This window comes from Lethenteron reissneri, unplaced genomic scaffold, assembly GCF_015708825.2.
Source record: "Lethenteron reissneri isolate LAM-NWPU_2019-01 unplaced genomic scaffold, ASM1570882v1 scaffold_216, whole genome shotgun sequence".
Taxonomy (NCBI): Eukaryota; Metazoa; Chordata; class Hyperoartia; order Petromyzontiformes; family Petromyzontidae; genus Lethenteron; species Lethenteron reissneri.
Window position 1 is genome coordinate 519987 of NW_026891738.1, and position 72089 is coordinate 592075.

Here is a 72089-nt window from a genome sequence, read left to right on the forward strand (position 1 = left end):
TCTGGGCCACCGCTAAGTCGAGGCCCCCTTTAGCTCTGTTAGACGGCCCCAACAGAACTCCCTGTGCCCCCGCATCTACCCCGAGGGGTTTTCTCTACCGAAGGGGTACCAACATTTGCGATCCCGGGGGCACCCGTACAGTCTGAGTTGCCAGCGCCTGCACCGTCGCACAAACCGTGCGTATCTTAGTAGGACTCGTCAAAAACGCAACCCGCCGTCCCGATGGAAGCTCAATGCAGGCCTGATCTATGAGAATTTTGATGGGCATTTTAGACAGAAAGTCCGTACCTAGTAAACAAGGAACGGCCAGTGATGATGATACAAAAATAGGACCCGCCAATTTTATATCGCCAATACAAATAGTCGCCCGAATCTGGCGGATGATTCCCAAGGATCCCCCGTTCGCCGCGTAAAATGGTACGTCCACCGGCAGAAGGGGTCGACATTGGACGGGAAGAATGTTATAAATAAGGTCCGAAATGATAGTGGCCGACGCACCCGTGTCCACAAGCACCCGGACCTCAACCCTGTCAATAAACCCCGTTACCACGGACGACCCGGCCGACGCAGCCACTATCCTGTGGGCCAATTCGGACCATTCGACTGCTTTCGGGCCGTGTACGGACCCCTCTCGCTGAACCGAACCCCCGGTGCCCATACGCGGTCCTCCCACCGCCAAGCGGCGACCCGAACGTGCCGTGTATGTGGACCGAATGTATGAGGTGCAGCGACTTGCCGGGTTTAGCTGGGATGACTTGTGGCCCTGGTCGTCGTCCGGACGTGGTCCCGTGGCGCTCTGACGCGGGGCCCGGCACCCGGACGCGACGTGGCCCCGAAGGCCGCAGTTGTAGCAGACGACGAGGGACGTCGTAGGTTTCGGTTGCTCCAGCTTGCGGGATGAACGTGTGGGCGAACGACCTCCCGTTCTCCACTCCCCCGGTCTCGATACGGTGAAGGCCTCCTCCCGAGCCGCAGCAGGCTGGGGCCCGGCGACCGTGGCGGCCGGTGCCCCGTTCCCCGCCGATGCGCAGATGACCGTCGGCTTTCGCTTGAGGACTTCGTAAGCGTGAATACTCGTGGCAATCCCCAGGGAGCAGATGTCCATTTCGTCCGCCGTATTGATGGGGACTCCCAAGTCGTGAGCCAACGCCAGCAGCTGCTCCGTCACCATGGCGTCCTTCCCCTCTTTGTCCATGCGGGGAAAAGCTGCGTCCGCCAATGCGAGCAGCGCCGTGCGATAGGCGAGCGTTGTTTCTCCAACCACCTTTCGCCGATCGTAGAATTGGTGGCGACAGGTCGAGGGCGGCCCGAACACCTTAGCCATTAGGTGTAGCGCGGCCTGGAGCGTTGAGCGGGACGACCTTGGGGCGGACGTGAAGGCTGCAAGCGCGTCGTCGTCGAGCATCGCTGGCAGCGCGCGCAGGGCAGTGGTGTCGGACCACCCCGACATTTCTTGATGTGCGAGGAACCTTCGTTGGAAGGCTCCCCAGTCGCCCCCGTCTGCCTTGAATGCCGATAGCGCGGGCAATCGTTGCTGGAGGACTCGGTCGTCGTCGTCGGAACGATTTTCCCGCGCGCCGCTGTGGTTGTAGAAAATGTCGGCTCCGTCTGCAGGCGCATAATGGAGAGCTCCGGCGCGCGCCGATGACGCGGGCTGCGCTGTGTGGAGATCTCCGGCCACGTGGTGTCCGCGCTTCCCGCCAATTGGTGGCGGACCCTCAAAAACGGCGCCAACTTCAAAACTTTTGGCGCGAAGCGCCTTCTGGCGGGATCCCTCCAGCCGCGCTCCCTCCTCCAACCCCGCAGCCGTCCCTCCGCCCGCTGGAACGGAGATTTCCGCCAAAATTGCAGCGGCGGCGAGCAGCAACTCCGCCAGGCGGGAGTGTGCGTCCTGTAGGCTGGTGTCGGAGGCAAGCGGAGCATCGGCCATCGCCGCGAAGTGCTGCATCGGCGGCAACTCCTCGTCCTCTCCTCCCGAGGTTGGTGTCTCCGGTACGCCGTCGTCTTCCCGATCTCGCTCGTGGGTACGGGTAGTCTTCCTTGTGTCCATTCTTCTTGAAGACAGGTTTACTTCTGACGCCAGTTGTAAAGTAGTAACTCGGCGGGAGACGACTTCACGGGTAGCACACTCTTTTATTTCACCAACTTATAGTTACACGGGTGACTAACACCCACTTAGTTACACGGGTGGCTAACACCAGCCTAACCCACAGGGTTCTCCTGGCTACACCGACACGGGCTCTTACGCCCCGTAGCCTCTCGGAACACACCCGGCCAGGGTGTCCGTCTCGACTCTGGGTCCCACAGTCCCGACCCACACGGGCGTCGGACCACGGGTCCCACAGTCTCGGCTCCGAGCCACACAGGGCCCTGGTCCTGACAAGGACGGCGGGACTAGGGGTCTCGGGCCACTACCTCCTCCACTCCGTCTTCAATCTTCAACTGGTTAACAACAACCCCGAGTGCTCTCGCGCATCCCCCTTTAAGCACCTCCTGCGGACGTCGCTGAGAGCACCCATCCCATTTGACCAATCACTGGGCGCTGGCTACGATCCTCTTTTCGCACCTCGTGTCAGCGCGCCTCACCACCGGCGCGCGCGTCCAAACCACGCCCACATCGCGTGCCCAACCCCGCGCCCCGTGCCGCCCCATGATCCATCACTGTCGGCGCACGTCAACACCACCACTACACTTGCGAGCTGAGACTAGACTGAAAAGGTCTGGAGACCTGATGTTCTTTTTTCTGGCCGACACTGCTTTTATGGTGACAAGTGAACGCACAACCCTTGTGTAGAGACATATCTTGATGAGAGCCTTCTCGCATTGTGCGGGTCCTTTGACTCCACTTCAACAAGCTGGTCAAAGTGGGTTGGTTAATGTTTAAAATATAATGCAATTGACAGTTTTGTTATGAAGCACTATTCGTCGTTTTACTCAAACTTAGAATGTGTTTGCGTGCCCTTGCTTGTTTTTGTAAAAAAAAAGTTACATAAACAATTCTAGATTTGAAGCTTTCGTGACTGCAAGGATTCACATTCTTAGGTTTTTTCGGTAAAGTCACGTAGGTAAAAAATAAAAATAAAAATTAATAAAAGTAAAATAAAAAATCACGACGTTTCGGAGGAAACACAAGCTTCCGTCTTCAGGTGGAACCGTCACAGCACGATTGCTGTATCAAGTAAATGACAGATTACAAGAGATACTAGGGGGGGGGGGGGATGGGCCAGGAACGGCCCACTTTTTTATTATTATGGTAAGGTGCTGCTTGAGACTACGGCTCGACTACAAAACAACGGACTGAGCCTTTATTATGGCGAGGTGCGGCTTGAGACTACGTCTAGCCTACATAACAAACTGCTGCAAATGAGACCGAGCCTCTGCCATGTAGATGGTAAAAGCACAAAAACAGGTCAGTAAGAAACAGCCTCCTGCTATGTTGTTTGGTGGGTAAAACTTATAGCAGGCAACCAGTGTGTGAAAAAAGAAGCTAAACCTGGTAAAACTAAACTGGCTGTCTATCCGTAACCTGTACAGTAACTCAAGAATAGTTGTCTGTCAAATAAGATGGTCCAAATATGTGTAGTTAAATCTTTTTTGCATGGTTAATCACATTTTTCCAATGATTACTCAGTTTGTAACCATCATCACGATTGAAATTATGTTTGTGTTTGTATATTTGTATGGCTTCGTGTACAAACCTTTGATGGTAGCCAGGAGGTTTGCAGAGTACCTTGGTCTCGGAAAGACAATTTAATGAGAGCCCACAGAGTTGTAGCAATGATCGGCAACGGCCGAAGAATCAGTTCTGCCGTGTTTCAGATCTGACTTGTGCTCGCGGACACGATCAGAGACATGACGTTTCGTTTCTCCAATGTAGCAATCACCACAACTGCAACTCAGTTTGTAGACTCCAGGATACTGTAAGTCAGGAACGACATCCTTCACAGATGGAATCAGATCACGGATTTTATGCACTGTACTGAATCGGACTTGGATCTTATGTTTGTTTAGAATGTTGGAGATCTTTTTGGTCACGCCTGCTATGTATGGTAACGTGATAGTTTTGGTCGGAGTTTCATGTGGCTGTTTCTGTATGGTGGGAGAAACAGCTTGGCGGATGGTGCGGTCAGAGTATCCGTTCATCCTGAGGGCCCGATGTACATGTCTTAATTCACTGGCCAGGTGGTGTTGGTCAGAAATGCCATGAGCTCTGTGGTATAGCGTTTTGATGAGAGAATTCTTTTGAGATGGGTGGAGGTGGGAATCCGGTTTCAAGTAGGAATCTGTTTGGGTGGCTTTCCTGTAGACAGAATGTCCCAAGGATCCGTCAGGTCTCCTCTCAAACAGAATATCTAAGAATGGTAGTTTACCATCTTTCTCCACTTCCATGGTGAATCTGATGGATGGGTGTCTGGAATTGATGTGGTCCAAGAAGTGGTTCAATGCTGGGAGGCCATGTGGCCAAATGACGAACGTGTCATCCACATACCTCTTCCACAGGGAATGATGCAGGGTGGATGTCTGGATGGCGTCTGATTCAAACTTTTCCATGAACATGTTGGCTATCACTGGTGACAAGGGGGAGCCCATAGGGGTACCCTCATTCTGTTTGTAGAAGGTGCCATTCCAGCTAAAATAAGTGTTGGTGAGGCAATGCCGAACCAGCGCAGGTACATCAGAATTCAATCCATGTTGGACCAAGTCCTCAATTATTGTTAGGGTGTCCGGTACTGGGACTTTGGTAAACAGAGATACTACATCAAAACTGACGAGGATGTCATCAGGAGATAGTACCATGTCCTTGACCATAGAGACTAATTGGGTTGAGTTGAGTACTGCCGAAGAGGTCTTGCCTGTGAAGGGAAGCAGAGTATCTGATAGAAACCGGGCTAGTTTGTAGGTAGGAGAGTTGATCGTCGACACGATGGGTCGTAGCGGGGTGCCTTCTTTATGGATCTTGGGAAGACCATAGAGTCTGGGAGGTCTTGCCGCCGATGGTTTTAGAGAGGGACGTTTGGTTGGTTCGATTAGGGAAGTCGAACTCGTGATGATTTTGTTGGTTTTTGTCGTTAGGCTATTAGTAGGATCGTTTTTAATTTTGGAGTAACTCCCATCATTAAGTAGGTCCAGGATTTTGTTGTTGTATGAATCTTTATCCATGATGACCGTGTTATTGCCCTTGTCTGCCGAGAGGATGACTATATCATTTCTCTTTTTTAGGTTCGCGAGTTCAGAGCGTTCGTTTTTGCTAATGTTACTAGTGGGTTTCTTAGCATTCTTTAGAATAGTGGCTATTTCAGCTCTTGCTACATCCGCATGGATGTGTCCTATGCCTCTGAGGGCTACATCAATCTGAGAAATCACATCCTCTACTGGTATATATTTAGGGGTGACAGCGAAATTTTGTCCTTTGGCCAGTACCGTTTTTAGATTGTCAGAAATTGGGATGTTACTGTGATTAATAACGGTCTTGTTAACATCCAGCTTTGTGATGTGTGGCTCTGGTTTCTTCTTAGATAGGAGGTTGAATTTAGAAATCAGGTTAGCTTTGCATTTGGCTGACATTGAGTCAGCAGAAGTAGAAGTCATGTTATCAACGTGGTTCCAATCGGAAGGTGACATTGTTTGTGTTAACATTAAATGTGTTTGTAAGAGAGTCTTGTCTAAATTATCGAGTTCAGATCGGAGTAACCTTATTCTCTCCGAGATTAGTGATAGGCTCGCTTTAAATATAATCTGTTTAGAGTTCGGTGAGGACACAGCAGCGGATGTGAGTGTGAAAGCGATGGGTATTACTTTGTTATCTCGGCATCTCTTGAGGAAGGCCAGCGTCTCGAGAAGCTGTGACTTCTTGTCTCGTTGTCTGTTAAAAACTCTAGCAGATAGGTGGAATTCCTCCCCGTAGAGGGCATTAATTCTAGATTTGAAGCTTTCGTGACTGCAAGGATTCATATTCTTAGGTTTTTTCGGTAAAGTCACGTAGTGAATTAAGACATGTACATCGGGCCCTCAGGATGAACGGATACTCTGACCGCACCATCCGCCAAGCTGTTTCTCCCACCATACAGAAACAGCCACATGAAACTCCGACCAAAACTATCACGTTACCATACATAGCAGGCGTGACCAAAAAGATCTCCAAAATTCTAAACAAACATAAGATCCAAGTCCGATTCAGTACAGTGCATAAAATCCGCCGCACCTCACCATAATAAAGGCTCAGTCCTTTGTTATGTAGTCTAGCCGTAGTCTCAAGCCGCACCTTACCATAATAATAAAAAAGTGGGCTGTTCCTTGCCCATCCCCCCCCCCTCAACCATTATATATACGAAGTGGTATCTCTTGTAATCTCTCATTTACTTGATACAGCTGTCGGGCTGTGATGGTTCAACCTGAAGACGGAAGCTTGTGTTGCCTCCGAAACGTCGTGATTTTTATTTTATTTTTTATTTTACTTTCATTAATTTTTATTTTTATTTTTTACCTACGTGACTTTACCGAAAAAACCTAAGATTACATAAACAATTGGGTTTTTGCAGGTAAAATTATGATTCATATTTGATATATGCCTTAGCTTAGGTCATATAATGATCAGGCCAGATTTTCTCAAGACGTTAATCTATACAACTGCATTAAAAGGACAAATAACTAATTAGTGACGTTTTGGGAAATGGCTCATTTTATAGGCATATGAATAGAGACTCCGTAGAGATGGAGTGAATAATGTTTCAAGACTGCACTATACTCCAGGGAACTTCACCAGAATCACAATCTTAACTTGATCTAGATTAATAGTTTATATTGGCATATGAATAGTACCTTTTAATACATATTGAGTTACACAAAAACTCTTCAAAAAATACATCACGACATACATTATTTTATGAAAATAAATATCATAAAATATTGCTGACATTTAATCAAGGATAACCCTGTTATATTTTATTACTTACTGGAGACAAACTAATTATCAGCATTACCTACTTATTGACTCATTACTCGCAATTATAAGCGACTTTCAGACGATTACAATTGCTAAACGTTGAAAGTGGAGTCACGGGATGGAGACGTGACAATGTAACAACTCGTTACGTGAGTGTCTAATCAGCCCTTGCAGTTCATGTGCTTGCAAACTAAGACTGACCTGATGAGTGTGATTTGTTTAACATACCTAATCATACAGAGTGAATTGAATTATACTTGGCTGTAATGGATATCAACCCCTCCGAGATCCCTCCTAGGAATGCATTTAAGAAGGTGATACATGACCATTTATGTGCGAATGTTTTGGTGTTTTCCTCTTGAACATATCTTTTATGTAAAGCATTGTCAGATTTTTCCTCACCTAATGCCACACACACATTAATAATGGTCCTGACTAAACCTAATTTTGTAGAAATGCTCTCCTGAAAACGAGCATGGAGACCAAAAAAAAATGTCTCATGTAAATTATTGACATTTGTTGAATGAAACAGCTTTAATAAAAGTGGTATGTTGCATGTGGCGTGGATATCAGTTTCTTTATAACCCGGCTAACCATGGTCGCTTGTCATTTGGAGCGGGTGGACACCTCCATTGCCAAACAACTACGAGTTACATATCAAAGGGAACGCCTGCACACGTTAAAGTTTATAAACTGCATATTTGCTAAGGTTTATCTGCAATGGCAACTAAATTTTTCGTACCTCTTCCCCTCCTTCTCTCAGCGTTTTCCCTGTCCCTCAACCCCACTCTTGTTGATTTTCTGTCTGAGAGAAGACTGTCTAAAACATTTTGCCATTCGTTTTAGAGACCACGCTAAATACCGGTGAACAACTTACCACGTCACATCGTGCTTAGTTAATTGCTAGGTGCTTGCGAGCTGAGACTGGACTGAAAAGGTTTGGATACCTGATGCTCTTTTTTCTGGCCGAAACTTCTTTTATGGTGACAACTGATCGCACAGCCCTTGTGTAGAGACATAGCTTGATGAGGGCTTTCTTGAACTGTGGGGATCCTTTGACTCCACTTCTACAAGCTGTTCAAAGTGGGTTGGTTAATGTTTAAAGTATAATGCGATAGACAGTTGGGTTATGATGCACAATCCGTCGTTGTACTTAAACATAGGATGAGTGTTTGTGTGCACTTGGTTGTTTTTGTCAAAATAATTACATACACAACTGGGTTTTTGATGGTAAAATTATGATTCATAATTTATATATGCCTTAGGTCATATAATGTTCGGGCCAGATTTTCTCAAGACGTTTATCTATACAACTGCATTAAAAGGACAAATAAATAATTAGTGACGTTTTGGGAAATGGCTCATTTTATAGGCATATGAATAGAGACTCCGTCGAGATGGAGTGAAGAATGTTTCAAGACTGCACTATACTCCAGGGAACTTCACCAGAATTACAATCTTAACTTGATCCAGATTAATAGTTTATATTGGCATATGAATAGTACCTTTTAATACATATTGAGTTACACAAAAACTCTTCAATAAAAAAATACATCAGGACATACATTATTTTATTCAAATAAATATAATAAAATATTGCTGACATTTCATCAAGGATAACCCTGTTCTAGTGTTATATTTATTATTTACTGGAGGCAAACTAATTCTCAACATTATCTACTTATTGGCTCATTGCTCACGATTATAAGCGACTTTCAGACGATTACAATTGCTAAACGTTGAAAGTGGGGTCTATGGATGGAGCGGTAACAATGTAACAACTCGTTACGTGAGTGTCTTTTCAGCCCTTGCAATTCATGTGCTTGCAAACTAAGACTGAACTGATGAGTGTGATTTGTTTAACATACCTAATCATACAGAGTGAATTGAATTACACTTGGCTGTAATGGATATCAGCACCTCCGAGATCCCTCCGAGAAATGCAATAAAGAAAGCGATACATGAGCATTTCTGTGCGAATGTATTGGTGTTTTCCTCTTGAACATATCTTTAATGTAGAGCATTGACAGATATTTGCTCACCAAAAACCACACACTCATTCATAATGGTCCTGACTAAACCTTATTTTGAAGTAATGCTCTCCTGAAAACGAGCATGGAGACCAAATAAAAATGTCTCATGTAAATTATTGACATTTGTTGAATGAAACAGCTTTTATAAAAGTTGTATGTTGCATGTGGCGTGGATATCACTTTCTTTATAACCCGGCTAAACGTGGTCCCTTGTCATTCGGAGCTGGTGGACACCTCCATTGCCAAACAACTACGAGTTACATATCAAAGGGAACGCCTGCACAAGTTAAAGTTTATAAACTGCATATTTGTTAAGGTTTATCTGCAATGGAAACTACATTTTTCGTACCTCTTCCCCTCCTTCTCTCAGCGTTTCCCCTGTCCCTCAACCCCGCTCTTGTTGATTTTCTGTGTGAGAGAAAACTTTTTAAAACATTTCGCCATTCGTTTTAGAGACCACGCTAAATACCGGCAAACAATTGACCACGGCACATCGTTCTTAGTTCATTGCCCGGTACTTGCGAGCTGAGACTGGACTGAAAAGTCTGGAGACCTGATGTTCTTATTTCCGGCCGAATCTTGCTTTTCTGGTGACAAGTGCACGCACAACCTTTTTGTAGAGCCATAGCTTGATGAGGGCTTTCTTGAACTGTGCGGGTCCTTTGACTCCACTTCTACAAGCTGGTCAAAGTGAGTTGGTTAATGTTTAAAGTATAATGCAATAGACAGTTGGGTTATGATGCACTATCCGTCGTTGTACTTAAACATAGGATGAGTGTTAGTGTGCACTTGGTTGTTTTTGTCAAAAAAATGACAAACAACTTGGTTTTTGCAGGTAAAATTATGATTCATAATTGATATATGCCTTAGGTCATATAATGATCGGGCCAGATTTTCTCTAAAAGGTCATATATTTGTAGACCCATAGCTTGATGAGGGCCTCCTGGCAGTATGCTTAATTGCCCATACTTCAGCAACCTGATCAATGCAGCTTGGTTGAATTTAGGGAGCATTAACCCTGGATTTTAGTAGGGTATAAGAATGTTTTTTGCTGCATTGAAGTCTTTGGTACATGTCGATTGGATGAGTATATGTTTGCTGCCATTTTTTCGTAACACCTTGCAAGGTGAGTGCTGTCATCTGAGTTTAATTTCCCAGCTGTGTTGATGCGCTGTATGATGGGTGATAACATTTAGCGCCTGTAAAATAAAACATTATTGGCTTGAAATTGTCATATTGTCTTTCGAAATATTTAATGTTGTCATCAAGGCCCTTGGTCCACCTCTGCTGCATTTTATTGGCTTGAAATTGTCATTTTGTCTTTCGAAATATTTAATGTTGTCATCAAGGCCCTTGGTCCACCTCTGCTGCATTTCTAACTGAGCAAAATCTGGTAACAAATAGGAGTTTAATTAAGAATCAGTTCAAACCTACTTTGGGTAGCTGTCGTCACTGCAATGAGGCTCCGTTGTGTGACGCATTCGCCTGGAAAGAACCATGCTCTGAGTCACCTTTTCTCGCTGTTTGTCATCTTGGTTTCTCCCAGCCACCACAGTTCCTATCATCTCTCCATTTATGGTGTTGCCTCTTAAGAGGAAATCCGTTCTGATCTGACCTTTATATATCCATAACACTTTTGAAATTATTCAAACAGATAACTTCTTCTTAAACATCTTGGGAAGTGGATATTGATTTTTTTTATAATACCCACTATAATTATATTCAGGATCAATGTGGTGAGCCCATGTATAATACTGTCGCGTCATTCTACTATATAAATTGTCTGGGACTTTTACAATCACAACAACATGGCCCCCATCTTGCTGACACCTTTGTCATTGCTTAGTTTTCAGTGCAGATTGAGATCTCTGACATGTTGCTGATTCCTACTATATCTGATGGGTGTCTCAACGGTGATTCTTTGTTATAAATACATCAAATACTTTATACATTTGTAATCAGTCCACCAGACGAAAGTTGAGATGACACACTTCTCTTTATTTTCTACACAAGCTAACGCTGGGTGCGACCACTCCATTCCAAATCCCACCAGGAAGTGCCCCAATCGCCCCGCCTCATCTTGTGACGTCACCACTCTCCTCCTTGGCGTTCCCTATCTCTCACGCCCCGTCTTCTCGTTCTTTTCGTTCGTGACGTCATCTTTAATAGTAACCTGGCACCCCTTGGGTATTTCTACTCCCGAATCGCATAAGTATTAACACTACACATTCATCAATTACACTGACTGAAAACGACAGAGGGGTTAGGTTCCTGGAAATGCTGTTTTGGGCAAAGCTGTATTACACCTATGATAAACCTTACAGGAAAATAGGGTTGCATTCCCTGTCTAAAATTATCACCCCCTTCCTCTTTAACCAATTCTACATGATATCCTCCCTTGTCAGTGTCCTAATGGATGTTGAGTCACTCTCCATTGCGTTTGTGTGTATACACTCTTTATTTTTCAATTTTACCTCCACACAAAACCCATTATTCTTCCTGCACTGTGGTACTCACGCCAAATGCTCACTCCTGACACTGAATTTCCAGCCTTATGTTCGACCCTAACACTATAACTTGAACATTCATTATTTGCCCTCTAGGCATCTGTTTGATGAAACATCTTCAACGAGTGGATTGCGAGATGTATGCAGCAATGCGAACATTGAATTTTGTCTGTGAGAGTGTTTGATGATTTGTCATCCAGGCGTCCATTTGACTGACGTCATTAACGTTTGGATGCTAATATGGTCCCAGCAATATGTAAACATGCCGTTGTGCCTGTTGTGTCTGTTATATTATCAAACAAGCACTAAAAGGGATTATTATACCGTTGTATATATGGGGATGTGTTCCCAACAGCGTTATTTATTTTACGTGAACAATATGCAAGGGCTTCATTGGGGCATCGGGAATAACGCTACTAATAATACAGATGGTAAACATTTCATAACTAATAATTAAAATATTTAATAACATTAGAAAGTATTATGTACAATACTATCTACTCCTATTACACAACAGTGGGGGACGAAGTTGGAGCTACCTCACTCCCAATCCGGGTCATCTTCTCTTTCTTTTATATATAAAAGTCTCCGCGCTAGCGCTTGCGGGGGATTTCGCTCTCGGACGGTGGGGTTTAAGACAGAAATAATTTGCCAGCCGGCACGCCCTAAGCCCCGTGGTGGGAATAGGCTATTCCGTTTTGACGTCCGTAAATATTAAAGTCGTTTAATTAACGAATTAGTGGCATTCTTATTTTAATTATTTACTTATTGTGCGACATCGACCGTACCAACTCACGACAATTGCCTGGGCGGGGGGCGGACCCTGCCAAGTGATGCGCGTTCGCTCCAGCTCACGGGGGACATTTTGTTTTACGCGTTTAACATGGAATGCATATACACATCACGCTGCCGATTTCTCTTCACAGTGTCATGTCCCCCCCCCCCCACCCCAATGCGTGCAGTTACTGTTATAAAGTCCTTAGATATTTATTTAATATTATTAAAGCGCTTACATAGTATTGCTTTGCCTCGGGCGGGGGGATGGTGAGTGGGGGGGCAGTGGTAGCGGCCCAGCCCGCAGCCTGGCAATGTCTCACCTCCTCCGTCTTGTCAATCTAGTCGAGGCCGCGGGCTCTGCACGGGACGACGCGTCACCACGCCAATGTAAAGTACAATTTTCTTGCATCTTTCGCTAAGAACTGAGGTTTATTGTTTGCTATTATTAAACAAATAAGTTTACAAATATTACAATGATAATGTTTGTGTGCAGAAACTACATGTGTGTCCCTAAAGTTGATGTCTGTGTGTGTGAATCCATATGTGTTTGTGTGCGTGTAAGTCGATGGGTTTCTATGTGTGTGGGTCCATGTCTGTGTGTAAGTCTATGTGTGTGTCTGTCTTTTTCAAACGGACAACGCCCCATGTGTGTGTGTGTGTACGTACAAGTGTTTGTGTGTGGGTGTCAGTCCATTTGTGTGCGTATCAGTCGCTGTGTGTGTGTTAGTCCACATGTGTGTGTAAGTCCATACGTGTGTGTTTCACTCGGTGTGTGTGTCAAAGTGAATGCGTGTGTGTGTGAGTCGATGTGTGTGTATGGCTCCATCTGAGTGTGTAAGTCAATGTGCGTTTGTGTGTCTATGTGTGTCAGTCAATGTGTGTGTGTTAATCTACATGTGTGTATCTAAAGTAGATGTCTGTGTGTCACAGTACATATGTCTATGTGTGTGTAGGGCAATGTGTGTGTCAGTCTATGTATGTGTGTATACGTCCATGTGTGTGTGTCTTAGTCGATATGTGTATGTGTAAGTACATGTGTGTTTACGTCAATGTGCGAGTCCACATTTGTCTGTGTGTGAGTCGATGTGTGTGTGTGAGTCGCTGTATGTGTGTACGTCGATATATGTGTGTGAAACTCCATGTGTGTGTATCTAAAGTGCATGTCTGTGTGTGTCAGTCCATGGGCGTCTGTGTTAGTCACTTTGTGGGCATGGCTCCATGTCAGTCAGTGTAAGTCCATATCTTTGCGTGTCTGTAGGTCCATGTGTGCGTGTGAGTGAGTGTATGTGCTTTATTGACCTGTTCAAGGCCTATGATACCATCAGTAGGCCTGGCCTCTGGGTTGTTTTTCATGCTTTCGGAGTCCCTCAAACTTTGATCACGGTCCTTAAGGACCTTCATGATGGTGAGCGGCCCCACGTCAAACTACGTGGCCGTCAGTCAAAGCCATTCCCTCTACACCTTAGGGTGTGACAGGATGTCCTCTGGCTCCCACATTATTTAACATATCTTTTGACCACGTAGTTCGTGAAGTCTTCAATGACTGTACCCGAGGAATTACCATATGGTGCAGATACAATGGGAGGCTGATCGATGCCCGGGTGCGGTCAATGGATGCCTCCCTATTGCTCAACCATGTTATGTATGCCGATGCTCTGGTGATTGCTGCTCACTGCTGCTGAACCTGGAGCTTGCCACTAAGAGGTGGGGCCTTACCATCAGCCCCACCAAAACTAAGCACCTGCCTGGGAATTTTGTACCATCGAACAATCCACCCCCACAACTCACAATTGGTGATGCGGCAGTTGTGGAGAGATTGCCGAGATTCCCATACCTGGCCAGTGTGCTCATGACCGGCTCCGGTTTAACAGCAGAGGTCTCACTCTAAGTCAGTCGAGAGCCATTATCTTTTCATCGGCTGCGTTACGCTGTGTGGAAGCTACCTGGTCTCTCGCTCCGCATGAAGCTCCAGGTCTTCTCGGCCACGGTAATTCTCTCCCTTCTCTACGCTTGCTAAACGTACATCCCCCTAATAGAACATCTTCGCCGGTTAGAAACATTTAGGCTGGCTTGCCTACGATTTATCCTGGGTTTAACCATATATGTGTGTGTGTGTGCGTCTAAGTCGATGTTTTTCTATGTGTGTGGGTCAATGTCTGTGTGTAAGTCCATGTGTGTGTCTGCCTTTTACGCCTGAGCAACGCCGGGTACTTACCGCTAGTTCTCAAATAAAAGTTCCAGGACTTCAGTAATCTTAGTGATGTCCTCAGCGAAAAGTACAGATATTAAGCATGATTTCATAATAAAAAATAATAATGGATTATATCAGTAAGTATTATGTACTGTATTCACAAGTGCATTCTACTGTACTCTTATAAAGCAGCAATGGGAAACGAGGTTGGAGCTGCTGTGCTCCTAATCCAGATCTTAAGTGATGCCCTCAGTCAAAATGTTTGATGTGATGAGGTTACTTTTAGATGGAGTCTGATACTCTGTCCTGGTCTCGCGAGTTATCAGCCGGCGAGACGCACTGTAATAACCTTGAAGAAAATATTTATATTTTTAAGAAATGTAATCGTGACCACGATTTGTGAAAGTCAAATCGCGGGGGGTAGGGTCTAGTGGACTCGGCATATTTTACTCTCATTGGCTGAGTGAATGATGGGTACATCTACTCAACTGGTGCTGCCGCGTATTCTCTCTAATTAGCGCTGTTGAGATATTTTGATTTCATTTCATTCGTAAAAAAATTATCTATCAAAATAAGCGCTATAAGAAATTAGAATTTTCGGGGTCGTGCTAAGCAAGGACTGCCTTTATGTGTTAATTTTAGCAGTTACAGGCCAAACCTTGCATTCACTTATTAATAGTGGTCGTTATTGGAGCTGCTATACCCCATGCATGCACGGAGGTTTTTCAGCCAAGCCACTCTGAGTTGGAGGCCTGGCTATGGATTTTTGTGATAAGCAAAGTCCAATGTGGATCAAGTATTGGCGGCCCTTAGCAGAAGGAAAACTATCATTGAGCCTTGGCTCACAAGCCAATTGCTCATGCTGGGAGAATCTTTAAAGCCCCCTGTAGTGCAACGAGCCAACAGCTGAAAAATGAGGGGATGGGTAGAATGGAGGTGGTGGGAACCCAGTGGCATCATCAGTGGTGGCGATCCATAGAGACCGCTGAGTAGTGAAGCAGAAAGCTGGGGCCCGCAGTGGCTGGAATCAAGGAAGGGGAGAGCAGTGATGACTGAGAGGGATTCTGGGAATGATGGATTGGAGAGAGAGAAAATGTGTAGCTCAAAAGACGTTGTATTCCTGTCCCAGGTTAAAAACGTAGTTGAGAGGGTGGTCGCGTATGGCAGTCACATCCTGTCCACCGCGGAACAGCGGTATTGTGTCATCCACAGATACATTTTGGCCATGGTGTACTTCATACAACAGTACAGGCCTTATCTTTATGGCATGGATTTTGTTGTTTGCACGCATCATGCAGCCCTTCAGTACTCCCTGCGAGTGGACCAACCTTCTAGCCAGCTCTCACACTGGCTGGAAATACTTCAGGTGCGAGATTGTAAAGCGGATGTGTTGTCCCGCTTGCCCCTGGTGGAGCATTGTCCATGTTCGTCGGGCGCGGGCCGCTGTAAACCACCTGTGACGGGGTCACCGCATGTCGTGGCGGCGCTCGGTGAGGGGGAGTCCGCCAAGGTGGTCGTGCTGGGGAACAGCACTTTTAACCTCACGAGCACCGAGTGGGGGTGGCTGCAGATGGAGGAGGGATCCCTCATGGCCTTGCGGCATCGCGCTGAGTTGCAAGGCAAAGGGTCTGCTCCCACGGGAGGTCCTCAAGTTTTTCTTCATGAAGTACGTTTTATGACGTGGGACGAGGGGCTGCACCGTCACTGTAGTGTTGTTCCCACCGCCCTGCAAGGCAGGTTGATGCGGGTAGTGCAAGAGGACAAGATTTTGCACCTCGGGGTGCAAAAGACGTTGTTGAATTTGTAGCGTGGGAATTATTGGCCGGGAATGTCGAGCGACGTGTACCATCTGGTAAAAGGTTGCACAGATTACGCGTGCAGGAAACTGCCGCTGAGAAGTTCCAGCCTCCATTTCAGTCTATTTTGGTGTCTCGGATTAACGAGTTGGTCGCACTCGACATACTGGGACCCTTCCCGGCTACGTAGAGGGGGAATACATTTCTCCTAGTAGGGGTTGAATATTTCTCTCGGTGGCCGATGGCCTGGCCATTGCCCAACTAATTGGCGGCATCTATAGCCAATAAATTTTTTCACGGCTACGTAATGGATAAGGGAGCCCCCAAGCAGCTTCTCACGGATCACGGAAATTCTCATAGAAACTGCTGCGCGAGGTGTGCGACGTGCTAGGCACTAAGAAAGTTAGAACGTCACCATACCATCCCCAAACGGACGGTATGGTCGAACGCCTGCACATAACTTTGACATCTATGCTCTGTCAGGCAGTCAGCATCGCACCAACTGATTGGGATTTGCATGTTCTGGGGGTCTTGGCGGTGTACAGGATGGTCCCACACGCTTCCTCAGGATTTTCGCTATTTTTCCTTATGTACGGGAGGAAGAATGAACTCTCCATGGAGGTCCAATTGGACATGTCGGGGGGCAAGCAACAAACGGCCTTGCCCATGCACCTGCAAATTACGCTGAGTGGCAAGTTGGCAGCACGCGACGCGGCTAAGATGGTTGCTCTGCTAAACAAATAGCTCTGCAGTTCAGTTTGCAATTTCGAGTTTGCTTTTTAAGTCAATGTAGGTTTTTAATATGTCATGAAAGCTGGCGGCCAATGAAAAGAACGCGGGGAGGCATGAGAGTGTGCTTCCATGGGTCATAAAGGACAGGGTTGCACTGCCTGCAGGTGCCCTTGGGAACATCCCCTAAACTGCATCGGCCATGGCAGGGTCCCGTCGAAGTGGAGGAGATTAAACGGCCACAGTGTGTGCGTATACAGGTGGGCCGTCGCCATTGGTTTGTCATCCGTCATGGTTGAAACCATATGTCCCTCCCCAAACTGACAACTCATCTCCAAGCACTGTACGGCCGGTGTCTGATGTGTCCAACGAGCTGGGGGAATCGGCCATGGAGAGCGTGCATCAGAAGGATTGTGTTGTGCTGCCCATAGTTTTAGAGCCCCTGAAGGCAGTGGGGTCACGGAATCCCGCTGTGTGCGATGGAACACTGGCTACAGCCCGGTCAACGTGTGATAAGGAATCAGGGGGGGGGGGGAGTAGACCCCTTTAAGGCTTTTATGCAAGTCCCCATCGCCCGGAGAGAAGACAAAGTTCGCCCCAAGGATGGATCGAAATGTGTTATGTTCCATTAATAGGAATCTCCCTGTGTGTGTGTGGATACGCAGAGAAACCCCGTCAGCCTGAGGTAATTTTCAACCCAACATTGAGTAACTGTGACCGACTCACAGCAGCAGCAGCGAAAGACAAACTGTGGACTGCTTCTGACCTAATTCACAACAGAGGTCTCAACGCACAAGCAAAGTAACTTATACTATTCTTTCAGATCCCCACCGTCTACTGAGCAGTGATGCTGGGTCTGACCAAAATCCTTCATTGCTACCTGTGGTCTACCAACCTGTCTACCAATGTTTTTGCCAATCATTCATTGCCAATGCCCTCTGTTCTATATCTTGCTGTACTTTCTCAATCGAACACATTCTCTGTGCTTCTGCTTCTCAATCATTGTACTATATTTTAATTGTCCTCGTCATTTGCGTATATTTTAATTATGAATTTCTCCAAACTCCACATTATTCCCTTATGCCGTCCTTTTATGCAGTTTTTTTCAATAATCTGTTTTGCTCAAACTCTAGCAGTGTGATGAACATAACAGTACGGTATTAGCACAATCTGTTCCGTAATTATAGTTTTCGTTTTCAGTTGATTGTCTTTGAATTTTCAGTTTTTATCAACTTTTTCCAACCAATTTGTTATTCAACTCCTTTTTATATTCCAACTCCTTCATCAAAATGTCAAGTGTGTAACTACTGTGATCGTAAAAAATAATCTTTTATATATGTTGTTATTATGCCCGTTTACCCAGGAAAACATCATTGAGTCTAAAGATGATTTTTCATGAGGTTTCGGCTAAGTATTGACAATAGTCAGGAGCAATGTTGTTGTGATGGTGTAACGCCAATTGAGTTATGTGCAGCTAAGTTTTGAACATTGCCATGTTTTGTCCAACACCATTTACATTTTGTGGGGATTTCCGCTGTGGTCAAAAACTGTAGAATCTGGAGGAAACCCATGCCGAGCAGGGAGGGAGACTAGAAGCTCCACACAGTCACGCTCACTCACACGCACACTCACCCTCATACAGAACAAGGTGAAAACATGCCAACTTCACGCAAAAAGGCACCCGAGTCTGGAATTGATCCAGGACCCGTGGGGTGTGCATTCGCCAGTCTGGTGTTAATCCGGATTAACGAGGGTGAGTAAAGCATTCTTCAGTGGGGAAGGGCAGACAGTAAATTTATGATGGTCGGTACGTCACAAGAGGGGGTGGGTGGCCAACACCATGCCCTGCTCACTCTGCTCTCCCGGTCTCGCCGTTGGCTGACGGCGTGCCGGGGAGGAGGATCCGCCACGTGGTCCGTGGCGAGGAGGAGATGAGCAGCGACGCAGTCCAGAACCCAGGCTTCCCACAGAGACCTCGAGTCCTCCCCGACCTCTACCTATATCCTACCCGGCGGAGCTAAGCCCCGCCTCTCACCACGCCCCCTCGTGGAACCTTCCCGATGGTTTCCGAACCTTTCTCCGACTCTGCCCATCCTCTGGCCCAGGTATTATCCCCCTTAGGATTGTTTGCATTCTGACCACAAGTATTGTGATTAATGTACACATGGTTTCTTGTTAAAGATTTCAGTTTGGTGTTTTAACATCTTAACACCTGTTTTGTTGCCAGAAAAAAGGGGAAAACCTATCCTCATATTTTGGTACTGGCAAACGAGGTCCTATGAAATCCACTGTATTTAAATGCCCATATGGTCAGCTTTCGATTTAAAGCTTTCGTGACTGCAGGGATTCATCTTCTTGGTTCTTTCGGTAAAGTCACGTAGAAGGAAAATAATAAAATAATAAAACATAAAATAATTTTCACGACGTTTCGGCCACAACGCAAGCAGCCGTCCTCAGATGAGGAACAGGTCTGTCATTCAGATGCTGTCTTTCTGACAGACCTGTTCCTCACCTGAGGACGGCTACTTGCGCTGTGGCCGAAACGTCGTGAGAATTATTTTATTATGTTTTATTATTTTACTAGCGTTTAGTACCCGGCGTTGCCCGGGCGAAAAAGGCAGAAACACATGTAGTTACACACGCAAATCCATTGATACACACACATAGAGTTACACGCACAAATGGACTTACACATACATATATACATAGACTCAACAACCATCATTCGCCACTAAGTGGCGGTGATGTCACAACAACGCTTGTGCCAGGCTATGTGCACCTTGAGGCCACGTGAAGTGTTGAACGCCCGCTGGCAAGAGGTCACGGGGCAAACCCAGATGGCACAGGTCGACTGACTGAGACGACTGGCTGATGCACCACCTGTGGCCCCTACTGTGGCAACTTTCTGTGCTTTAGCCACCCGGCGCTCCGCTCTTGTTGTGAGCGTTGCTCCTCCGCCCTCCGTTGTTTTTGGAGGGTGACTTGCCTCCAACTGGCCAGTAGCGTCCTTCAGGAGCCTCCTCCACATTGGCCAATCTTGACACGGCTGGTACCAGTCATCCGCAAGTGGACTCAGCTCCAAGTCCTCCTGTAGCACATCACTCCATGTCTTCTCCAACCCGTGCCGCGCCCATTTAGCCCCCTCGATCCGGCGGAACAAAAGCTGTTTAGGTATGCGGTGGCTGGCCATGCGGGCTACATGACTCAGGCAATGCAGCCTTGCCTGCCGGAGGTCACCGATGGGACTTTGTCCACATCTTTTAAGGATTTGTGAGCTCACACAATGCAGCCTGGTTAAACCCAGAATGGATCATAGGCAGGCCAGCCTAAATGTTTCTAACCGGCGAAGATGTTCCATTAGGGGGGTCCAAGTTTCGCAAGCGTAGAGAAGGGAGGGAATGACCGTGGCCGAGAAGACCTGAAGCTTCGTACGGAATGATAGACCAGGTAGCTTCCACACAGCGTTACGCAGCCAATGAAAAGATACTGCAGCTCGACTGATTCGGAGTGAGACCTCTGCTGTTAAACCGGAGCCGGTCATTAGCACACTGCGCAGGGAAACTCTCGACTGTCTCCACAACTGGCCCATCAGCAATTGGGAGTTGTGGAGGTGGAGTGTCCGATGGTACAAAATAGCCAGGCAGGTGCTTAGCTTTGGTTGGGCTGATGGTAAGGCCCCACCTGTTGGTGGAAAGCTCCAGGTTCAGCAGCAGCACCTGGAACTCCTCCTCTGAGTGAGCAGCCATTAGCAGATCATCGGCATACATAACATGGTTGAGCAATAGGGAGCCATCCCTTGACCGCACCCGGGCATCGATCAGCCTCCCATTGTATCTGTAGCAGATGGGAATTCTTCCGGTACAGGCATTGAAGGCTCGACGAACTACGTGGCCCAATGTGGGAGCCAGAGGAACATCCCTGTTGCACCCCAAGGTGTAAAGGGAATGGCTCTGACTCACGGCCACGTAGTTAAGACGCGGGGCCGCTCACCATCATGAAGGTCCTTAAGGATGGTGATGAGTGGGTTCGGGACTCGGAAAGCACGAAGAGCAACCCAGAGGCCAGGCCTACTGATGGTATCATAGGCCTTGAGCAGGTCAATAAAGCACACGCATGGACTAAGATGCACACATGGACCTACAGACACGCAAAAAAATGGAGTTACACTGACTAACATGGAGGCATGCAATCACAGCGACTAACACACACGCACATGGACTGAGACACACACACACACATATGGACTGACACACACAAACACATCGACTTACAGACACACACATATGGACTGACACACACATAGACATGTACTTGAGATACGCACACATGGAGTTACACACACATATCGATGTACACACATACAGCGACACACACACATACATAGAGTGACACACATATTGCCGTACACACACATACACATGTGGACTGTCACACAGACATCCACTTGAGATATACACACATGGAGTTGCACGCACATATATGGACGTACACACATACAGCGACTCACAAACACACACACACCGACTCGCACACAGCAATACGTGGAATAAAACACACATTGACATAAACACACATATGTAAATTTCGATTTAAAGCTTTCGTGACTGCAGGGATTCATCTTCTTGGTTCTTTCGGTAAAGTCACGAAGAAGGAAAATAATAAAATAATAAAAATAAAACATCAAATTATTCTCACGACGTTTCGGCCACAACGCAAGAAGCCGTCTTCAGGTGGAGAACAGGTCTGTCGAGAAGGCAGAGTCTGAATCTCTGCCTTCTCGACAGACCTGTTCTCCACCTGAAGATGGCTGAGATTCAGACTCTGCCTTCTCGACAGACCTGTTCTCCACCTGAAGACGGCTGTTTGCGTTGTGGCCGAAACGTCATGAGAATTATTTTATTATGTTTTATTTTTATTATTTTACTATTTTCCTTCTACGTGACTTTACCGAAAGAACCAAGAACACACATATGTACTTACACACACACACATATGGACTAAGACACACACACATGAACTTACACATACATAGACTGACATACACATATACACATATGGACTGTGACACACAGATATCTACTTTAGATACACAGACATGGATTAACACACACATATGGACTCACACACAGACGCATTGACTTACACACACACATCGAGTGACACACACATGTATAGACTTACACACACATGTGGACTAACACACACATATGGACTGACATACACATCGACGTACACGCACACAGATCGACTGACACACACATATGGACTAACACACACACATAAACACTTTGACGTCCGTTCGAAAAAGACACCCACATGGAGTTAAAGACACGCATGGCTCTACACGCACACACATATGGACTCAAAGACACACACATGGACTCACACACATACATCGACGGGCACAGCAATCCCCGATGATGGCATAGCTATCAGTATCGCAGTACTACGTATGAGTAAATAGCGTGACGTGAGCGATGGAAACAATAAAAATGCATTTAAAAAATAAGCAGAAATCACAGACTGGCAGTAGATAGTGGCAGCGTTATAAAGCGCAGCAAAAAAAGGGGAAATTGAGCAACCCAAAAATCCAAAAAGAGTTTTGTGTACCTATACATAATTATTGTAACATGTCAACTCGTTTCATAATGGTAAACAATGAACCTGAGTTGTTATCTTCACGCAAACATAATTATTGTAACATCTGTTAACTTGTTTCATAATGGTAAACAATGAAGCTGAGTTTTTATCTGCACACAAACATTATTATTGTAATGTTTGTCAACTAATGTGTTTAACAATAATAAACAATTGACTTGAGTTGTTAGCGTAAGAAGCAAGGAAAATTGTACTTAGCATAGGCGTGTTGAGGCCTTGTGCGATGCGTAGCCCCCGTCCTGGCCTACATTGGCGAGGCGCGGAGTTGGCACGTTGCCAGGCTAGAGGCTGGGCCGCTACCCCCTCTCCAACATCCGGCGCCCATGCAAGAATAACGGTATGTAAGCAGTAAAATATTATCTACGGAGTCTGTAGTATAAACTGAACGCATCGTGTTGGGGGGGGGGGGGGTGAAGAGGATATGACACTGTGAATAAATATCCGCAGCGTTATGTGTGTACGTGTTGACTGTAAAACGCGTAAAAGTAAATGTCTCCCGTGAGCTGGAGCGAACGCGCATCACTTGGCAGAGTCTGCCCCCCCCCCCCACGCAATTGGCGTCACTTGGTACGGTCGATGTCGCGCAATAAGTAAACAATGAATAATAGAAACGGCACAAATGTGTTAATTAAACTACTATAAAGTTTACGGACGGGAAAACGGAATAGCCTATTCCCACCACGGGGCTTAGGGCGTGCCGCCTGGCAAATGATTTCTGTCTTAAACCCCACCGTCCGAGAGCCAAATCCTCCGCAAGCGCGAGTGCTCGGAGACTTTTATATATAAGAAGAAGAAGAAAGATGATTTGCCTTCTACGTGACTTTACCGAAAGAACCAAGAAGACATATGGTCAGTGTTAAGACATGTGCTAAGGTTCAACATAAAGAGAAGCAGTCAAACTCACAATTAGGAGTATTGTACTTTTTCATGTAACAATATAAAATACTGTATAATGAATGAAATAAAACGTAAAATAAAGTAACATGAATATAAAATAACACTGTTTTACTTTCATGAACCTTGGGTCCTGATGCTAGTCAGAAAGGGGGCAATGAGTTACCACAATTGCAGACACCCACACACAGACAGACAGAGACACACACACAACAACAACAACCGCCATTCGCCACTAAGTGGCGGTGACGTCACCACGACGCTTGTGCCAGGCTAAGTGCACCTTGAGGCCACGTGAAGTGTCGAACGCCCGCTGGCAGGAGGTCACGGGGCAGACCCAGGTGCCACGGGTCGACTGACCGAGATGACCGAGCTGACTGGCTGATGCACCACCTGTGCCCCCTACTGAACCAACTTGCTGTGCTTTAGCCACCCGGCGCTCCGCTCGTTGTTGTGAGCGTCGCTCCTCCGCCCTCCGTTGTTGTTGGAGGGCGACTGCCTCCAACTGCCCAGTAGCGTCCTTCACGAGCCTCCTCCACAGTGGCCGATCTTGACACCGCTGGTACCAGTCATCGGCAAGTCCACTCAGCTCCACGTCCTATTGTACCACATCACTCCATCTCTTCTCTAGCCCGTGCCGCGCCCGTTTAGCCCCCTCGATCCGGCCGAACAAAAGCTGTTTAGGCATGCGGTCGCTGGGCATGCGGGCTACATGACCCAGCCAACGCAACCTTGCCTGCCGGAGGAGCTCACCGATGGGACTTTGCCCAGATCTTTCAAGGATTTGTGAGCTCCTCACACAATCCAGCCTGGTTAAACCCAGGATGGATCGTAGGCAGGCCAGCCTAAATGTTTCCAACCGGCGAAGATGCTCCATTAAGGGGGTCCACGTTTCGCAAGCGTACACACACACACAGACACACGCACCACGACGACAATTATCCCCCATTGTAGCCTTAACAGGCTATAGGGGCAAGTGATGTTAGTGAGCAGCGCCTATGAAGGCCGGCACGGCTCACGTGGGAGTGGGTGGCCAACACCACACCCGGCCCCCTTTGTCTCCCCAGTGGCGATGTTTACACACCACACCCAGGCACTGATGTTAGCCGTGAGCAAGAATCGAACTCGGGTCACCACTTTTGTAGCGCAGTACGCTCACCGCTACACTACCACTCCCCACACACCAATACCAATATCCGCCATTCGCCACAAAGTGACGGCGACGTCACCACGGCGCCTGTGCCAGGCTAGGTGCACTTTAAGGCTCTAAATGTGGGGTTGGCTGTCTTGCTCTCTTCTGAAACAGTGGGATGCTTTCCAAGCAAAAAAAGCTCACGAAAAATATAGAATTGAGACGAAAAAAAATCGGAAATGCTGGATATGATCAGCACATCGAGACCAGTCTGTAGTTTGACTGCTTACAAATGCCGCTTGGTGATTGATGTTCGCCTGGAAAAATAAACGGTCAATGGACTAAACTATTTTTCTATTTATATGTGGATATATAATGGAGTTCTGCTTATTTGTCCTTTCGCCCATGATGCTCCACATATATACATAACAAGTTAGTGTACGATTTAAGTTTTAGTGCTTTGAGAGCCTTATATAATTTGGAAATTATATCTCATTGTCCGACTCCTCGAGACACTCCTTCATACGCTATCCTCACTGCCTAGGTAACATGCAATATTTAACAACTCAAAGGGCATACGCTCACAATCTTTATTTCACGTCCACACACGCGTTATGTCTCTCGCACACAGGCACACACGCGCATTCGTTATTATCAAGCACTGGGTGGAGTCTGGGAAGCTCCACCTTCTTGTGAATCTGAATATAAAGCCGGGGTGAATCCAGAGAGCAGAAGAGACGGAGCGAATGACTTGCGCCCTACGGCTCTTCATCACCTGAACGTCGTGAGTATTATACGAGATGCAAGTCGTCTGCACATTGGCCAGTAATAGGCTATAACTATTGAAATCAGTTACAGGTAAATTATATACGGCATAGATGTTAGAACGTACATTGTATAGACTATGTGTGGTTAATATAGGCTGGGTATTGTAAATCAGGTATGTTAACAGGCTATGTTGAAAAAATAATACCATATTTAACTGCATGTTAATGTCTAATGGGTTAGCGATGTTAAATAAGTTGAACGAATGGCCCTGTAATATCGGACTGCATGCAAACACACAAAAACAGTCTAGGCAAAAAAAAAATAACGTTTTAAAAATACGTCAAACATTAATCTTGCCTGAACACTTGCACTTACGCGAACCTTGATGTTGGTTTGTAATACTATACTTAGCCCAAACACAACATTAGCGACACCATGAGACATCTCCTTTACCAGTGGCAAAATATAGTAATAGGTTTTTACCCTTTCAGCTGGGACAAAAACTGATACCTTTATACAAGGCATCATGTTTGCAATAACCACAACACAAGCAGTCAAAACGCAAACAAAAAGAAACAAATATGATAATGATAATGATGTGTAGTCTCCATTGGTGTTGGACCAGATGACGCCAAAAGGCGTACAACTCAACACTAGGCTCTAAGATAAGCTGTCTCGGGTGTGGACCAATCAACTTCAAGGACAGTGCATATCATTATCATTATCAGAGTTGTTTCTTTTTGTTTGCATTTTGACTGCTTGTGTTGTGGTTATTGCAAACATGATGCCTTTTATAAAGGTGTCAGTTTTTTTACCAGTTGAAAGGGTAAGAACCTATTACTATATATTGCCACTGGTAAAGGAGATGTCTCATAGTGTAAATGCTTACCCCGAGCTTTCCATACTCTGATAGTGCACTGTTTTTGAGTTGTTCGCCTTTTGGCGTCATCTGGTCCAACACCAATGGAGACTAGGCTCTAAGAAAAGCTGTCTCGGGTGTGGACCAATCAACTTCAAGGACGTTGCATATCATCATTATCAGAGTTGTTTCCTTTTGTTTGCATTTTGACTGCTTGTGTTGTGGTTATTGCAAACATTTTGCCTTGTATAAAGGTGTCAGTTTTTGTACCAGTTGAAAGGGTAAAACCTATTACTATATTAGCGACACCCTTAATAGTCTTGATTTATCAAACGCATTATCTACTATTATTTAGGATTTTTCGGTAAAGTAACGTAGGTGAAAAATAAAAATAAAAATTTATAAAAGTAAAATAAAAATAAAATAAAAATAAAAATCACGACGTTTCGGAGGCAACACAAGCTTCCGTCTTCAGGTGGAACCGTCACAGCACGACAGCTGTATCAAGTAAATGAGAAATTACAAGAGATATTATTATGGTGAGGTGCGGCTTGAGACTACGGCTAGCCTACATAACAGAGAGCCTGTAGACTAAGGTTGCCGCTAGTCAGTGCAGGTTTCTCTCACTTTATGCGGGTTCGGTTTGTTTTAATATCATGTATTTTGGACGAATGTATTTCTACCCAAAAATCTCTATATGCAATTTAAATTCACTCATATACGGTTTCGTGATCGGACGTGGAACAACATTGTGTGTGTGTGTACTCTATGAACTGTTTGGCAGGTAAGCTGTCCTGTGTGGTTTCGGTTTGTGTGCCTTTTTTTCTTGGAACACATCTACAACCACAAAGCGAGGGAAACCTGTATGTGTTGCACTTCAGGCTGCGCCCTTTCCAATGAATGTGCAGTATTTAACAGAACATTCCATCGAACGACAGTGGCATGAAAAGGGCTGTATAAGACGACCTCACCACTAGGGTGCTCTCATTAACAATTTTCTTCTACCACATAACATATTGCAACACTACAGGCGCAGTCCTTGGCTCTGCAAGCGGCCCAAAACAAACGAAAAAACGTAATAGAATCCTTCTCGTGACACGTCGTGTGCCTCGGCAGGAACTGAACTCTGTTGCCAGTCACGAGAGAAAGTCCCGGAGTCTGCCAGTGCAGAACTGACTAATATGATTGTGTGCTCGTTGTATGTAATTTCTAGCTCATGTGATTAATTACCTAGTATACATTACCGCCCGACATTCTCCTACCACTTTTGCACACGTGGTGCATCCATCGGGTCAGCCTGAGATCATCCCTGGTTCTGGCTCCGCAGACATCATGGTACTTAATGTCATAACCCCTATCAAACTCTTCCCTTCGGAGGTCATCCTACGATATGTGTGAGCACAGACACACTTAATTGCCCCTAGGTGTTGTGTGTGTCTGTAGCCATGCCATGTTAATTGTGAAACGGCTTTCCTCCCTCGTTAGGTCGACTCATCCTTAAAATTAATTCCTGGTGCAGCATGCAATGACAGTCACTGGGAAGACAAAGGCGGTTGGCAGGCTCTGGTTATACCCCTGGAATACCTGCAATTTTGTCGTGGAGAATATACGTTATTCGTATTACGTATATTTTCTGAATGATCCTTCGGTTCAAGACTTCAATACAAAACTTCCATACGTCATCATCAAGTTTATATGCTTAACCCAGATCTCATGGCACTTATGTATTGATAAGTGGATGTTCATAGAACATGTAACTAGTCGTATTCACAACCCCCTGACTATGTGCTGTATTGTCACTTAACAATATATCCTATCACCAAAGGTAATTTTAATACCATGATGTTTAAGAATGTTCATATGCATGGTTGGCATTTGAACGTGTCAACTTTCCAGGCACCAGGGTTTGTTAATTCAGAGAGTGAAACGGCAAGGGGCATACTTGTCTCTCTGCCCTGGATTTGCCCTTTGGTGAGCAGCGAGCTTATGGTGTTTTGCATGGGTACACCCTTGCGTATATTCTCTCTCAGAAATTTCCCTGGGTCACTCCTTGCCCATGCAAGAGTTATTCCTCTATTGGCTGTCATGAACTACTTCCTCCTTCACTACACGAGTTAGGTTAATTCCCAGGAAGCAAAATGTACTGCATCTTCTAGGCCCTCCTCAGCTCTGGTTATTCTCATAATACCCATTTGATCGATGTCTCATTTATTCTGTTTACCCACTTCTCATTTTAATGCTGTTGTGGCTTCGCCATCTGGTTTTTCCGACTTCTGGCATGCAGTGAACGCATATTTGTCTGGCAGAAACTGCGACATTCAAAATAGACAAGACATATAAAAAAATATTATAACAGGCATACAGTCCATCTCGGGCTGAACGTTTTGGGGAAAAAATCTAATTACGATTTTTCTGACATGTTGCAATTGCGATTCGATTTGCGATTACATTGTTTAAGTCAAGCTTCAGTTTAATATTCACTGTGTTAATACATTTAAAACATGTGATGGAGCAATACCAGATGATACCATCAAATATGAACTGCTCTATATAGTCTAATGCAAGGATGATAACTTAAAATATATGAATTGCTTCCAACATCTTTCTCTTCTTATTCTTCTTATATATAAAAGTCTCCGTGCGCTCGCGCTTGCGTGGGATTTGGCTCTCGGACGGTGGGGTTTAAGACCGAAAAAAATTGCCAGCCGGTACGCCCTAAGCCCCGTGGTGGGAATAGGCTATTCTGTTTTCACGTCCGTAAATTGTAAAGTCGTTTAATCAACGAATTAGTGCCATTCTTATTTTAATTATTTACTTATTGCGCGACATCGACCGTACCAACTCACGACAATTGCGTGGGGGGTGCGGACCCTACCAAGTGATTCGCGTTGCCTCCAGCTCACGGCGGACATTTTATTTTACGCGATTAACATGGAATAGATATACACATCACGCTGTTGATTTCTCTTCACTGTGTGATGTCCTCTCCCCCCCCCCACCACCCCAATGCGTGCAGTTACTGCTATAAAGTCGTTAGATATGAATTTAATCTTATTAAAGCGCTTACATAGTACTGTATTATTCTGCCTCGGACGGGGGGATGGTGAGGGGGGCGGGAGTAGCGGCCCAGCCCACAGCCTGACAATGTCTCACCTCCTCCGGCTTGCCAATCTAGGCGAGGCCGCGGGCTCTGCACGGGACGAGGCGTCACCACGCCAATGTAAAGTACAATTTTCTTGCATCTTTCGCTAAGAATTGAAGGTTTATTGTTTACTATTATTAAACAAATAAGTTTACAAATATTGCAATGATAATGTTTCTGTGCATGTGAGTCGATGGGTTTCTATGTGTGGCTCCATGTCTGTGTGTAAGTCCATGTGTGTGTCTGTGTTTTTCAAACGGACAACGCCCCATGTGTGCGTACATACAAGTGTTTGTGTGTGTGTGTCAGTCCATTTGTGCGCGTATCAGTCGCTGTGTGTGTTAGTCCACATGTGTGTGTAAGTCCACACCTGTGTGTTTCACTCCATGTGTGTGTGTCTAAGTGAATGCGTGTGTATGAGTCGATGTGCGTACATGGCTCCATCTGAGTGTGTAAGTCAATGTGCGTTTGTGTGTCTACGTGTGTCAGTCGATGTGTGTGTCTTAATCCATGTGTGTGTATCTAAAGTAGATGTCTGTGTGTCACAATCCATATGTTAATGTGTGTGTAGGGCAATGTGTTTGTCAGTCTATGTATGTGTGTATAAGTCCATGTGTGTGTGTCTTAGTCGATATGTGTATGTGTAAGTAAATGTGTGTTTACATCAATGTGTGAGTCCACATTTGTCTGTGTGTGAGTCGATGTGTGTGTGTGAGTCGCTGTATGTGTGTACGTCGATATATGTGTGTGTAACTCCATGTGTGTGTATCTAAAGTGCATATCTGTGTGTGTCAGTCCATGGGCGTCTGTGTTAGTCACTTTGTGGGCATGGCTCCATGTCAGTCAGTGTAAGTCCATATCTTTGCGTGTCTGTAGGTCCATGTGTGCGTGTGAGTGAGTGTATGTGCTTTATTGACCTGCTCAAGGCCTATGATACCATCAGTAGGCCTGGCCTCTGGGTTGTTTTTCATGCTTTCGGAGTCCCTCAAACTTTGCTCACGGTCCTTAAGGACCTTCATGATGGTGAGCGGCCCCGCGTCAAACTACGTGGCCGTCAGTCAAAGCCATTCCCTCTACACCTTGGGGTGTGACAGGGATGTCCTCTGGCTCCCACATTATTTAACATATCTTTTGACCACGTAGTTTGTGAAGTCTTCAATGACTGTACCCGAGGAATTACCTTATGGTGCAGATACAATGGGAGGCTGATCGATGCCCGGGTGTGGTCAATGGATGCCTCCCTATTGCTCAACCATGTTATGTATGCCGATGCTCTGGTGATTGCTGCTCACTGCTGCTGAACCTGGAGCTTGCCACTAAGAGGTGGGGCCTTACCATCAGCCTCACCAAAACTAAGCACCTGCCTGGGAATTTTGTACCATCGAACAATCCACCCCCACAACTCACAATTGGTGATGCGGCAATTGTGGAGAGATTTCCGAGATTCCCATACCTGGCCAGTGTGCTCATGACCGGCTCCGGTTTAACAGCAGAGGTCTCACTCTAAGTCAGTCGAGAGCCATTATCTTTTAATCAGCTGCGTTACGCTGTGTGGAAGCTACCTGGTTTCTCGCTCCGCATGAAGCTCCAGGTCTTCTCGGCCACGGTAATTCTCTCCCTTCTCTACGCTTGCTAAACGTACATCCCCCTAATAGAACATCTTCGCCGGTTAGAAACATTTAGGCTGGCCTGCCTACGATTCATCCTGGGTTTAACCATATATGTGTCTGTGTGCGTCTAAGTCGATGTTTTTCTATGTGTGTGGGTCAATGTCTGTGTGTAAGTCCATGTGTGTGTCTGCCTTTTACGCCTGAGCAACGCCAGGTACTTACCGCTAGTGTATTTATAAAAATGTTTTAATTCAAATAGAACAATGAAACATAGAACAATTGGTAAGTTAAATAAATAAAGTAATAATAATAAATATATAAACAATTTCAATAAGAATGTAATAGGGCTTTTCAAATCGCCAAAAATCGCAGCTTTTGCGATTTGCTAATTTCGATTTGAAATCAATTCATCGTTCAGCCCTAAGTCGACCCTTTCACATCGCAGGGGTTAGGGGCGCAGGCCCCCCCCCCCCGCGATCTGTAAAAAACGCGTAAAATGTTTGGTCCCCTTGGGCGGGGCTGTGAGATATCACGCGAGAGGCTGCCGTAGACAAGCTTGGCATCCTCCAAACCAACGCGCAAACTAACTTTTCACAAAATTTTACTTAAACAAAAATTGTGTATATTTATGGTTTTAAACAATAAATACATTGATATTATGCATATATTTGATGCATTTGTGAGTTACTAAACTATTTGTGTGTCATTTGCTCACCTTCGCATGTCGTCTTCGGTTTTTGCTAAACTCCCAAAAACTCCCCAAAAGAATTCTCATTTTATTTCTTATGCTGACCCCGCGATATATCGAAACCGCGATGGGGAAAGTCGCGATGCAGAAGGGTCGACTGTATATACAATAAGGAGCCAGGGTGAGCTGGCTTTGTTGCTCATATAGACATGCAGAGACCTATTGATCAGCACCGTCCATATCACGAGGATTGTTTTCAGGCAAGGAATGGTCCTTCTGAGCTTCCACATCAAGTCCTTAATCCAGGCTGTGTTATAGTCCGATGAGAAGTCCACACATCCCGCTTGATCTTTGGGGCTCACTCACTCGACGAGGGGCTGATCCTCTGGAGGATGATGCCTTCCAAGAGTTTGTAGGTCTTTCACATGAGTAATATTAGCCCATAGCTTCCCAGGTCATCGGTTGGTTTGCCGGGTTTGAGTATTGCAATGACCAACACCTCCCACCATGCTTTTGGGATTCATCCAGTTTTAATGGTTTTGTTGAGATTTACTTATATTTAGATGCTGTATAAATGTGTATGTTGTTGTAATAACCTTTAAATGAAAGTCTATGTGAGTCAGTAAACCAATGCATAGTTCACAGCTATGTGAAATTTTGGTTGTTTTGTAGTGTATGGTGAAAATAATTAATCACGTGTTTGGTTTGTTTATATTTTCAAGCTAGACACAATGCAACTCCACCACACCCTTGTTTGTCTATAAAGAGGGTCAAGAAGAAGGTTCCAGCCTCTTTTGTGCTCTGAGCAAGAGAGAGGTGAGTCCATGAGATGGTCAACTCTGGCACTTGCATTCTGAAGATTAAGGTTGCTGTTGGCATCACGACTGGAGTATCTCTGTCATGTAAATGGCATGTTTAATTATGCAATTGTAGTACACAAATAATTGAAATCATATTCTTTGGGTCTTTCTGTAAAGTCACATAGATAGGTCCAAACACAATTACAAAGAATAACAAAAAACTACGACGTGTCGATCGCAACACAAGCGGTCGTCATCATTAAATGGGGGGTTAGCTTCTAAAGACAACCGTTTATAAAGGTTTGAAATGGACGTATCCCAAATGTCAGCAGCCAATGTAAGTGGTGTGCAGCGACTGTGGGGGTGGTGAGATTTCCACCAATCAAAGGGCTGCCAGGTAAAAAAAGTCGCCGAACATCCTCCACGGCGAGCGTGCCAAGGTGGCTATATTAATGTAATGACAGGGTTACACCTGCTGACATGACAGGGTGACATCTGCTGGCCCTGGAAGGGATTCACAGGTACGGGCACAGAAGTAACATTCAATAAAAGAAGGACGCGTATCTGGGGTAAACGTAACAGGTGGGGTTAGAAAAGATGCTCCGGGAACCTGTTCAAGGGTTCCATGAGAGGGCGTGGCCAGAGGCGGGGCTTAGCCATGCCTGGGGGAATATAAGGGAGAGTGGACCCAGAGCTCAGGGCACGTGTGGGGTCCTGGGTCCTGGCTGTGTCGTTGTTCACCGACATCTTTCTCCGTCGTCCGGCAACGTGGAAGATCTCCTGCGTGGGTTCTATCGCCTTCATTGTCAGGCCGCCAGTTAGCGGCGGAGACAAGTGAGGACGAGGGGACCATGCCGAGTAATCCGCTGTGTATGTAGCCAGTAGAGATATAATTGTCTAGAGTTATATTCAGGTGAAGAAGAACCAGTGTTGGCCTGTGTTATACCCAGTGAGAGAAATAAAGAAGAAGTACCCTCTATACGACGTGTCATGAAAGTCACTCATTCATTATGTAATAAAGGACTCGTCCACTGTGTCTGTCTCCATTGTCCTTTATTCGGGTTCCTTTACACTTGTCCCACACGGCCCTCGCTCAGAGCCTCTCCGCTCGGCAGCTCCAGGCTGCCCTCGCTCCCGTAGCCTCTCCCCACTCCGATGCAGCCCCACTGCTGCTGGTTTCCCCGTGCAGACCTCCGGCTGCCCTCACAGCAGCTTCACCGCTGCTGCTCGCCCTCCGTGCTCGGTCACCGCTGGCCGACGGTGCCGAGTCTCGCTCCCCGTGTGGCGATCTCGCCACTCTCCGATCTCCGCCCTGCGTGGCCTCCGTCTATCTCATTCCCCAACTCTCTCCCGTCTCTTCCGGTTTCTCCCCCTTAAGACTTGATCCCTCTCTCCCACGTGACCTAACTCCTCCCCTCGTGACGTCATATCCGCGAGGCCGTTTACGCCCGCATTACACCACCCTCCCCCGTAGAGAAAAATTCAGCCGACCTCGGCTGAACAATAACAACAACAAGTAATGCGAGCGAACATGACCGAGACACATTGAAGGACAACGAAGCATACAATAAATATAACAGTAAGAACAGAACACAACAATAAAATTCAACGAAATGTAAGAGATTTCGAGCGTGTGCGGGTCGCCGGCCCGTCCCGGACGGTCGGCGGTGCTCCCGCAGACCGGGAACGTGACGGGGTTTTAGGAGCGACAGGATGAAGTCCTCCTGTCGCTATTGGAGGCCCGCCGACGTCCCGGTCCAGTATCCCCGAAGGCTCAGCGTCGGAGGTGTCCCGCAATTTTGTCCGCAGCGGGGTCGGATAGGCTGCGGGGCTCAGAGTTCCCGCAGCCCTGGCAGGCACCCCCCGAGCAGAGCCCCTCGTCCCCTGCGGTGTCACGGCCGGCTTGTCTGTAACAGGCACGACAGGCGCTCTTGCATGATCAACAGGCACAGGCAAGGATGAGTCGGCAGCAACAGACCCCGGCAAGGCAACATCAGGAGATGACGCAGCAGGTAGAGGGGCCACATATGGTTTCAAGCGAGACGTGTGAACGAACCAACGCCGAGATCCAACCCGAACACGCGCCGACTGTGGGTTGGGAACCTAGATGAGGCGAACCGGCCCTTGCCATGGTTTATGTAATTTAGGAGAGGTACCCGGCCGCACCTGTGGGCAATGGAGCCAGGCCAGGTCCCCAACCTTCCAGGGGCACTCCCCCTTAGAGCGTCGAGCACACCGCTCGTTCCGGGCCTGGGCTTTGGCCGTAGCCATGCGGGCCCCTTCCCGCGCCTCAGTAACACGGTGAACGGTGTCCTGAATGTAATCAGGAAGAGGCTTAGCAGGTCTCCTCACTCCAGTTCCCAACTGCACATCCATCGGCGGCACGTTTTCACGACCGTACATAAGGAAAAACGGCGAATATCCTGTAGCCGCATGCGGCGTCATCCGGTATGCCGAAAGTACCCCAGGGATATGCAAATCCCAATCTGATTGTTGTTCACTCACCGTGTGACACAACATGGCGGACAAAGTCCGATTTAGCCGTTCGACCATACCATCCGTTTGCGGGTGGTAGGGAGATGTCCGTATTTTCTTAGTTCCAAGAGCCGCGCACACTTCCCCCAACAATTTAGAAGAAAAATTTCGGCCTTGGTCAGTGAGGAGCCTCTCCAGCGCCCCCTTGTCCATAACGTACCCAAATAGAAAGGCGTCTGTAATAAACGCCGCCGACTGGTCGGGCAACGGCCAGGCCATCGGCCAGCGGGAGAGGTACTCCACCCCAACCAGCAAGTATTTATTACCCTTCGCGGATGGCGGGAAGGGCCCCAAAATGTCCAGCGCCACCAATTCATTAGCTCGAGACACCTGAATAGACTGTATCGGCGGCACATATGGATGTTTAGGTGGTTTTCGCCAGGCACAATCGGGACATGCGCGAACGTGCCCGACGACATCCGTCGCCATGCCGTGCCAAAAGTCATTTCGCTGCAACGTCAATAGGGTCTTCTGCACCCCCAGATGTAAAAGCGTGTCACAATGCAGAGTCCTAATCAATTCGTACCGCAAGGATGCCGGTACCACTAGACGCCAGCGTTCCTGTAATCCTTTCCTCGACATGAGCAAACCATCGCGGAGAGCGGTTTCCGGCACACCGGCCATACCCGGACCCCCACTCTCCTTCGCAGGCCGCTTCCGTAAAGACACCAATGAATCGTCCAACATTTGTTCCCGAATCCACACAGCCCTTGGAAGATTCAAAACCCCATCAGCCGGTCCCGGCTCCATAGGAGCATCAGACACCTCGACTGCCAACGCAACCGGCTGAGGGGGAGGCTGAATGGGCGCACACCTATGCGTCCCAGACGCGCACGCGCAAGGGGATCGCTGCGGCAACCTAGAAAGCGCGTCCGCATTCGCGTGACGCACCCCCTTCCGCTGGTGAATTTGGAAGGAAAATTCTTGCAGCGTGTCCAACCAACGCGCCAACTGGCCGGATGGTTGGTCCATCTTAAGAGCATACTGCAAGGCCGCATGATCCGTGCGCACAATAAACGAACGACCGTAGAGATACGGTCGAAATTGGCGGAGAAAAAAAACAACAGCCAAAAGTTCCCTGCGAGTGACGCAGTAGCGGGTTTCTGCAGGAGACAAAACCCGGCTACCGTACGCCACCACGCGCTCCACACCACCTTTGGACTGAGACAACACCGCCCCAATGCCCGTGTCACTCGCGTCCGTATCCAGAATGAAGGGGTGATCAAAATCTGGATAATCCAACGTCGGCGCCGTAGCCAATAGATCGCGCAGGCCTTGAAAAGCCGCCTCTTCTGGCGGTCCCCAACCAAATTTCCGTCCTTTACCCGTAAGGAGGTGCAAGGGCCTCGCGATCGTCGCAAAATTCGGAACAAACCTCCGATAATAGGAGGCAAACCCCAAAAACCGACGCACATCCCCCACCGTGGCCGGGGTAGGCCAGTCACGGACGCACGCTGTTTTGTCTGGATCCGTAGCCACCCCGTCCGCACTCACGATATGCCCCAAGTAACGCACGGACCGTTGCAGTAGGTGACATTTCTTAGGCTTAAATTTCAAATTAGCGGAACGCATCCTGGCGAACACAGCCTCCAACCGCAGTAAATGTTCATCAAATGTGCGGCTGAAAACGATAATATCGTCTAAATATATCAGACATGTCTCCCACTGCAACCCCGTTAACACCAGCTCCATCAACCTTTGAAATGTGGCAGGGGCAGCATTCAACCCCATCGGAAGACAATTAAATTGGAATAACCCCTGCGGCGTACGGAAAGCAGTCTTCTCCCGCGAGGGCTCGTCAAGGGGAAGCTGCCAGAATCCCGAAGAGAGATCTAGCGTAGAAAAAAACTTCGCCCCCGACAAGGCATCGAGGGAGTCGTCCATACGCGGCAGGGGGTACGCATCTGCCACAGATATCTTATTCAATTTCCGGAAATCTACACAAAATCGCAATTTGCCGTCCTTCTTCTTAACCAAAACAACAGGCGCGCCCCATGGGCTGTTAGATGGAGATATTATGTCCGCAGCCAACATGTCATCCACTGCCCCTCGAACGTGTTCTCGCTCGGCCGGACTCATCCGATGTGAGTTTAACCGAATAGGGGCAGCGTCCCCTGTGTCAATATGATGGTAAAGCAACGAGGTGCGTCCCAAATCCAAATCGTCGGAGCTGAACACATCCGAATAACTTAATAACAATTTACGAATCGCACAACGTTGGTCCCCGGAAAGGGAAGGATTTTCCCCACACAATTCGGCGATCCAGCGATTATCCGCAGCACCCGGCCCTGAAACCCCAGCAACCACGCCCTGGCTGCCCAGATAATCCTGTGCCGTAAACGCCGTAGTGGCATGTGCCACAACTGTACCAGCCGGAACACATACACTTTCGGTACTCGCATTAAGCACCTGCAAAAATGGCTGCTGGTCCGGCAGGACAATAGTTTGCGCCCCCACCAGCGCCGATCCGCCCGTTATGGTGGCGGACGGCGACAACAAAACCCCAATTGCACCTTGCCGACCAGGCACAGGCTTCCGATATCGCAAGGGGATAAGCATCTGTGAGCCAGGTGGAATGTCAACAGATACCTCGGACAGCGCCTGCACCTGGGCGACCAGAGCAGGTCGCCCCCAGGGCGACGGCAGAAACGAAATCTTATGGCCACCCGGCAATTCGATGCAGTTTTCATTTATTCTAATCAGAATGGGCATCTTGGCCAGAAAATCAGTTCCCAACAAACAAGGAACTGCAAGAGACCTCGAAATTAACACAATTCCCGAGGCCGACACTCCCCCGATAGATATGTTAGCGTCCACCTGGCCCACAATGCCCATGCTACCCCCGTTTGCAGCGACGCACGACCCGTAAACCGGACGCACGGCCTCTGGTGGGATGCCCAACAGATGGAAAATGACATCCGATATAATGGTCGCGGACGCCCCAGAATCCACCAAAATACGCACGTCCACCCCTTGTATCGAACCAGGTACAGTGGACAAACCAGCAGCGGCCGCGACGACCCGCCGTGCCAATTTACGCCACTGCGTTACCGAGTGACATGGCCCAGTCGATGGCCGCCCGTTGTTAACAACACCCAGATCGCACAACAACGGTGATGAGTGAGGTGTCAAGCCTTGCCAGGTGTCTGGTGCGCACCGACTTGCCTGTCCTGGAGGATCCTTCCGCGGCTTGTCCGTTGACGAGGCCTCCTGCTGGGGCGGACCAGGGACACGGGCCCAGCAGTCCCTGGCGTAATGGCCCTTACGCCCGCAGCTGAAGCAGTCGATGTCGTTGCGCCTCGCCGCAAGCCCCCCGTCCCGACGCGCCCGTGTCGGCGGCGCAGCTCGCGGCCCCGGCCCACTGCGGCCCGACCACGGAGCAGAGGCGGCTGTCAGCTCCTGCGGGCCCCCCCCGTCAGGCACGTACACCGCTTTCTTGGGATCCCAACCCACGGCACCCCCTTCGACGATGGGCCCCCCCGTCCACGCCGTGACTTGCCTCCAACGGCGCAGGTTGAATTGGGCATCCAGACACTTAGCGGCCGCCCGGGATGTCAGCTTTTCGTGGCCACACACAGTCATAGGAATCCCCAAATTCCGGGACAGCTCGAGCATCTTACCCAAGATGAGAGGTTCGAGCAGGTCAGGCTCCGTCTCCGGGTATGCGGCCATGGCCAACTCCAACACCGCACCCCTGTATGCCACCGGCGACTCCTCGGGTGCTCGCTGTCGTTGAACAAACCGGCGATGAGCATCATCCGGTGGCTCGTATGCATCTGCCATCTCGTCGAAAACTCCTCTCAATGTTTTCTTCTTCTCGGCCTTTATAGAACGAAAGAACCTCACCGACTCGTCGTCGAGAAGAGTCGGTAGAACTTCCAATGCCTCAGTGTCAGTCCACCTTGCAGAGCGTACCGCCGCCAAAAATCTGCAGGCGAAAGCACTCCAATCGCCTCCGATGGAGAATTCCTTAACAGTTGTAAGATGACGACTGCGACTCCTTGGCGCGCCATCCTCAGCCGATGACTCATCCGGCGGCATATTCAAAATGGCGTCGCATCGCAACGTGTTCAAGATGGCGGCCTCCCGCCGCGGAGAGCGCAAGATGGCGGCTTCCCACCGTTCTTCTCCCGCCACGCCCAAGATGGCGTCTTCGTGCCGCGTGGCCGATGGCGCCGCCCGCGCAGGCAAGGCGTTGGCCTGCGGACCACCATCGGCTCTCCCCAACGGCGTTCTCGGCGTGACGAGCTCACACAACTGCGCCAGCACGATTTTCAACGTCTCCAGCTGCACCGCCATCTGCCTCCAGCGCAGACGGGTCCACCAATGCGGCGACATCTTGAATACCCGGACCCGCACTCAGTCCCGCAAGGCTTTCCTCCTCCATCGCAGGCAGGTCCACCGCCTGAGGAAGGTCGTCGTCGTCGGATGATGTAGCAGATGATGGCGCAGGAATATTCTTTCTTCTGAGCTGTTTTGACATGCCGTTTCACTTCTGACACCAGTGTAATAAAGGACTCGTCCACTGTGTCTGTCTCCGTTGTCCTTTATTCGGGTTCCTTTACACTTGTCCCACACGGCCCTCGCTCAGAGCCTCTCCGCTCGGCAGCTCCAGGCTGCCCTCGCTCCCGTAGCCTCTCCCCACTCCGATGCAGCCCCACTGCTGCTGGTTTCCCCGTGCAGACCTCCGGCTGCCCTCACAGCAGCTTCACCGCTGCTGCTCGCGCTCCGTGCTCGGTCACCGCTGGCCGACGGTGCCGAGTCTCGCTCCCCGTGTGGCGATCTCGCCATTCTCCGATCTCCGCCCTGCGTGGCCTCCCTCTATCTCAATCCCCAACTCTCTCCCGTCTCTTCCGGTTTCTCCCCCTTAAGACTTGATCCCTCTCTCCCACGTGACCTAACTCCCCCCCGTGTGACGTCATATCCGCGAGGCCGTTTACGCCCGCATTACAATTACATTAATGTGAGAGATTAGCATGCTAATGGAAGATCGTGGAGCAGCATCCTCGAGGATGGCACGCGAGGTGGCTGTGTTAGTGTAAGAAATTTAATCTGTTAATGTAAAAAAAAAATCAGAGAGTCGAAAATAACAACTTACATCGGAAGGTGGTAGAATGGGAACATCACAGCCAGTTATGACTTAAACTGGTTAATAACGTCGTTCCAATGATTTCTCAGTTTGTACCGAATTTCTCGGTTGAAATTGTGTCTGTGTTTATATATATGGATAGATCTTCTTGGTTCTTTCGGTAAAGTCACGTAGAAGGGAAGTAATAAAATAATAAAAATAAAACATAATAAAATAAAATAATTCTCACGACGTTTCGGCTACAACGCAAGCAGCCGTCTTCAGGTGAAGAATGAGACACTGCCAAGCTAGGAGCTTATATATAAGCTGGGTTGGAGGTGGAAGAGCGCCTTAACAAAAAAAAAGTGCATATCAAGAGGAATTTAGCATATTCATGGAAAATGCGTAGGAGGTGGGCGGGGGGGTTTCAAAGTCATATTATGCCCATGCATTATGCAGGATCAGCAGCACCAAGGGAGGGTGCAGGGAGTTGCATTAACAAAGGAAAGGAATGTTAATAGTATGTAGCTGCAGTTACTAAACAACCACGTAGAAAAACGAAAGTATAAACTACATAAAAACTAAAGTATAAACTGCATAGCACCATCAGTATATTTACTATACTCTACAATAAGCTGAGTTACTAACAGAAAGTAATACATTACAATTCTACGTAAAAATTATATAATATGCTTCCATCTAAACTTTATTCTCTTACATCACACGAGCATACACCGTACTATATACTGCCATAGATAAACCCAACTTTAAATTATATACTGTATTGCTATAAACAACCCTATACCTTATACATTTTAATATAACACTATGTATTATTCTACCCACCCTAATGTGTATCACACTGCTATATGTTTACTATACAATTACGATACTATATATTACTTTGTACATTGTATTAAGCATTAAAATGCTATACTATTTGTTATTATACACTGTACCATTGACCGTCGTGTCAATGGGTGAGTCGTGGGGGGAAAACTTGCAGCGGAGCAAAGAATCCATTCCCTGCGGAGAATACAATGCCAGTGAGTGGAACGCAGTCTGAAAGTCACCGTAAACGTGAACACAATCAGTTAAGATCCAAAATGGTTAATTACGTCCTTCCAATGATTGCTAAGCCAGAATCCATCTTCTCGGTTGAAATTGTCTCTGTGTTTGTATATGTGGATCGCCTCATGAACGAATCTCTCATGATAGCCAGATAGCTTGCAGAGAACCTCTGTCTTGGAGAAGTCAATGTCATGTGAGCCCACTGAGTTGTAACAGTGATCTGCCACGGCTGAGGTGTTTGTCCTACCGTGTTTCAGGTTTGCTTTATGTTCACGGATGCGGTCCGAGACATGTCGTTTGGTTTCCCCAATGTAACTGCTACCACAGAGGCAACTTAGTTTGTAGACGCCAGGGTACTGTTTGTCTAGAACCACATCTTTTACAGACGGGACCAGATCACGGATTTTATGTACTGTGTTGAATCGGACCTGGATCTTGTGTTTAATCAGGATTTTGGAGATCTTTTTTGTGACCCCAGCAATGTAGGGTAAGGTGATGGTCTTGAAAGGCTCCTCAACAGGATCCTTCTTGATGGTTGGAGTGATGGCTTTGCGGATTGTGTAGTCGGAGTAACCATTAGCCTTAAGAGCTTGGCGTACGTGTTTGAGTTCACTGGCAATGTGTTCCTGGTCGGAGATGCATTGGGCTCTATGGTATAGAGTCTTGATGAGGGAATTCTTCTGGGATGGATGGTGGTGGGAATCCGGTTTTAGGTAAGCATCCGTATGGGTGGCTTTCCTGTAGACAGAGTGGCTCATTGAACCATCAGGTCTCCTTTTAATTAGGACATCCAAAAAGGGTAGCTTGCCATCTTTTTCGACTTCCATGGTGAATCTGATGGCTGGGTGTATGGAATTGATGTGGTCGAGAAATTGGTCTAGAGCAGGCCGGCCATGTGGCCAGATGACAAAAGTGTCGGGCGTAGAGTGGCAGTCTGGATGGCGTCAGTCTCAAATTTCTCCATGAAGATGTTGGCTACAACCGGAGATAGGGGGGAGCCCATTGGGGTGCCCTCAGTTTGCTTGTAGAAAGTTCCATTCCAGGTGAAGTATGTATTGGTCAAGCAGTGTCTCACCAGGGGTGGTACCCCAGCATTCAGTCCTTGATGAACCAAGTCTTCAATGATTGCGATGGTGTCAGGTACAGGAACCTTGGTGAATAAGGAAACCACATCAAAACTGACAAGCAGGTCGTCTGGGGACAGGGCAATCCCCTTGATTGTCGATACCAGGTCAGTAGAGTTTAGTACCGCAGAGGTGGTTTTTCCAGTGAAAGGCCGTAGGATTTCAGACAAAAAACGAGCCAATTTATAGGTGGGGGAGTTGATAGTAGAGACAATGGGACGAAGAGGTGTGTCGCGGCATCTCTTCAGAAAGGTGAGACTCAATTAACTTAACTGATTGTGTTCACGTTTACGGTGACTTTCAGACCGCGTTCCACTCACTGGCATTGTATTCTCCGCAGGGAATGGATTCTTTGCTCCGCTGCAAGTTTTTCCCCCACGACTCACCCATTGACACGACGGTCAATGGTACAGTGTATAATAACAAATAGTATAACATTTATATGCTTAATACAATGTACAAAGTAATATATAGCATCGTAATTGTATAGTAAACATATTGCAGTGTGATACACATTAGGGTGGGTACAATAATAGTGTTATATTAAAATGTATAAGGTGGTTTATAGCAATACAGTATATAATTTAATGTTGGGTTTATCTATGACAGTATATAGTACGGTGTATGCTCGTGTGATGTAAGAGAATAAAGTTTAGATGGAAGCATATTATATAATTTTTACGTAGAATTGTAATGTATTACTTGCTGTTAGTAACTCAGCTTATTGTAGAGTATAGTAAATATACTGATGGTGCTATGCAGTTTATACTTTAGTTTTTATGTAGTTTATACTTTAGTTTTTCTACGTGGTTGTTTAGTAACTGCAGCTACATACTATTAACATTCCTTTCCTTTGTTAATGCTACTCCCTGCACCCTCCCTGGTGCTGCTGATCCTGCATAATGCATGGGCATAATATGACTTTAATACCCCCCCGCCCACCTCCTACGCATTTCCCATGAATATGCTAAATTCCTCTTGATATGCACATTCTTTTTGTTAAGGCGCTCTTCCACCTCCAACCCAGCTTATATATAAGCTCCTAGCTTGGCAGTGTCTCATTCTTCACCTGAAGACGGCTGCTTGCGTTGTAGCCGAAACGTCGTGAGAATTATTTTATTTTATTATGTTTTATTTTTGATTATTTTATTACTTCCCTTCTACGTGACTTTACCGAAAGAACCAAGAAGATGAATCCCTGCAGTCACGAAAGCTTTAAATCGAAATATATGGATAGCTTTAGTTTGGTAGATGTCAGCACCAATGATTGGTGGAAAACCCACCACAGCCACACTCGCTGCCCACCACTTACATTTACATTTTCTGCTGACATTTGGGCTACGCCCATCTAAAACCTTTACAAAATGTTTGCCTTTAGAAGCTAACCCCTCTTTTCCTGATGACGACCGCTTGTGTTTCGATCGAAACGTCGTAGTTTTTAGTTATTTTTTTGTTATTTTCTTTGGAACTATCTACGTGACTTTACCGTAAGACCCAAATAATATGAATTCCTGCAGTCACAAAAGCTTTAAGTCAAAATTGTAATCGTATTATGTATTCATGAATTTATATTTATTTTCGTTGTAAAGAATGTTATGCCTATCATAATTGCTATTCCCAACTTCAAAGTGGATTACACATTCGAAAAAAAACACTTAATACAGAATTAGGGAGACTGCAGTCAAAACATAATTGTTAATATGATACTATAGTTATGATGAGCTTACAAGCAGATGTACACATTTTTTAATTTAAAGAAGAGTATGCCATTATGTGCCAGCACGCAGATAGCAAGTTACATAAAAAATGGTGATACCATTGGTGCTGCCATTAACCAACCTAAACATCAGCTCACCACCTGCATGAGGCAAGGACTAAAGGCCCGTGCTCTTAAGTCCAGTACCACAAGTGACGGCACATGCATAATAACCGTCATGGTTGGTCATGTGATGATAATCAATGTATACAAGCCCCCGAAAAAGAAATGTCCATCACCACTTCAGCAGCCACTACAATGGATAATGTACTGTACATTACATTATCACATAGGGATAATGTAATGTACAATATCACATTGGGATAATGTAATGTGATGTCCAATACATTATCCCTATGCGATCGGTTGACCCCAGTGTGATTGTAGCTTTGAGAAGTGCCTAAGACCACCCTACTCTCGCGCAGGGGCACACAGTGTGTGCGTGTGTGGCCTTAACTCACTCTGGCACAAAGAGCGTTGGCTTTCAGATCAAGATGGCATCACGGTCAAAGCTCTTGATACCACCACACCTTAGTACCACCACTTTTAACCTCTACCAGATCCTGCAATTGCACAGTAGACACACGATCTCTAAGACCAGACCTCATAGTATTCCCCCATCTGTCAACTCCAAAAGCCGCACCACTTTTTCTATACATGAGCCGGTGTAGCATTGGCTAAGAACCGAGTTTTATCAACATTTGCATTGGGAACTGACATACAGCCAAAAACGTTCTCAATTGGAAAGTTGTTTTTTGAGGAAAAAAGTTTCGCCAAAGTGGCATGAGAACCACGTGTGGAGCTTGAGCACAGGAGCTGGGCAGGATTTATCCATTAGCTATGGTGCCATGGCTTAAGTGCTGATTGTTATAGCATGGTAAGTTAAAACACTTCACAATAGTCCCTTGAGAAATTTGGGCCCTTTGAAGGCTGAAATTTCGTACTGTTATATTCCAAATTTCAACATGCAACGGCTTAATCAATTTTAAAATATCGAAATTGTATGTTTATTAAATTTTTATTATGAAAAACGTAGATAAGCATGGTAGGTATAAGGAATTAATTTATTTTATATTTCTCACAGATGTTTGACATTAAAATAGGTGATGAACTTTGATTATTTGTCTGAATATCTTTTTTATGCTATGATTATAAACAACATTTAATATTCAATTGAATTATAAATTGATTCGTATTATTGTTAAATGTTGTATTACTAATTAAGAATGGTCTATGTGTGTATTGAAGGCTATGTCTGAAGAGGAGGAACACAACATTAAAGCTGAGGATGGGCTTGCCAAAGTACTTACAGACTTAGGTCTTAATACAACTTTTTGGATTCCAAAACTACGAGATATGTTGGCTATCACCAATGTACAAGCCTTGCAAAATTTTGGCCCTGAGAAATTTGAAATCATAAAACCACATTGCCGGCATTCATGGGAGATAACGGCATTGTGTAAGTTAGCGGAAATGTCGGGCAATGAAGTTGTTTTAAAACAATCACAAGAATCTGAGTCAATTGGAAATGAACAGAAGCAAGATGCATCAACAAAGCAGCATCCAGAACAAATCCATCAAAAAAGATTAATTCACAGTGGTGAGGCCAACATAGAGTCGGAGACAGAGCAGCAAATGGAATTGAAAGGAGCAAAAGAAACCCCATTGTGGGATGGCAGCCATTCAAATGATATGGCAAACACTTCTCTAAAGCAGTTCGATTTAGCAGACATTTCAAATTTACGTGGGACTATTTCACATCTAAGTCTTTTACAAAATGCATCTAAAGGACTTGCTTTGGAGGGGGTATATCTAACTGGTCAAATAAAGGATATGTTAAAGAAAAGAGACAAACTCTTAAACATCCCAATGTCGTTTTATCTTGCTGGCCCAGTACATCAGCCAATGATAAAGAAACAAGAGTTTTCATCATCTGAAGAGGAAAAAATATTTGAGACAGCAGTGGAAATAATGGGATTCAATACCATAACGACAGAAGAAGGTTTCCCACAGACTTTGATTAAACAAATCACCTCGCAGCACAACAAGGCATTACACACCGATGAAAAGCAAGAAAAAAATCCCACGGATACCTGCATTCATAGCACCAAATACCTGTACCTACCACTTGCCTCAGGAAATCTTGACTTTAATCAACTAAAGCTCTCTGATGAGGCGTTGGAGGAATTACAAAGCATTGAAAAAACTTTAAAAAACGTCAACGAGTCTTTTAAGACACGCGTGCTAAGCAGCAGGTTAGGAAGTTTTTTTGAAAACTTTGGCTCTCATGCCCATACAGGCACTGTCCACTTTGGTGGGATATTTAAGTGGAAAGCATCAGCAGAGGGCATCAGCTCCGATGAGGAAAAGGAAGAAAGAATTATGCTATCAGAGGCAGTGGAAATGTATTCCACTTCAGCCTACAACAGCAGTGGCAGTGCAGGTGGTGTGAGCATGATGGCATCCGAATTTACAACGGAATTTTCTGAAAAATACAATTCTACACTTCTTAGTAAGGTGACATTTTCCGTAGGCACAATAGGTGGATCACCTGGCATTTGTTCTCTTCAACAATGGAGAACTGGCATTGTATCCAACACCAAGACATGGTCTGTCATTGATCTAGGCACATCATTGGTTCCAGTGTGGGACATTGTCAAGTTTAACCACAAGGATGATTTTCAAAATACTTTGATAGCTAGCAGGCTCAAGGAGGCATACACACTTTTGACAAACCAAAATCTAAATTTTTGTCTTGAGGATATATTTGTCTCTGCTAATGCTAAAGCCAGGTCAGTGATGCAAGATATTAAACATTGGCAAGAATCCGACATGGAAAATAATTTAGAAAAGATACTTCATTTGAAACAGACGTTATATGATGAAACGAAAAGCAATTTTACTTGGATAAACACCTGTTTGTCTCACCCAGCCCTCCAATCATTTTTTTCAAATCTTGTTACAGCACCTGCCAAAACGGTGAAAATCACAAAGCTTATGCGGTCTATTATGGAGCCAAACAGCTGTGAAGTTGACAGCTTTCCACAATTCGCCTCCGTTATGCAGTGGCTTAATGAGTATGAAGGAGTCCCTACTCAATTATCTGACTTCAAATATCTCGTGAACATCTTAACAAACGCAAAAGAAGATTTAAAAGTTGACTTTTCACCAACTTATTCAAAAATACTTGAAAAAAGAAACAAAGAAATCACACATGCATTTAATTCATTCTGTCAATCACTGAGAACATCAAAACTCATCGAACAAGAGCTACTCATCATTTCAGTCACTTCTGCTGTTGGCTACTGTGTAAAAGAAAAACGATTTCAGCATCCCCTGAATTACGACAACATTGATCATCTTCAACGTGCACTAGAGTCAGCTTACGGAGAGTACACAAGACTGATGCAACAAGACAAATCCAGAGCTCAGGCATACGTTTTACGGACAGGTTTGTCTAATGCACGGACTCCTGCCGAAAAGCGAAAACAATTAGATTTAATGAGATCCCAGGTCGAAACAATAATTTGTGCTAAAGTTTCCCATGTGATAAAATGCAGTGAAATAAGGCCAACTGACTGGAATAAAATTTATATGATGCTGGAATCCATTATCGCTGGAACTTTCAAAGACCAAACATGTAGTTCAAAGAAAGAATGTACGATACAAAATGCAGGAATTTTTTCCAAGGGGGAGGGGAAAGAGGACACTTATTCAAGGCAAGAAGAATTACAAAATAAACCATCTATTCAACCACGAAAAAATGATGAAGAGTTAATCAATCTGCTTGAAAGACTCGCACTGATCAAATACTACCCTAAGAAATTACACACAAGTGATGTATGTGTTATCAACAGGTCTCCAATTCAAACTAACCCAGATCCATGCAGAGAACAAGAACTTGCTCTTTCTTATCTGCAAAAACTGATAATGATTGACTATCGAGCAAGATGTGTTAGTTTTCAGTGTGAAAATCTAAACACAGACAATTTAATCAACTTATCGCAATCCACGTATACAAATAAAAGCCCTAATAGTGATAACTTCTTTTCTGATGATAATGATGATGACGTAATAAATAACAGCGATGGGCCTAGGACAAACACTGAAACCCACATTCACCCTATGGACTTACAAATGGCAATATTCCATTGTGGAGACAATTTTGTAAGGCAGTATATTTACACCAAACTGTCATTCATCCAGTTCGCACTTCCGCTTTTAGTTCCAAATCCTTGTCGTTCAGAAATAGAATTCCCTATATGGTCATTCAGACAGATTAAAAAAAGCTGGAAATACCATGATGCATCTACCAAAAAATGGCAATCTAAAAACTGTGCAATCATTGATGCGAATACTGCACTCGTGTCCTTCATAAGATTTGGTGAATCACCTGCATCGAAATCTCAGATGCTGAACTCTCTGCTCGGCAAGCAAAAGCATGGCGTTTTCTTTCATAGGCACTGCCGAGGCAGCAGCAGGAATGGTCAACTAATGAAAGGAGTTGCAGAGATCGCCTGGTATCTTCCAGGTGGGAAGGACGATGATGTATTTAAAGATTGCATAGCATTCACTAATCTCCACGGAGATGCAAGAGAACACAAAACACAGGTGAAATTTTTACATGAGATGTCGTCTATAAATGTGATATTACTGTCAGATGGTGATCGCAATGAAGAAGGCAAACGTATGTTAGACGAATGTTTGAGTTCTCCAAAGCCGCTAATTTGCCTCTGTGTTGACAAAATGAGAGTTTCCAGTGGAGTATCTGGAACAAACGCGAAAATTGCTGTCCAGAATCGAAATGAGGCTGAGTTCATTGATGAATTGACGTCAACACTCAATTATTTTTTAGACAATTCAAAAAGAAAAATTTACATCGAAGATTTTTCAGCTATTGCAAGACAGTATGGCTTCATTGTTGATGAAGATGATAAACAATGTAAAGAGGGAAAGGATTTGGCGAAAGATTTGCTGAGTCTTATAAGTGACAAGCCGCTGTGTTCCATAAAAGAGACATTTTTACCTCTTCAAGGGAAATTGTGGCAGTCGTGGTGCAAAAAAGACAAAGAATTGACTCGCATGAATGTGAAGGGGGGCGAAAGTGTTGAGGAATACAAAAGTAAAATTTCAATGGAAAAAAAACACATTAGGAAAGCACAGCTTGAAAAAGCATTTCCTCTTAACGAATTTATGAGATCATTGATTGAAATTTTGAACAAGAAGGCAGACACAGTAAAAACATACTTCCTGCATTGGCTACGCATATACTTAGATAATTTGTCTGCAGATCGCTTATCACAACTTCATCTCACTTATCATCAGGCCTGGACGGCAATAATAGAGTTGAAAAAACAAGGTTCTAACGCGAGTACCATTGCTAAAAAACAATCAGAGTTGGATAAAATATCAGAAGAACTTGATGCCTCTTCCTTTGGAATTGATCACGTTTTTCGGGAAGTTGGTCAGATCTACGAAGCTTCACAGACACCGCCATCAAGTGGCGAACTCCCGGCTACTTTGCCCAAGATTGCAGCAGAAATGATGATCTCTGGATTTCCTCTTGAACTCATGGATGGTGATGCTGCACATGTCCCTCTCATTTGGATTAGCTCAATCTTGGACAGAATCATTGATACAATTGGGAACGTGAAGCTGTTTGTTATCTCAATACTGGGAATACAGAGCAGTGGGAAGTCCACGCTACTCAATGCCATGTTTGGTCTCCAGTTTCCTGTTGGCAGTGGGAGATGCACCCGAGGAGCCTACATGCAGTTAGTGAAGGTGGATGCAAAGTTCAGTAAACAACTGGGATATGACTTCGTGCTGATAGTCGACACAGAAGGACTGCGTTCTGTAGAGCTGTCAAATGCAACACGTAGTCATGACAATGAGCTGGCAACGTTTGTGATTGGGCTAGGAAACATGACCGTGATCAACATTTTTGGAGAGAACCCTTCTGAAATGCAAGACATTCTACAAATTGCTGTGCAGGCGTTTTTGAGAATGAGGCAGGTGAAACTATCACCGAGCTGTGTGTTTGTCCATCAAAACGTAGGAGATGTGACTTCTCACGATAAGAACATGGAGGGAAGGAGACGCTTTCAGGAGAAACTCGATGAGATGACCCGCATGGCTGCAGACCAGGAGCAGTGCACTGTTGCATCATTTGACGCTGTGATCAGGTTTGACGTTAACTCTCAGATCCGTTACTTTGCTCATCTTTGGGAGGGAGACCCTCCGATGGCTCCGCCAAATCCAAGCTACTGCCAAAATATTAAAGACCTTAAAGAAATGTTACTTAGAAATGCGAAAAAAGAAAAAACAGTCAATGTCTTGAAGATATCAGAATTCAAAGCACGCATTAAGGATCTATGGACGGCTTTGCTAGCAGAAAACTTCGTTTTTAGCTTTAAGAACACAATCGAAATCGCAGCTTATACCAAATTGGAAGAAATGTATGGAAAATGGACTTGGGAACTCAGGAGTTATGTTCTTCAGCAGGAAAACAAACTTTATAACAGCATTGATAACAATACAGATGCAATGACACGATCACAGATTGAACGAAAAATTGCGTCAAACTATCAGGATATTAAGAATAAAATGGAAGAACATTTCAATAGCGCAGATGATGCAGAACTGTTGGTTCAATGGAAAGTTAAATTCGAAAAAGGATTTGAAACAGTGAAAGAAGAGCTAGTGTCTGATGCCTTCAAAAACTACTCTGCCCTGATGGCTCAAAAAGACAAAAAACGAAGTATCGATCTACAGAGATCAAGTTATGAAGATCATCTTATTAGAAAGAGCAAGGATTTGGCTTCAAAATTGAGAGACACAAATGTAAATGAAGCACAATGGGACAGGGCTTTTGATAAAATCTGGAAGGATTGGATTAAAGAGATTAAATACGGTATGACCAGCCCTGCAACACTTGATGTAGAAAAACTAATTGTAAACCTTCTTTACGACGTGTATGGGAGTCAAAGTCAACACTTAAATACAGTGATATTGAAAAACCATAAAGGGACAGAATTTGACGTTAATCAAAATGAACACATTATGATGAACGTGAAATGGCTTGGAACTTGGAGTCACCGTTTCAAAGATGAGGATACTGAGTCACTAAAAAAATTGATTTCTGACATAAAATTCAATGTCAAAAGCTGCATTTTGACCCAGGAGAAACATAAAACGAATTACAAACCATCCTACATATATGAAATTCTAAAGGTAATTAATACAGACGTAGAGAGATTTTCAAAATCCAATCAAAGATTTAAGCTCAAAGATAAGTTCAAAATTGATTTATCTGTCCACATATTGGCAGAGGTTACGGGGCGATTTCAGGAAATGCATGAGAATTTCCAGAGGGAAAACGACCCATTAGTATACTTCAGCAGGAAGAAAGACGAATACTTCAACAGCTTCAAAATCCGCTGCCAAGGCTCAACGTCCACAACAATTTTTGTGGATTTTTTGTGTAACAAACTGAAAACATCCATTCAACAGGCAGTTTATGATAAAGTTTGCATTGACATTGCAGGCAGGATGAAGTCCACATTTCCGGCATTCAACGGAAATCGATCAAAATTAGAAAACTACATTCTCATAGATTTAGCGAAGATGAAAGATTTTAAAGCATTTGATAAATATATTCACCATCCAAAAGAACACTTTCAGAAATACATTACAGAATGTGTCGAAGAGTATTGCAATGAAAATGATAATGAAATAATTCACGAGATGTTAAAGTCAAGTCTTGGAGATTCCACAGCTGCAATTACTCGTGCAATTAACAAAGCAACTGAAATTGTACAAGACAACGAGTATGATGCATCTTCATGGCTGGATACATTTTGCACACAGCTTGATGACGTCATCAAGCTCCCAAGACACACTTTGGACCAAAGCGACTGCAGCGAAATAACGGATATTGAATTTCTTAAAGAACAATTAACAGACGGACTGAAAACCGTGGCTCTAAGATTAAACGAACAATTTTCTTATGCATGCTTAAATGATTTAGAAGACGTTCAGAACAAACCTCACGAAATACTATTTCGGCAGCTATGTGGGTGCTGGGTGCAGTGCCCATTCTGTAAAGCCATCTGCACAAACACGATGTCCAATCATGACGGAGACCACAGTGTTTCCATTCACCGCCCACAGGCAGTGAGTGGAACACATTGGCATGAAACTGATAACTTTGTCACTGACATCTGCACTAGTTTAGTTGCAAGTAACTGCAGCTTAGTGCTTCCAGACAGAGAAATACCATATAAGGATTATCGTACAGCCGGGCCAGAATATGTTTGTTGGAGCATAACACCAGACTTAACCACACAGCCATATTGGAAATGGTTTGTCTGCAAGTTCAAGTCAGACTTAGAAAAGCGCTATAACCTAAAATTTTCAGCCCTGGGAAAAGTCCCATCAGATTGGGACTCTATTAAAGAAGATGATATTATTAAGGATTTAGAGAATCTGTAGGTTGATTAATGAAACTACAATTGAGCACCCTATGTCACAGATTAACTTATGAATATGTGGCTTTGTTTCAAACTCTACAGTCTTTCATTTTAAATATTTTTAATAACAACGAACACAATTCATCATCAAACAGCAATATCTCTAAAATGGCATGACATTTAACGATCGTTACATGCATGCATATGTACATACACTTAACTTGAGGCATTGTGGGTGTTATAATAATCTGATCACACTATGTAACGCAGTTTTTGTTCCTGTGTAGTAAGTGTTATTTTCTAATTGTTTATGGCTCAAAAGTACAGAAAATGGCTATTATTCCCCACAATATTGACATTGATATTTTGAAATTTACTTATTTTCAATGAGAAAACGGGAAAATTTGCCTTTTCGTTCACATAAAGTCAGAAAGAAACAACTTATGAATCAAAATTTACATGTATGTATACTAAAGTAATAAAAAATGACTACAAAGATTTGGAAGTGAGTAGTTTTCGAGATTATACTGTAAATCACTTTCAAGAATCAGCCCCCAAATGGTTCCCATCATGTCTCCCCCATCATGTTCTTGTTATACTGTCTTTGGTAGGAGCGTTCAATGTACAAAATATCCTTGTGAAAGCGCTTGCCTTCTCCCCTGAGTATGCTCCCATGTTCTCCTTCAATTTATCAAGATGAGCATCAAGGATATGGATTTTGAGGGACATCCTACAGCCCATTGTGTTGTGGTTCTTCACCAGAGTTTCAACCAGCTCCACATAGTTTTCGACCTTGTGATTGCTCAGGTATCCACGAATCACTGCGGCAAAGCTGTTCCAAGCCGCTTGCTCCTTACTTCTTGGGGAATTCATTGCACTCGTTTTATTTTTTTAAACAAATTTCATAACATAAAATCTTGAGCAACAATTATCCATCTTACTCTGCAGAGTTTTTTTGCATTGCTCGCAGGTGCAATGAGGTGTGCTGGGTTTGTCTTGATCCCCGACAGGCATGCCAAAATATGCCTTGTAGACCTCACACATCTTTGTAGATGCTTCCACAGAGCACATTTTCGCTCTTGTCTTTATAAATTGTCCGCAGACATAACAAAAATCCGTCTGTTGGACGCTTGCAGCCTCTTGATGCATCTCAGAAAAATGCAGATATGTATCCACTTAGGCAGCTGGAACTAAACTGAACTGATAGGCTTACAGCCCCTGTATTTATACTATTTATATTAATGGAAAGTTCTAGAATTTTCTAGAAGTTACTCCAAGTTTACTCAGTACTGTATCTATCTGGAATGTTCTGGAAAATAGGTAAATTTCAAAATATCAATGTCCTGGTCAAAAAAGCTAAGTTTTTGGAGAATAATAGCCATGTTCTGTACTTTGAGGCATAAACAATTAGGAAATACCATTTACTGCCCAGGAACAAAAAAATTATTATAGTGTTATCTCCCAATTACGTGAAATTTTTCGCGCAAAATTAATATATGCATGTTTTCAAGTAATCCATAAAGAAATATCTACAATCATTTCCAATGTGTTTATTCCTCTATACTCTTGTTTTGTTTAAACGTGCATTTTGTTTGTGATACACTTCAGCTAAATACGTGCTTAATATTAAATTGTGTTTCTACTTTACCATTTTTTATTGAAATCTAAAATCAATATTGCATGTTTTAATGGTAAGTTTGTGCTTCAAGTTCCCACAAATACTCACCAGCCTTGCGATATTCTTCTTCATGTTGGTGTCTGACCCCTATTTCATGAGGCAGAGCCTTCTCCCATGGGTACTCTCTTCTAGAGCTTTAATCAGCTGCCCATCCCCTCTAATGAATGCCCAAGACTGGTATTTTGCCTCTCACGATTGTTCCTTTCAGACTTTTATGTTCATCCAAAATTGCTTCAGTATGAGCATAATAATATATTTCCATGGGATAGCATATGGCCATTGGAAGTCAAATGCAAAGCTGAAAGTTCCAATATTATCAAGTATTCCGTTCTCAGCATGGATATCTGCCAAATATAACATTTAAGAAAATGTTGAAACATCTTTACCGGTAACTTCATCTTTTCTGCTTATTTCCTCTGCTGAATGCCATTTTGCCATTAAAATAATATCACCATAACGCACAATTAATTAGTTTTCTTTCCAATTATACGTTCAGACCCACCAATAACACATATCTGAGTAAATACAACACAATTGCAGCAAGCCTCGGGGTACTGTAAATCCATAATGTGAACAAATGCTTCCAATGACTGGAATGGCACCACATGGGACACGCAAATTAGCTGGGTTTACAAGGCTCATAGAATTTACTAAATTAAACAACATTGTACTGATCAACACCATTCACCCCCACAAACCATCAAGAAGATCAACGTAGCACTCATGTTGTGGTGCATTTCACTACTGTACTGACGATACACGAATGTCAAACCATTTTCAGTCAACTAAGAAGAGTGGATATTTATCTGGGCAGACATTGGAAGTGACGGTTGCTTAATAATGATGATGGTCAAAATCAAACTGAGAAAGAATTTCAGGGAAAAGAGCACGAAGGCGAAATATGACTTGGACAAGCTCCAGAGCCGACAGATGAAGGCAGAAAATTAAGCAATGATTTGAATAAGGTTTGCAGCATGACTAATGTTAGCGCTACATTAAGTTACGGATGATGCCATGTAATATTTCAATAAAGGGCCAAAATATGTTATTAACAAGGCTCGGGAGTTAAAACAGGCCTGCGTGACTAAGGGGGGCAAGTGCCGAAGTGATTAGTCATGGAATTTGAAATCCAAGAGACCTGTTGGAGAAGACGAAAGAATGATAAAGCACACACTAAACAGCCCTGTCAAAACTGGCAATGTAAACAAATACAAAATAAGGTAAAAATCTGTGCAATTCATTCAATTATTTTTTTCTCGAAAGAAATAGAAGAAAGCTCTTGATACTGTTAGGAAACTCATCAAATAGAACCAGTCAAGTAAATCAGCAACATAAGAAATATTTAGCAACTTCTTTGCAAAGAGTAACACAAATTTACGCGATCGAACCCAAAACAACTCTATTATGGAAGATATTGGTCGCAAAGGCATACGTGTTAAACTGAGTAACACAAACAGGCAGCCAAGATGACTCCCTACAATATCAATATTGCTGAAATGATGTGCTTCCAAAATGTCGTGTCGCTGATGGGATGTGCAAAAACATTTGTTGAATGTTCATGTTGAGGTTCAGATATTGGAGAAATGTGTATTGTGACCCTATTGATTTTAAAACTTTTATTCGATTAATGATGTTATGATACAAAGTAGACAATTGACAGTAAGGTTGGCAGCATGCTGTGAAATATTTGTCTAAGATCAGAGGAACTTATTAACCACATTTTCTAGGGCACAGTCGAAGTTAAGAGAGGTTGGCCAATTATCAACAACGTGCCTAAGACGTAAATATCAAATGCATACATGTAGATCACAAGAGACTGATGAAGGTGGAATCGGTTGATATTACTGGCACACCTAAAACACCACAAGTTAAATAAACAAAATTAACATTCTTAGTCTTCAACCCTTATGCACTCTATATCTCTGACCTCTGTTTGTGCTATGAAAAAGTGACGTTATCACAAATAATCTGTTTTATATAAAAATGTGTATTTATGGCAGTGCTATTGCTTTTTTAAGCTAAACGTTCAGTAACTGATGATAATGACGATAACAGCATTTTCATACGTGGACATATAATCGCACAGTTTGGTAAATGTGAAGAAATAATAACAGTTTTGCATACAATCAATACAATTTCTTCGTTGGATGCATCGAAGTCAATATGCTGTATCACTTGAGGGGAGGACTTAGGTGATATCCAGATAAGCGTATTAGCAAATATTGTCCACGCTGCCTACTCATCTTTCTTTCCTCCATATCCATTGTATGTTATTGCAAGGTCTACATTATTTTTAACACCACAATTCGCATAGCATGAAGATGGTTTTACAAAGGAAAAAACTGCATATTAAGTGTAACATATCATAAAAATCAATGGACAAAAGCAAACAACTTTAAAATGTAAATGCTGAGTGGAAGCCGGATCAACAAAACGACTAATGCAGAGGTCCTATAAATACCAACGAATAGGCTGAGATCAATAAGTAGAACAACCCATCATCATCTGGGCATTGTTTGGAATCCAGGCGGCAGGAAGATCTCACTTTGAAGGGATATGGAAGGCGATGAAGAAAACGACATGGATGGATTCATAAGAGCAACGAATAAAAGTGGCATCATTGCTGACGAATGCTTCAGAAGGGTGGACGAGAGGAAAGATCAAGTTCTACAACTGCCAACCGCTACCAAAAACAACACAAATGATTGACATTTGATATAATTATTTTACACGAAGCTTCATATTTTACATTAACAACTTTAAGTTATTTACATCCGTTGCCAATTTGGTCATTGTAGAAAAGGTGCATGAGCAATTGGGAGTCGTTCTGGAATTTGAGTTGTTATTTTCGATCGCATGCAACTTTATATATACATAAAGATGATACAATCTGAATACAATACAGGAATATATAGCGCATCTTTAAGTCATATTTGTGAAGTGGAATGTTGGCATAGTGCTTTGCTATCTACCATATGATATTTGTTATCTGTGTATCTTATATTTTTGGGGAATAAGAATGTGATTTAAATAATATGGTTGGTATTCCAACAACCAATGAACTAAGGATTGTTTGGATGTCGCATTTTTTTTGGTTAAGCTAATCTGGATTGGGTAATGTTAATAATGCTGAAGGGGTCACCGTTATTTTTATTAATACTTGTTTGTATGTTCTAGAGCATTAGCATGATATAGTGGCTGTGCAACTAGATAGAAAACATATCAGTTTAAGATAATGTTTTCAAAGTCACAATAAAATGTTTTATTGGGGTCATAACTCTCGGTTTAATCAATACATTTATAAGAATTAAGGATTCAATTATTTTGTGCTTTAATGAAAGCAGATTTTCAAAGTGGTGAACAAGACAAACACGAAATACAAAACACACCAAGGGAAAATTGAAAAAAATGAGACGATCAAGATAGTGACCATACGGCAATGAATGTGAGAGACGTTGGGTTCTGTTTTGCTAAAAAGGTCGCACCAAGAGTTGTATTCTACTTGCATTGTTCTTCGAGTTCAATTGCCTTGCTTTTTAAATAATCCACACGGTCAGGTTTAAGAATCCGCATTACTTGTAAGTCTAAATCAAGGATTGTGTATTTATTAGAACAATTATTCAAGGAGCAAAAAAATGCAGAGAGTAGATTTTACCTCTCCCTCCACGAGCCACTAAGGCCCAATGGTGGTTGTTGTAAAGAAGCCCGATGGTTCACTGAGGTTTTGCGTAGTTCTTAGCCACTTAAATCAGGTGACTTGGGATTATACTTATCCCTTACCGAGTATTAACGACTCATTGGAGGCGTAAGCAGCATCAATTTGCATTCGTTCATTCATTTCTCAATCCACTTGTTCTGGTGAGGTTCGCGGCGGCATGTTGAGTAGGGCAGTCCAGACCTTCCTTTCCCTGGCGATGGGCTCCAGCACTACTATGCACTCCACTACTATACACTACATTACCATGCGCCTATATACACAACACTATACTCTACACTATACACTGCTATACACTACACTACACATTGCTAAACACTACAAATATATGTGTAATAAAGGATTCTGCAGGCGGTGTAGGTCTCCGTTTGTCCTTTATTGGGTTCTTGTCTCGCACCCCGCGGCGTCCACGGTCGGACCCGCGCCTCTTCTGCCGTGCACCCCGCGCACGCTTCGTGTGCCCTGCACACCCCGCAGCCACACCGCTGCTCCGTGTGCCCCCGCGCACTCCACTAACTCCTCACACTCCGCTAGCTCCTTACACTCCGCTAGCTCCTTACACTCCGCTAGCTACGGCTACCCCACGTACACCGCTGGCCGACGGTGCCGTGGACTCCGACCACGTGGCAAATGGCGCCACTCCTCCGCCACCGCCCAGCGTGGCTTTCCCCTATTTCCACTCTCTTCCAACTCCCAGATCTCTTCCGGCTCTCTCCCTATATCCTCCCTATCACGTGACCCTGATCCCTCCTTCCTGTACTGCCCCCGTCTCCGCCCCCGCTCACCCCGACTCCCATTGGAGCCGAGGTGAGCGGTGGCTCCTCCCACATGCTCCGTGTACCAGGCTCCGCCCCCCCAATACTCCGGCCCGCGTGAGTGGCGCAGAGGCCAGCACCCACCCTGTTCTTGCTCGCATTACATGACCCCCCCCCCCCCCTGATGAAAAACCCAGCCGTCCCCGGCTGCAATAGAACAATAATAATGCGAGCAACAACATGACAATCATGTATCACAAGACAAACGGAGATTATAACAACAACAATTAACGAAAGGGAAGGGACTTAGAATGAGTGCGGCTCGCCGGCCCGTCCCGTACAGGGGGCGGCCCCCGCACAGACTGTGACCGTGACAGGGTTCTAGGAGCGGTGGGATCGGAACCGCCCGTCGCTGTTGGAGGCCTGGCAATTCCAGCGTCCCGTTCCCCAGAGAGGCCTGTCGTCGGAGCCTCCCGCAACTGCCTCCGTGGCGGGGTTGGAGGGCAGCGGGGCCAAGCGTCCCCGTCACCGTGATAGGCCCACCCGGAGCAGAAATCACTGTGTCCGGCTGGATCACAGCCGGTCCGTCTACAGAAGGTATGACAGGCGCGCTTGCAGGTTGAACAGGCAAAGTCAGTAGCGCGTCGGTCGCAACAGACACCGGCAAGGCAACATTAGGAGATTACGCATCCATCCACGGGGCCACGTAGGGTTTCAATCGAGACGTATGAATGTACCAGCGCCACGATCCGAACCGAACACGTGCGGACTGCGGACTAGGGACCTCAATAAGCACAACCGGCCCCTGCCACAGTTTGTGCAACTTAGGGGAGGTCCCCACCGGTACCTGTGGGCATTGCAGCCAGGCCATGTCCCCCACTCGCCAGGGGGACTCACAATTCGAGCGCCGTGCGCAACGTTCGTTCCGGGCCTGGGTCTAAGCGGTAGCCAATCGGGCCCCCTCCTGCGCCTGTGCCACGCGACGAACGGCGTCCCCAATATAACAGGATCCTTCGCCCCCGTGCGCAGCTGCACTTCCACCGGCGGCATATTCTCGCGGCCGTACATCAAAAAGAAAGGTGAGTACCCCGTCGACGCATGTGGCGTCATCCGGTAAGCGGACAGCACCCCAGGGATATGCAAATCCCAATCAGCCTGCTTTTCGCTAACCGTATGACAGAGCATGATCGACAGGGTCCGATTCAACCGTTCAACCATCCCATCCGTTTGCGGGTGATAGGGAGACGTTCGAACCTTCTTGGTCCCCAGTGCAGCACACACCTCGCCCAATAGTTTGGAAGAAAAATTCCGCCCTTGGTCCGTGAGCAACCTTTCCGGTGCCCCTTTGTCCATTACGTATCCGAACAGGAACGCCTCCGTGATAGATGCCGCCGACTGGTCGGGTAAGGGCCAGGCCATCGGCCAGCAGGAAAGATATTCCACCCCGACCAACAAAAATGTATTCCCCCGAGCGGACGGCGGAAAGGGCCCCAAAATATCCAACGCCACCAACTCGTTAATCCGAGACACCTGTATGGACTGCACTGGGGGAACATATGGGTGTTTAGGTGGCTTCCGCCGGGCACAGTCGAAGCACGCCTGAATGTGCCCGACGACATCAGTCATCATGCCATGCCAGAAATAATCCCGCTGCAACGTCAACAAGGTTTTCGGCACCCCGAGATGTAACAACTTCTCAGAGTGCAGAGTCCGAATCAACTCATATAGCAACGACGACGGCACAACAAGACGTCAGCGATCGTGCAACCCTTCCCTCCACATCAACAAACCATCCTGGAGAGCAGCTCCCGGCGTCCCATCGGACAGCGGTCCACCTTTCTCCTTCGCAGCCCGACCCCGCAAGGCCCCCAGCGACTCATCGAGCAATTGCTCGCGAACCCATACCGAACGTGGTAAATTCAACACCCCATCAGCCTGTTCCGGGCCCGCGGGTGCCTCAGGCACCTCCACAGCGGACCTAACAGGCCGAGGGGGTAGCGGAACCCACATACACCTATTCGTGCCCGAAGCGCAAGCACAAGGGGACCCCTGCGGCAGAGTGCGTCCACGTTCGCGTGACGCGAACCTTTACGATACTGAATCTCAAACGAAAATTCCGGCAGGGTTTCTAACCATCGTGCCAATTGGCCAGACGGCTGGTCAACCCTCATGGAATATTGCTAAGCCGCATGGTCCGTGCGCACAATAAACGTACGGCCGTATAGATACGGCCGATATTGGCGAAGAAAATGCACAATAGCCAATAGTTCATGGCGAGTAAAGCAGTCTCCGCCGGAGACAACACGCGGCTACCGTACGCTACCACGCGTTCGACGCCGCTCTTGGACTGGGACAGAATGGCCCCAATCCCGGTGTCACTCGCGTCAGTATCCAGAATAAAGGGCCGAGTAAAATCTGGATAGTCCAACGTCGGTGCCGACGCCAACCGATTGCGTAGGCCCTGAAACGCCGCCTCCTCCATCGGTCCCCAGCTGAACCTCCGGCCCTTCGCCGTAAGGAGGTGCAATGGCCTGGCGATCGTGGAAAAGTTTGGATTGAACCTGCGGTAATATGAAGCGAACCCAACGAACCGACGCACGTCCCCCACTGTGGCCGGAGTCGGCCAGTTTTGGCCACACGCCGTCTTCTCAGGGTCCATGGCCACCCCGTCCGAGCTGACTATGTGGCCCAAATAGCGCACTGATCGATGCAACAGGTGACACTTTTTGGGCTTAAATTTCAAATTGGCGGAACGCATCCTAGCAAACACCGTGTCCAATCTCCGCAGATGTTCCTCAAACGTGCGGCTGAAGACGATAACATCATCTAAATATATCAAACACGTGTCCCACTGCAGACCCGTCAACACGAGCTCCATCAGCCACTGGAACGTCACGGGGGCGGCGTTCAAGCCCATAGGAAGACAATTAAACTGAAATAAGCCCTGCGGCGTACGGAAAGCCGTGTTTTCCCTCGAGGACTCGTCCAAGGGAAGTTGCCAGAATCCCGACGAGAGATCAAGAGTAGAGAAAAAATTCGCCCCAGACAAGGCATCGAGGGAATCATCCATACGCGGCAGGGGGTACGCGTCCGCAACCGACACCTTATTTAAATTGCAAAAATCGACACAAAATCGCAATTTCCCATCCTTTTTCTTCTGGACGGGGAAATAATGTCAGCGGCCAGCATATCCTCCACTGCGCCGCGAACATAATCCCGCTCCATCGGACTCAACCGATGCGGGTTCATCCGAATCGGAGCGGCATCCCCCGTATCAATATGGTGGGAGAGCAAAGAGGTGCGTCCCAAATCGAAATTGTCCGAACTAAAGACGTCGGAATACCTTCCCAACAGCGCGCGAAGCACGGACCGTTGGTCCCCAGTCAAGGATGCATTTTTCCGGCACAACTTGGCAATCCATCGATCATCATGTGCCGTGGAGGCCGAGACCCCCCCTACTAGGCCCCGGCTGCCCCGATCGTCATGGGCCGTGAAAGCAGTCGTAGCGTGAGCCAAAACCGTTCCGGCCGGTACAACAACATTATCCGCGCTCCCATTCAACACTTGTAAAAACGGAGGCTGACCCGGCCGGACAATCGTCTGTGCCCCGACCAGCGTCAAGCCACCCGTTATAGCAGTGGACGGCGACAACAACACACCCACCGCACCCTCGATTCCAGGCACTGGTTTCCGATACCGCAACGGAATAAGCATCTGCGAGCCAGGTGGAATATCAACCGATACCTCGGACAGCGCCTGCACCTGGCGGTCAGGAGCGGACTGGCCCCAGGGTGACGGCAAGAAAAAATAATTTCGACCCCCCGGTAATTCGATACAATTGTGATCCACCCTAATTTGAATGGGCATCTTAGCCAGGAAATCGGTCCTCAACAAACAGGGCACCACGAGGGACCTAGAAATCAACACCGTCCCTGAAGCCAAAACACCCCCAACCGATATACTAACGTCCATCTGACCCACAATGCCCATACATCCCCCGTTCGCCACTATGCAAGAGTCGTAAACCGGTCGCACCCGCCCCGGCGGAATGGTCGCGGACGCACCCGAGTCCACTAAAATGCGCACGTCGACCCCTTGGATCGAACCCGGCACAGTCGACGACCCAGTAGCGGCCGCAACCACCCTCCGTGCCAATTTCCGCCACTGCGTCAGCGAGCGACGCGGATTACTCAGCGCCCCCCCGCTAGTAATGCCACCCGGACCGCGTAGCGATGGTGATGCATGAGATGACAGGCCTTGCCGGGTGTCTGATGCGTACCGACTTGCCTGTCGTGGGTGATCTTGCCGCGTCGCGTCCGTGGCCGGGGCCTCCTGCTGGAGCGGCGGCCGAGAGCGAGCCCAACACTCCGTGGCGAAGTGCCCCCGACGGCCGCAGTGGAAGCACAACAAGTCGGCTCGTCGAGCAGCACCCCCTCTGTCTTTCACCGATCTAGATCAGTTAGACAAGACACTCTACAAATCACACTTATCTTTGAGTGCAACAATGTCCACATCGGATTGGGAACATGTAGACAAAATGACTGCTTCTTCAGCTGCCGCTATGTCGACCAAATGTAAGGACAACTTGATTTCCAAATTCAACCGCCTCTCAAACAAGAAACCGGACCGACACATTGAAAAGCTAGACGTTAACAAAGTCGTAATTAATCGCAGTAACAGTGCTATTTCTGAAGGTCTGAAATCCGTTTAAGCTAAAGGACTAAACTTTGCAGTCACACCTAGACACATACCAGTTAATGATATAATTGCGAGAGTAGATGTAGCTCTCAAGGGCCTGAGTCACATAGCTGCAGACGTAGCAAGATCTGAAATCTCTACAACCCTCAAAAACGCTAAGATGCCAGCTAGCAACATCAGCAAAGATGAGCGTTTTGAATTAGCTCAATTAAAAAAGAGGGATGACATTGTCATCCTCTCAGCCGACAAAGGCAATGCCACTGTCATCATGGACAAAACAGAATACAACAACAAAATACAAGAACTACTCAACGATGGCAGCTATACAAAAATAAAAAGAGACCCCACCAACAGCCTCGTCTCTAAAACCAACCAAATCATTTCTGATTCAACCGCATTAATTGATCAGACCAAACAGTTCTCGTTGAAACCTTCTGCAGCCAGGCCACCAAGATTATACGGCTTGCCAAAGATACATAAAGAAGATACACCTCTTTGTCCCATTGTCTCTACTATCAACTCCCCCACCTATAAACTGGCTCGTTTTTTGTCTGAAATCCGATTGCCTTTCACTGGAAAAACCACCTCTGCGGTACTAAACTCCACTGACCTGGTATCGACAATCAAGGGGATTTGCCTGTCCCCAGACGATCTGCTTGTCAGTTTTGATGTGGTTTCCTTATTCACCAAAGTTCCTGTATCTGACACCATCGCAATCATTGAAGACTTGGTTCATCAAGGACTAAATGCTGGGGTACCCCCCCTGGTGAGACACTGCTTAACCAATACATACTTAACCTGGAATGGAACTTTCAATAAGCAATCTGAGGGCACCCCAATGGGCTCCCCCCTATCTCCGGTTGTAGCCAACGTCTTCATGGAGAAATTTGAGACTGACGCCATCCAGACTGCCACTCTATGTCCGACCTTATGGAAGAGGTACGTAGATGACACTTTTGTCATCTGGCCACATGGCCGGCCTGCTCTAGACCAATTTCTCGACCACATCAATTCCATACATCCAGCCATCAGATTCACCATGGAAATCGAAAAAGATGACAAGCTACCCTTTTGGATGTCCTAATTAAAAGGAGACCTGATGGTTCAATGGGCCACTCTGTCTACAGGAAAGCCACCCATACGGATGCTTACCTAAAACCGGATTCCCACCACCATCCATCCCAGAAGAATTCCCTCATCAAGACTTTATACCATAGAGCCCAATGCATTTCCGACCATGAACACATTTCCAGTGAACTCAAACACGTACGCCAAGCTCTTAAGGCCAATGGTTACTCCGACTACACAATCCGCAAGGCCATCACTCCAACCACCAAGAAGGATCCTGTTGAGGAACCTTTCAAGACCATCACCTTACCCTACATTGCTGGGGTCACAAAAAAGATCTCCAAAATCCCGATTAAACACAAGATCCAGGTCCGATTCAACACAGTACATAACATCCGTGATCTGGTCCCGTCTGTAAAAGATGTGGTTCCAGACATACAGTACCCTGGCGTCTACAAACTAAGTTGCCTCTGTGGTAGCAGTTACATTGGAGAAACCAAACGACATGTCTCGGACAGCATCCGTGAACATAAAGCAGACTTGAAACACGGTATGACAAACACCTCAGCCGTGGCAGATCACTGTTACAATTCAGTGGGCTCACATGATATTGATTTCTCCAAGACAGAGGTTCTCTGCAAGCCATCTGGCTACCATGAGAGATTCGTTCATGAGGCGATCTACATATACAAACACAGAGACAATTTCAACCGAGAAGATGGATTCCGGCTTAGCAATCATTGGAGGGACGTAATAAACCATTTCGGATCTTAACTGATTGTGTTCACGTTTACGGTGACTTTCAGACCGCGTTCCACTCACCGGCATTGTATTCTCCGCAGGGAATGGATTCTTTGCTCTGCTGCAATTTTCCCCCACTACTCACCCATTGACACGACGGTCAATGGTACAGTGTATAATAACAAATAGTATAATATTTATATGCTTAATACAATGTACAAAGTAATATATAGTATCGTAATTGTATGGTAAATATATAGCAGTGTGATACACATTAGGGTGGGTAGAATAAGACATAGTGTTTTATTAAAATGTATAAGGTATAGGGTGGTTTATAGCAATACAGTATATAATTTAATGTTGGGTTTGTCTATGGCAGTATATAGTAGGGTGTAGACTCGTGTGATGTAAGAGAATAAAGTTTCGATGGAAGCATATTATATATATATAATTCTTTTTTACGACGTAGAATTGTCATGTATTACTTACTGTTAGTAACTCAGCTTATTGTAGAGTATATTTAGTATACTGATGATAATATGTAGTTTATACTTTAGTTGTTTACGTGTTGGTTTTAGTTACTGCAGCAGCATACTATTAACACTCCTTCCCCTCATTAATGCTACCCTTACCCCCTCCCTTTGATGCTGCTAATCCTGCATAATGCACGGGCATAAATAGTACTATTCACATACCCTCATTTCCCATATCACATACCTGCATTTCCCATATCCCCTCCCTTTGATGCTGCTAATCCTGCATAATGCATGGGCAGATGCAGTACTAATCACAAACCTGCATTTCCCAACAATATGCTAAATTCCTATTGATATGCATATTCTTTTGTTAAGGCTCCCCTTTTCTTCCCCCCTTCAAACCCAGCTTATATACATGTGTAATGCGGGCGTAAAAGGCCTCGCGGATATGACGTAACAGGGGGGAGGAGTTGGGTCACGTGGGGAGATGGGAGAGCTCTTAAGGGCAGGAACCGGAAGAGACAGTGGGAGAGTGTAAGAATAATAACAGGAGGAGGCCACGCAGGGCAGGGTGTGGAAGGTGGCGTGATTACCACAGAACGGACTCGGCGCTGTTGGCCAGCGGTGTCCGGGCACGGGAAGAGACGGAGAGCCGCAGTGGGGCTGCGGAGAGAGAGCAGCGGAGAGGCTGCAGACCGGGCGGAGAGGCTGAGAGGAAAGCCAGCAGCGGAGCTGCATCGGGAACCAGGGAAAGGCTACGTGAGCGACGGCAGCAGACGAGCTGCCGGGCGGGAGGTGGAGAAAGCTCTGAGCGAGGCGCCGTGCGGGGCGAAGTTGTACGAACCCAAATAAAGGACAACGGAGACAGACACAGTGGAAGAGTCCTTTATTACACTGGTGTCAGAAGTGAAACGGCATGTCAAAACAGCTCAGAAGAAAGAATATCCCTGCACCATCGTCTGCTACATCTTCCGACGGTGACGACCTTCCTCAGGCAGTGGACCTGCCTGCGATGGAGGAAGACATCCGAGCGGGAACGAGTGCTGGTCCGGGAGTGCAAGAGGTCGCCGCGTCGGAAGATCCGCCCGTGCCGGAGGACGCTGACCGACGGTGGGAGCAGATGGCGGCACAGCTGGAGACCTTGAAGACCGTATTGGCGCAACTGTGCGACCTCGTCACGCCGGCGACGGCGTCGGGGAGGCCCGGGGGTGATCGGCAGGCCGCGGCCTTGCCTGCGCTGCCAGCGCCCTCTGCCACGCGGCACGAAGACGCCATCTTGGGCGTGGCAGGGGAAGAACTGCGGGAAGCCGCCATCTTGCGCCCTCCGCGGCGGGGGGCTGCCATCTTGGACACGCGGCGGTGCGACGCCATTTTGAATATGCCACGCGACGAGTCGCCTGCGGAGGACGGCGCAGCGAGGAGCCGCAGCCGTCACTTGACAACCGTCAAAGAATTTTCCATCGGTGGCGACTGGAGTGCTTTCGCCTGCAGATTTTTAGCAGCGGTGCGCTCCGCCAGGTGGACCGACGCGGAGGCCCTGGAAGTTTTGCCAACTCTTCTCGACGACGAGTCGGTCCGATTTTTCCGTTCCATTAAGGCCGAGAAAAAGAAGATGTTGAGAGGGGTTTTTGACGAGATGGCGGATGCTTACGAGCCACCTGATGATGCTCATCGCCGATTCGTTCAACGCCAGCGGGCACCTGAAGAGTCGCCGGTGGCATGCAGGGGTGCTGTCTTGGAATTGGCCATGGCCGCATACCCAGAGACGGAGCCTGACCTACTGGAACCCCTGATTTTGGGCAAGATGCTCGAGCTGTCTAGGGATTTGGGGATCCCTATGCCGGTGTGTGGCCATGAGAAGCTGACATCCCGGGCAGCCGCAAAGTGTCTGGATGCCCAGTTTAATCTACGCCGCTGGAAGCAAGTGACAGCGTGGACGGGGGGGCCCATCGTCGAAGGAGGTGCCGTGGGTTGGGATCCCAAGAAGGCGGTGTACGTTCATGATGGGAGGGGCCCGCAGGAGCTGACAGCCGCCTCTGTGCAGTGGTCAGCCCGCGGTGGACCGGGGCCGCGATCTGCGCCGCCGACGCGAGAGCGTCGGGATGGGGGGACTGAGGTGCGTCGTAACGACGTCGAGTGCTTCCGCTGCGGTCGTAAGGGCCATTACGCCAGGGACTGCTGGGCCCGTATCCCAGGACCTCCCCAGCAGGAGGCCTCGACAGCAGATGTGCCGCGGAAGGACCCTCCTGGACAGGCAAGTCGGTGCGCACCAGACACCCGGCAAGGCTTGACACCTCATTCATCACCATTGCCGCGCGGTGTTGTTATTAACGGGAGGCCACCGACTGGGCCATGTCGCTCGGTAACGCAGTGGCGTAAATTGGCACGGCAGGTTGTCGCGGCCGCTACCGGTTCGTCCACTGTACCGGGTTCTATACAGGGGGTTGATGTGCACATTTTAGTGGACTCCGGTGCGTCCACGACCATTATTTCTGATGTAATTTTCCATCCGTTGGACATCCTGCCGGAGGCCGTGCGTCCGGTTTACGATTCCTGCGTTGCGGCGAACGGGGGTAGTATGGGCATTGTGGGCCAGGTGGACGCTAATATTTCCATCGGTGGAGTGTCGGCCTCGGGAATTGTGTTAATCTCGAGGTCCCTTGCGGTTCCGTGTTTATTGGGGACTGATTTTCTGGCCAAAATGCCCATTCTGATAAGAGTTAATCAAAATTGTATCGAATTACCGGGGGGTCGAAAAATTACATTTCTTCCGTCGCCCTGGGGACGACCTGCTCCGGTCTGCCAGGTGCAGGCGCTGTCCGAGGTATCTGTTGACATTCCACCTGGCTCACAGATGCTTATCCCCTTGCGATATCGGAAACCTGTGCCTGGTCGGGAGGGAGCAACTGGGGTTTTGTTGTCGCCGTCCGCTACAATAACGGGCGGATTGGCGCTTGTGGGGGCGCAAACTATTATCCGGCCGGACCAGCAGCCATTTTTGCAGGTGCTAAATGGGAGTACAGAAAATGTTTGCGTGCCGGCTGGAACGGTCGTGGCATATGCCACTACGGCGTTTACGGCCCAGGACCATCTGGGCCGCCGGGATATGGTTGCCGGAGTTTCGGGCCCTGCGGCCCCAGATGACCGCTGGATCGCCGAATTATGCGGGGAAAATTCTTCTCTTTCTAGGGAACAGCGTTCCGCGCTTCGCGCGCTATTGTTAAGCTATTCCGATGTGTTTTGCTCTGACGATCTGGACTTGGGACGCACCTCCCTGCTTTCCCATCATATTGACACAGGGGACGCTGCGCCCATTCGGTTGAACTCACATCGGATGAGTTCGGCGGAGCGAGACCATGTTCGAGGAGCAGTGGATGACATGTTGGCTGCGGACATAATATCTCCATCTAACAGCCCATGGGGTGCGCCTGTTGTCTTGGTTAAAAAGAAAGATGGGAAATTGCGATTTTGTGTTGATTTTCGCAAATTGAATAAAATATCCGTGGCGGATGCGTACCCCCTGCCGCGTATGGACGATTCCCTCGATGCCTTGTCGGGGGCGAAGTTCTTTTCGACGCTGGATCTCTCATCGGGATTCTGGCAGCATCCCCTCGATGAGTCCTCACGGGAAAAGACTGCTTTCCGTACGCCGCAGGGGTTATTTCAAATTAATTGTCTTCCGATGGGCTTGAATGCTGCCCCCGCCACATTTCAGAGGTTAATGGAACTGGTATTAACGGGATTGCAGTGGGAGACATGTCTAATATATTTAGACGATATTATCGTCTTCAGTCGCACATTTGACGAACATTTACTGAGGTTGGAGGCGATGTTCGGCAGAATGCGCTCTGCCAATCTGAAATTTAAACCTGAAAAATGTCACCTACTGCAACGGTCCGTACGCTATTTGGGACATATAGTCAGTGCGGAAGGGGTGGCCACGGATCCAGAGAAGACGGCGTGCGTCCGTGACTGGCCAACCCCGGCTACGGTGGGGGATGTGCGTCGTTTTTTGGGGTTTGCCTCATATTATCGTAGATTCGTTCCCAATTTCGCAACGATCGCGAGGCCTCTGCTCCTCCTTACGGGTAAAGGACGAAAATTTGGTTGGGGACCGCCGGAGGAGGCGGCGTTTAAAGGCCTGCGCGATCGGTTGGCCACGGCTCCGACGTTGGACTATCCCGATTTTGATCAACCCTTCATTCTGGATACGGACGCGAGTGACACGGCATTGGGGCAGAGCTGTCACAGTCCAAAGGCGGTGTGGAGCGCGTGGTGGCATACGGTAGCCGGGTTCTGTCCCCGGCTGAAACCCGCTACTGCGTCACTCGCCGGGAACTTTTGGCTATTGTCTTTTTTCTCCGCCAATTTCGACCATATCTCTACGGCCGTTCGTTTATTGTGCGCACGGATCATGCGGCTTTACAATATGCTCTGAAGGTGGACCAACCATCTGGCCAGCTGGCACGATGGTTGGACACGCTGCAGGAGTTTTCCTTCCAAATTCAACATCGGAAGGGGGTGCATCACGCGAATGCGGACGCGCTCTCTAGGTTTCCGCAGCGATCCCCTTGCGCGTGCGCGTCGGGGACGCATAGGTGTACGCCGATCCAGCAGCCCCCTCGGCCTGTTGCGTTGGCGGTCGAGGTGCCTGAGGCTCCGGTGGGGCCAGGACCGGCCGATGGGATTTTGAACCTTCCACGGGCTGTATGGATTTGTGAACAAATGCTGGACGACTAATTGGGGACCCTGCGGAGTCGGGCTGCGAAAGGGGGGGGGGGGGACCGGTTTCCGGGGGGATGCCGGGGACCGCTCTCCGCGACGGACTGCTGATGTGGAGGGATGGATTACAGGAACGCTGGCGTCTTGTTGTACCGGCGTCATTGCGGTACGAACTGATTAGGACTCTGCATTGCGACACGCTTTTACACCTGGGGGTGCAGAAGACCTTATTGACGTTGCAGCGAGATTACTTTTGGCACGGCATGACGACGGATGTCGTCGGGCACGTTCGCGCGTGTCCCGAATGTGCCCGGCGGAAGCCGCCTAAACACCCATATGTGCTGCCAATACAGTCTATTCAAGTGTCTCGGGTTAACGAGTTGGTGGCGTTGGTATTTTGGGACCTTTCCCGCCATCCACTAAAGGTAATAAATACTTGTTAGTTGGGGTGGAGTACCTCTCCCACTGGCCGAAGGCCTGGCCCTTGCCCGACCAGTCGGCGGCGTCCATTACGGACGCCTTTCTATTCGGATACGTCATGGACAAGGGGGCGCCGGAGAGGCTGCTCACGAATCAGGGCCGAAATTTTTCTTCAAAATTGTTGGGGGAGGTGTGTGCGGCTCTGGGAACTAAAAAGATCCGGACATCTCCCTACCACCCGCAGACGGATGGCATGGTTGAACGGCTAAATCGGACTCTGTCCGCCATGCTGTGTCACACGGTTAATGAAAAACAAGCGGATTGGGATTTGCATATCCCTGGGGTACTCTCGGCATACCGGATGACGCCTCATGCGTCTACAGGATATTCACCGTTTTTTCTTATGTACGGCCGCGTAAACGTGCCGCCGATGGATGTGCAGTTGGGAACAGGGGTGAGGGGACCTATTAAGCCTCTCCCTGATTACATTCAGGACGCGGTTCGCCGCGTCACTGAGGCGCGGGAGGGGGCCCGCATGGCTACGGCCAAAACCCAGGCCCGAAACGAACGGTGCGCTCGACGCTCGGGAGGGAAGTGCCCCTGGAAGGTGAGGGACATGGCCTGGCTGCATTGCCCGCAGGTGAGGGCAGGGACCTCCCCTAAATTGCATAAACCATGGAAAGGGCCTGTTAGGCTCATCGAGTTTCCCAACCCGCAGTCCGCACGTGTTCGGTTCGGATCTCAGCGCTGGTACGTCCATACGTCTCGCTTGAAACCATACGTGGCCCCTAAACCGGATGCGTCATCTCCTGATGTTGCCTTGCCGGTGTCTGTTGCTGCCGACGCACCCTTGCCTGTGCCTGTTGACCCTGCAAGAGCGCCTGTCGTGCTTTCTACAGACAAACCGGCCGTGACACTGCAGGAGACAGGGGACTCTGCCCTGGGTGGGCCTACCACGGCTGCGGGGACACCGAGCCCCGCCGCCCTTCCAACCCCACCACAGACATGCTCGCGGGACACCCCGGACTCTGGTCCTTCGGGGAAACGGGACCTTGGCGTTGGCGGGCCTCCAATAGCGACGGGCAATGTTGATCCTGTCGCTCCTAAAACCCCGTCACGTTCTCGGTCTACAGGGGGCCCGCCACTCGTCCGGGACGGGCCGGCGACCCGCATGCGGTCGAAGTCCCTTACTTTTCGTTAATTGATGTTGTTCATGTTCTTGTTATTATTGTTATATTCGTTGCGTTCTCCGTTGTCCATTCAT

The 72089-nt window shown here is 46.7% G+C and overlaps 1 protein-coding gene across 3 annotated transcripts; it reads left to right on the forward strand.

The window, feature by feature from the left end:
- The first annotated feature begins 25400 nt into the window (after positions 1-25400).
- LOC133339748 (interferon-induced very large GTPase 1-like) lies at positions 25401-56282 on the forward strand. Of its 3 annotated transcripts, XM_061547915.1 has the most exons (4): positions 25422-25444; positions 29463-29507; positions 32450-32543; positions 45330-56282. In XM_061547915.1, exon 4 carries the CDS (start codon positions 45333-45335, stop codon positions 52572-52574), a length of 7242 nt encoding a protein of 2413 aa, XP_061403899.1. In that variant the 5' UTR covers positions 25422-25444; positions 29463-29507; positions 32450-32543; positions 45330-45332; the 3' UTR covers positions 52575-56282. The 3 variants fall into 3 exon arrangements, with proteins under 3 accessions (XP_061403897.1, XP_061403898.1, XP_061403899.1); XM_061547913.1 differs by lacking the exon at positions 29463-29507 and having other exon boundaries at positions 25401-25444; XM_061547914.1 differs by lacking the exon at positions 29463-29507 and having other exon boundaries at positions 25407-25444; positions 32454-32543.
- The last annotated feature ends 15807 nt before the right edge of the window (positions 56283-72089 follow it).

Excerpts from the sequence above, each read along its gene's own strand:
- LOC133339748 (XM_061547913.1), top strand. The coding sequence starts at position 45,333 with ATGTCTGAAGAGGAGGAACACAACATTAAAGCTGAGGATGGGCTTGCC.